General features: G+C 47.4%; 1 protein-coding gene across 5 annotated transcripts; it reads left to right on the top strand.

Annotated features, from left to right (window-relative positions):
* The first annotated feature begins 29,670 nt into the window (after positions 1-29,670).
* On the top strand, positions 29,671-69,267 carry TMLHE (trimethyllysine hydroxylase, epsilon). Of its 5 annotated transcripts, XM_050965596.1 has the most exons (9): positions 29,671-29,791; positions 44,854-44,913; positions 50,368-50,549; positions 53,705-53,881; positions 55,980-56,259; positions 57,703-57,822; positions 62,776-63,012; positions 64,926-65,064; positions 66,452-69,267. In XM_050965596.1, exons 3-9 carry the CDS (start codon positions 50,369-50,371, stop codon positions 66,581-66,583), a joined length of 1,266 nt encoding a protein of 421 aa, XP_050821553.1. In that variant the 5' UTR covers positions 29,671-29,791; positions 44,854-44,913; position 50,368; the 3' UTR covers positions 66,584-69,267. The 5 variants fall into 5 exon arrangements, with proteins under 5 accessions (XP_050821553.1, XP_050821550.1, XP_050821554.1 ...); XM_050965593.1 differs by lacking the exon at positions 44,854-44,913; XM_050965594.1 differs by lacking the exons at positions 29,671-29,791; positions 44,854-44,913 and adding an exon at positions 46,551-46,750.
* The last annotated feature ends 2,164 nt before the right edge of the window (positions 69,268-71,431 follow it).

Raw genomic sequence — 71,431 nt, 5'->3', positions numbered from 1 at the left:
ATTACCGGAAAAAAAGCCTCATCCACTTCATCCCCCTGGTTTGGTGGTCTATAGCAGCCTCCCACCAAGACAGCACCCTTGTTGCTCACACTTCTAAACTTAATCCACAGACTCTCAGGTTTTTCTGCAATTTCATACTGGAGCTCTGAGCAGTCATACTGCTCTCTTACATACAATGCAACTCCCCCACCTTTTCTGCCCTGCCTGTCCTTCCTGAACAGTTTATATCCATCCATGACAGTACTCCAGTCATGTGAGTTATCCCACCAGGTCTCTGTTATTCCAATCACATCATAATTTCTTGACTGTGCCAGGACTTCCAGTTCTCCCTGATTGTTTCCCAGGTTTCTTCATTTGTGTATAGGCACTTAAGATAACTCACTGATGGTCCTGCTTTCTCAGTCTGAGGCAGGAGTCCTCCCCTCTTGTGCTCTCCTGCTCGTGCTTCCTCCCGGTATCCCACTTCCCCACTTACCTCAGGGCTTTGGTGGTCTTCCCCTGGTGAACCTAGTTTAAAGCCCTCCTCACTAGGTTAGCCAGCCTGCTTGTGAAGATGCTCTTCCCTCTTTTCATTAAGTGGAATCCATCTCTGCCTAGCAATCCTCCTTCTTGGAACACCATCCCATGGTCAAAGAATCCGAAGCCTTCTCTCCGACACCACCTGTGTAGCCATTTATTGACTTCCATGATCTGACGGTCTCTACCTGGGCCTTTTCCTTCCACAGGGCACATGGAGAAGAACACCACTTGCCCCTCAAACTCCTTTATACTTCTTCCCAGAGCCACGTAGTCTGCAGTGATCTGCTCAAGGTCATTCTTGGTAGTATCATTGGTGCCCATGTGGAGAAGCAGGAAGGGGTAGCGATCCAAGGGCTTGATGAGTCTCAGCAGTGTCTCCGTCACATCATGAATCCTAGCTCCTGGCAAGCAGCACAGTTCTTGGTTTTCCTGGTCAGGATGGCAGATAGATAACTCAGTCCGCCTGAGGAGAGAGTCCCAACCACCACCACCCGCCTCCTTCTCTTGGGAGCGGTGTCATGGAACCCCCATCCCTAGGACAGTGTATCTCATGCCTTCCAGTCGGTGGAGTCTCCTTCTGCTCCCTTCCCTCAGATGTACCACAGTTAGAGAGTGGTCTGGTGCTCAGAGGCACTGCACACCTGGTGGTCCCATTGCAATCAAACCAACCTTGGCTATAAATAACCTTCAGTTGCCTCAAGCCCTGTCTAGACCCAAAGGCTGCCTCAGTTTCCTCCCTTTGCTCCCAGCCACAGTCCTTTATCTCAGTGAGTAACCCAGAGCATGTCCTGCCTCTTTCCTTTCTCAAGTGTCCCATTTATCAACTTTTTGCTCAGCCAGAGTGATGAAAATGCAGCCAGGTGCAATTCAAACAGATGGCAGATACTTGGCAGTGGGCAAAAACTCAGCTATCCACTGCAGCACCCATTCAGGACTGTGGCACTAGAACCTGCAATGCACAGTATAAAGAACATTGGCATTGCCAGGCTGGGTCAGAGCGTCTAGCCCAGTATCCTGACCCTGAAAGTGGCCAGTACCAGATGCTGTAGAGGAAGATGTAAAAATTCTGCAACAGGAAGATGTGGGATAAGCTGCTCCCCACCCCCAACATAGGTCTGATCCTGATCTCTGATAACAGCCATGCAGCATACTCCTATATTATCCAACATACAAGCCAGCATGCCTGCTAGCTTTTAGGCCTTGGGATCACATTAGCTTTGCAGCAGCAGCCTGGGAGGAGGCAGTGAGCTCTTCTTGGTTATTGAACTTGTCAGAATAATTCACCAATGTATTTTCACTTACTGCTTCCTGGACACCTTCACAGAAAGCAACAAAAGATGTGTGCCACAAACAAAGGGGATTGTTCTGACAGCTGCTGAGTACCCAGCATTGATAGGCCAGCAGCAGCAATTGAACCCAGTCGGTGATCGCAGAATGGAGTTCAGTAGCTGCAAGCACAGGCGGATTCAGTAACCACTTATGGGGACCCCTCAGAAGAGAGAGACATAGACCCACCCTGTGTTAATAGGGCGGGCCACAGCTTGATTTGTGTTGCGTGGGGGTAACTGAGCCCAGAATCTGAGCCAGTATGTTCGCTAGCAATAGGACCCTCTAGAGCAGGAGAGGCCAGAGCCCGTCAGGAATTATAAATCTCAAAGATATTCCTATGAGGTGCTGGGCAGTGTTTTATAACACAATTTTCACAATAATTGTCTAATAAATAATTTCATTTCCCCTCTCCCCTGAGCCCCCCTCAGGATGTATCATGTCACTACTGCATATTTGAGGGGGTGCATCAGGTGACATGCACCACTGTGCTCCTCAGGCCACTGATGCACCCAGCACTGGATTACCACATTTTGGGGCCCTGTGCACAATGCAAATGCTTCCCCCCCTTCCCTCCCCCAAAGAAGTGGGAGGCCCTGGGGGAGGGGGAGGAGAGGATCCTGGGAAGGGGAGTCAGGTCCTGCCCCTGAAGGGTGGGAGCCCTTGGGGGGTGATGACCTGTCCCTGGTAGGGAGGTGTTGTAGAGTGAGCCCATCCCACTCATCCCGCAGTGGCTCCTGCCCCAAGAGGCTGGGCCGGCTCCCCACTCCAGCTCATTGGCTCTCCCCATAGTGTGCAGGCAGGGCCCTTCCCCTGCCTGGTCCCCCTCCTGGACCTAAGTTGGCAGTTTTTTGTGTGTCCGCTGCCTCCCCACCCCCAGTGGCCAGGGCTTCCCTCTGAGATGGGGTTCTGTGCAAGTGCACTGAGTGGACACTGGTTAACCTGGGCCTGGGGGCACACCTCCTGATGGGCTGACATTCTGGTGCATGCTGAGAGGTGAAATCCTGCTCTGTTGAAATCAATGGCAAAACTCCCCATAACTGCAGAGGGCCCAAGATGTCACTCAGGAGCATCCCTAGCAGATTGCTGTGATCTTATCTCAAAAGCAAGGACAAGTGGCCTCTTGATGATGAGGAGGAGGGGGCTCCCAGCCTGCAGTGAGGACTCCACGGTTAGGAGGGGAGACTCTCCCATATCTTATGACAACTGAGAAGAATGGGCCTCTGATGGGATGTCTACCCCCTGCAGAAGGTGAAAGGATTAATGTGGACCTGAGAGGCCAATTAACTCATCTGGTTGCACCTGGAGGCTGAGCCAGGCCTAATTAAAGATGAAGTCCAGCTGTGGGGGTTCTATAAAGAGAGGAAGCTCATGGTAGAGAGGAAAGAACCCTGCAGACCCTCTGTGAGTAGCAGGGAAGGGAACCTGGAGAGGATGGGGATGCCACTGAGGTGGAGCACGCTCTGAAAGTGACCCCTGACAAGGGTAAATCCTGGACCTCCAGGGAAGAGAGCCAATGAGGCGTTCCACTGAAAAGAAGCCTCAGGATGGAGCTTGTAGCCTGGGACAGGCCCTGATCAGAGTGGGCACGAGGGGTGAAGGAGACTCTTGCAGTAGGCCTGAGAGAAGCCACCCCACAGACAGATGGCCTTGGGAGTGGATGGGAGCGGAGCACCCAGAGTAGAGGAAAAACTCCAGGGAGGTAATCCGTGAAAGGCAGCTTTCTGCAGAGGAAGAGAGAACTAGGGAGGACCCAGGATGGACTAAAACATAAACCCACAGAATGGGGCTGAAGTTTTTGTTGTGGTTTTGTTAAAAAGGATGCGCCCTGAGGCCACAGCGCTGACAGAGGCATTTGACAGCAGAGGCCCCTGGAGGGGCGAAAGACTCACAACGAGTCCTGTGTGGGATGCTGGCCTTTTGAGACACGATACCACGGAAGCAGAGAGACTTTAACGTGGCCTGGCTGGAAGGCTGAGCCCAGCGCAGGCTAGAGTGGTGGTTGGTAGGAAGTACTACATGAGAAAAGATCTGCTCTTCCATGCCCAGCCATGAGGGGACACCCACAGTGAGCCCACTCTTCCATGGGGCTGTACCAGATACTCCAGTCCCTTACGCTGCCAAATCATGAGGCTGTGGGAGAAACATCCAGCATGTGGCATGTACTAGTAAGCCAGCTGCCTGAGACACATGGCTGGAGTATGAAGGTGGCCTGGATTCTTGCTGGGGGGGATTAAATGACTCGCGGGAGAGGAGGCAATGAGCAAGCGGAAATGTCTGCAAGGTCCTTCTGACAAGCATCAGGAAAGGAAAGAATTGGGTTAGAACAAGCAGTGGGCTGCTTGCGAGAGAGCTCCTCGTCTGTTAGCCAGATGTTCTCTACACCCATCAGCACGGTGACCCACCCAGGGGAAGGAGCTGGGCTGAGTTGGCTGCAGGGAGAACTAAGGTGAGTAACTGACAAGCCAGGTGCTGCTGCCAAGCCCAGATCCCTGTGACAGCAGCTGGCAGAGTCCTTGGTGGCTGCTCTGTAGAGGGTCCTCTCAACTGTAGTGATAGTGAAAAGGTTGTTATGGGGGAAGAGAAAATGGCTTAGCAACTAGAACAGTAAACGCAGGGTTAAGGCTCCACTGGGGATGAATGGATGTGAGGCGAGGACCCAGAGGGCAGAATCCTGGCATCCCCTGGGCAATTGGTAAATGCCTACTGCAGGCCAGTCCCGACCCAGCTGGCACCCAGGGTGCATCCTTTCCTTGGCCACAAGGGAAAAGGTCGACTCTGTGTCGGATTGCAAAGGCAGGGGGCGATGGAGGTGGGGTCCGAGGAGGATTGGCACAACTGGTGGGAAATCCAGGAGTGAGACAATAGGATAGTTGCCTAGCAGGCTGTAGGGGAATCAGCAGAGACATGGGGAGGACCCAGGCAGGGTCAGGTGACTTGCCCCAGGTCACCCAGCAGAGCTAGGAAGAGAACTCAGCTATTGTCCTAATATAATTCTACCTCCTCTTACCCTAGCCAAACCTGGGTGTCCAGCCTACTGCACACTAGTGCACATTGCATTAGTGAAAACTTTCCTCTTTTAACAGCAATGGGATCCTAGTGGTTAGAGCTACCAGAGATGCCCTAGGCCCTTGAGCTTTCCTTTCCCCATAAGTACAGGAGCTGGGCCTAGGATGTATCAGTTATTATTAAACAGGGCTTAGGTTTGTTTCTTCCCTCCTCTATAAAAGAATGTTTGATCGTTTCCTAGAGCAGAGGAAACCTCCCAGCTAATGGAGACCTCCAGAGCAAATGGCCCTAGGAACTGGGAAGTGGTGCAACAGAAAGGGGTGTACAGGTGGTGGTAGGGGAAGTGTCCTCTAGCCTTCCCCATTCTCCCCAAAGCCTGATTCTTAAGTCTCATTTTTGGCATAGATTCTGAGAGCCAGTGGGTTTGAAAAATCAAACTTATTCTGTGGCCCAAGCTAGCAGACATGGGCTTTGTTCCCTCTCTGGGGTACCTAGCAGAGATAACAGCCAAGCAACACTTCAGCTGTAGACACCCCCTGAACTTCGGGGTATTCCAAACCTGAACAATTGTGGCTTGTGCCCAGTTCCAGTAACTAGTCACAGCAGGGACCAGTTTTGAAACAGTCTGCAGTAGCTGGACATCCTGGGAAGCCAAGATAACAGGGGTGGGCTAGGGGCTCGGGCAGGACACTGGGCCCAGAGCCCCCCTCGGAAAGACAACAGGAGCCCTACAGTTTGACAGCACGATGGCATGAAGTGGCCATACACAGCGATCATGGGAGACCTGATGGGCCAGCCATCACATGGCAGGCTCCACTGCCTAGGCACAGGAGTCCTGCCATGTGCCAAATCTTGGTTGGGCCAGAGATCCACTGAAAGGAACAAAAGTAACAACTCTGGTGCACACCCAAAGCCCACAGAGCCACTTGGGGGGTAGGGGAAACTTTGGTATATCTTGGATGGACTCCAAAGAGCTTTCCACCTGACTCATCCACTCCCTGTGGGAAAATAACCCAACACCCTTCTCCCTGCAAACATCTGCTGTGGAGGTACAGGAAGACCGTCTGCCTGCAGCTATGACACATGGCAGAGCAGCTTGCTGGGGCCATTGCAGCTGAGTAAACAGTTGCCTTCCCTGTCCCTCCCTTAAAGAGGAGCATGGGGAGTGAGGAGCAGGGGAGCTGTCACATCTCTGGAACTGCAACCAGGGCAAGAACCGGTGAACACAATCCATGTATCGGAGGTGGCATGGTGCTGCCTCCACTGAGGGAGATACCCACCTGGGAGGCAGGACATTGCTAAGAGCATTTCCAGTCTTCTTCTTCCTAACTCTCCCTGCTCGATAGCCCTGATCAGTAGCCTCTGGCTCTGCCTGACCAGTTGCCATCCCCAGAGCTCCTTGAAAGCACTCTAAAGCTATTGCATGCCATATTGCTCTATGCAGTCCCTTATGACCAGTTCCTCTGTGCTGTATGATCAAGAACACGGTTATGAACCAGCAAGGTCTGTTGTTGTTGTTATCTGCATGCATTGCAGTAGCAGCTAGAGGCTCCGGTCAGGACTGGGGCCCTGTGGTGCTAAGCTCTATACAAACATACAATGAGAAGATGGTCCCTGCCCCGAAGAGCTACTATCCCAGCCATGTCGGTGTTCTGCTTCTTTAAACTGGGGGCACTTTGCACATCAGCACAGGGCTGCCCAGAGTGCAAGTGGGGCAATTTGCCCCAGGCCCCGCGAGCCCTAGCCCAGCAGTGGTCCAGGTCTTCGGCCGGCATTTTGGCAGCAGGGAGGCCCTTCAGTGCTGCCAAAGATGCGGAGCAACTGAAGGACCCCCTGCCACCAAAATGCCCCGCGAGCCCTGGCCTGGCAGCAGTCCGGGTCTTCGGCAGCATTTTGGTGGCAGGGGGCCCTTCAGTTGCTCTGGGTCTTCGGCGGCATTTCAGCGGTGGGGGGCCTTCAGTCGCTCCGGGTCCTCAGCAGCACTGAAGGGCCCCCTGCCACCGAAATGCTGCTGAAGACCCGGACCACTGCCGGGTGAGTACAAGCGCCGCAGCTCCCCTGCTTTACCCCAGGCCCCCTGAATCCTCTGGGCGGCCCTGCATCAGCAGGGATAGGGGCAGGTGTCTCTCAAGCAGGGGGACAGTTAAAATGTAAAGGCTGAACTGCAGCATCCTTTGTCTGGCTTGGTCTGAGGGCTTCTTGGGGCAACATCCGCATTTTGCTCTCTGGTTGTACAGTCGTCCTGTGCACACGGTCAACATTCCATGAATAAATTTCAGGCAGTTGTTGACTGTAGTTTGGATCCAGGTGTGCTCCTGCATCCCAGCCTCTGCAGGGTCTTTTGGCTTTCTCTTGGCAGTAAGGGGAATCTGAGAATAATCCTTCTGACTGCCCAGTCTAATGTAAATCTCAGCCTAACCTACTGTCTGTGTGGGCACTATTCCTCTCCCTCCCATCCTGTTATACTAGAGGCTCTTGGTGGCCCTCAGATAACATAGGTCTGGAGGTTCTGAAGAGTTTGTGGAATGTTGGAGGAGACCACACCTAAGTATTCCATGTAGAAGGGGATTATATGAGAGGGTTGTCTGGGGGACTAGACTTGATGATCCAGCTCTATGTTCTCATGCATCCCCTACCAGTCTCCCCCAAAAGCCAGCACAGGATTCTGGAGAAGAGTTCATGGAACAGGAATTTATAGGTTTCCTGGATGAAGAGTTTATGGATTCACCAGAGTCCAACTCAAGAGTTGAAGGAAGCCCCAACACTATGGAAAGTTTACAAGCTTTCTGAGTCCCCGCTACCAAGCATACAGAATTCTGTGGGTCCTACCATTACAGAACTCCTGAGATCCCCCACGAAGAGTCCATGGAATTCCTGGGATCCCCAGTGGAGAGTTTATAGGAGCCCTGAAGTCTGACATGAGGTACTGACAGAACACTGGACTCCCTTCTGGCTTCAGGATCCCAGGTTCCATATTGGGATATCCAGAAGTTACCATCTATTTGCCCTCAGGCGAGTTTTATGGGGAACCCCTTTGCCTCACAGTCACCCACAGGATGAGTGACAGCCTTGCCTCAGTCCTTGGACTTCCTCTCTCTTTCTTCCACCCTGCTGCCCTATGGTCTAAACCTCCAAATGAATCATTCCAGTCTTCACTCCCTGCTGAGGAAATCAGCTAGAGGGGAAGCTGTTACCCTGTTCATTCAGCATGATTGAACTCAGCTGCATTTCCTCCTGGGGTGGCTTTGAAAGACACCAGGGTGATTCAGAGATATCTATTTAGTGAGGGGTTTGATTGACTAGGCATGAGAGGGCAGGAGGACAGGGGAGGTAATTTTCCCAGAGCTGCTGAAGGCATAAATGGGACCAAACCTCAAGGAGGCCAGGCTTTAGAGCTCAGCAGGAGGAGACTGCTGAGCCCATGCTAATGGCAGAGGCAGAAGGCAAGAGTCGAGAGGCCCCTCAGCAGGCATGATTGGGCCCCACACAGCAGAATAAAGTACAGGAGGGTGGAAACGTTCACTCAATACAGCCTCAGGTTCACACCCTCGTGGGTTCTTCTTTACAGGTGGCACAGCTGCATTTTCACATGCCCCCACTGCCATAATGGCCTTGGTGCCATGGCATGGCAGGAAGAGCTGAGGGAGTGAAGGGTGGGGGAGCATGTGTTGCTCTCTCAGAGCTCACAGGGCTCCACACAACAGGGAGTAAGTGGCCTCGGCTAACAGCTGGGTTTTGCTGAAGCAGGCAAATCAATAGCGGTTGTCTGCTGGTGGACAGAGTGAGTGAGTGAGACAGAGAAAGGGGGGAGGGCAAGGGCAAAGAGAGAGAGAGAGAGCCTGAAGGAAAGAGCAGCCGGCTTGGAGAAAGAGGGGAGTCTCTGAGGGGGCAGGAAGGGATGATGGCCTGTGACATCGTGGAAAGGCACTGTATGGAGGAAGCTGCTGGGGTTCATCTCCTTTCCCCAAACTGTTTAGAGGATTCACCCTCCCTGTGAAGAGCCCACAATTTCTGACCCAGCCTAATCAGAGACTCTGCAAGAGGCCTGGCTGCATTAGACACACAGGAGCGATGGAGACTCTGCCTTAATGCAAGTCACTTATTGACCCTGCAGAGCCAGGGGCACAGGAAGATTGAAAGGAGGAAGTGTAGGGAAAGAGCTCTTATTAGCAGTATCACAGCCATATATTATCCTGTGGAATTACTGCACAGGCCAGCAGGCAGCCAGCCAAAGTGGCAGCTGCTGCACAGGGTGCTGGGCATGACCTGGGTTTGCAGAGAAACAGGGACTTGCATGGTGCCCATGGACAGTCCCCTACAACCACAGAGCTGTCCCCACTCCCTAAGGTTAAGGAAGGGCCAACCTCTTGGAGTGAAATGGGGACTGGTAGACTGATGAATGGATACTGGGAAAGCCACCAGCAAAATGGCTAACAGGATCCCAATCAGCAACATGGCCCTTATGAGCTCACTGTACAATGTTAACCTGGTTTAGTACTGAGAGCAGGTGACTGGCAGTCCGGACACCGCATTCTGTGCTGCGCTCTATACTGGATAACATTGGGCAAGTCACTTAGTGCCAAAGACTGCTCTCTGGTGTAAATCTGGGTAATACATCGGCTTTGCTAAAGTTGCTCTGGAGTTACACCAGTGTACCAGAGAACAGACGTTGGCCCTTAATCTCTCTGTGCCTCAGTTTCCACTACAGCTGTAGAATGGGAATAGTAATACAGACTTACCTCCCAGAGAGTGGGAGGCATCAGCCACCTAGGTGTATAAACTGCTCAGAGAGTGCTCTTGCATGAAAGCTGATTCTGAGATATGAAATAAAATAAAATGGTACCTGAGTGTCCCAGCTGCAGGGGACCACAGACTGATACATCATAGGGCCTTCTCTAACCCCCAGTACCGTGTGATCTGTGCTCCTCACAGTCTGTCACTGTGATGGTAGGACATGCTGCTACAGATGGAGACTGAGACACACAAAGACTAAGGCCAAGATCCTGAAAGGTATTTAGGTGCCTAACTCCTGTGGATTTCAATGAGAGTCAGGTGCCTAAACTCCTCTGAGGATCTGGGCCTAGGTCTGTTCTAGTCTATGTAGGTTCTATACCATGCTCATCACTGTACTATCTGAGTGCCTGCCAGTTGTACAGGTCTGTCACCGCTCAGCCTCTGCCAGAGGAGGAATCGTGAGGCAGTGGCTTGTTTTGGTAGGGTTTTTAATTGTGATTACTTTTTGTTTCTAAATAAAGATACCTGTTACTTGTTTATCCTAGAGAAGTCAGGTCAAAGAAATGGACCTTGCCTTTGGCGCAGAAGCTGGGGAGGTTAACCACACTCCTGAGTTCCTGGGGGAGTTTGTTCCACAGATCACCCCAGAGACAGTTCGCTCTCCCACCCAGAGGAGTTTTACGTTTATGGTTGAGAGTTCTCTGGAGCCCAGGGACAATGCTGTTGACCACAGTCTTTGTCTCAGAACTCAAGCTGGTCTGTTAGATACCTTTGGCCCAGGCCATGGAGCACTTTGAAGATAAGGATCATGGGGATGTGAGAGCTCAGTGACAGTGAGGAATCTAAGTGTGCTCTGAGACCTGGCCAAGGTCACAGGACAGCCATGGCAGAGCAGGGCCTTGAACCCAGTCTCCCAAGTAGCAGGCTAGTGCCCTAACCATTGGGCCTTCCTGTTTCTCTAGCCAGAGCTCTGCTAATAGCTAAGTGCAGACACTCAAGCCTTGACGACTTTGTCCCAGTCCAACACAAGACCCCTGTGAGGTGACTGGTGTGCTCCAGGCCTCCTTGGTTAGGCACGCCCTCTCTCTAGGGATCTTTGCTGCACTCCTGACAGGAGCCATAGCAGGAAAAGAGGAGCTCTCTGACTGGGCAGTCCCCTTTGACAGTAAATAGGATGACAGGGGCTCTCAGATGGTGACAGTGATTGCAGGTGAGGTTTGCCAAGTCCCACTGAAGTACAGGGTGAAATTCCTCAAAGGAGAGTAAGAGGCTTTAAAACTGCCCGAAGAAGGCGCTCTAGGTCCCTTGTGGCCCAGGAGGAGGGAGGTCAGGAGTATCTGCCCTGTGGGTTGCCCATCCCCCAAGAAGAAGGATGGAGAAACCCGTTTTCACACCCCCAGAGAGCCAGCTCTCTGTTCAGAGGGAAGCTGGTAGCCGTTGCGGTAGGAGAGGGTTCCACTACAACTCCCATGATTCCTGCTGTCAGCCCTGGGGAACCTGGCATCAGCTGAAGGGGGTGGTAGGCTGAACTGCCAGAGAAAGGCAACATCAAAAAACAAGCTTCCTGCCTAGGATGCTCTGATCTGGCATTAACTCTTCAGTCACAGTGTGAAATTAATTAACTGTTATTAACAAATAATTCTGTCTTTGCCCTTCTATTTAAGCGTGTCTGTTTCTATTTCAGCAAGACCTGGCTCTCTGTCCTGGCCCTTCGGGATAAGAGCTTTATAGCAGGATGTTAATTAACTGAATGAGCTAGAGCTGCAGCTTCCATTTTTCTTGGAATTGAGTCTCTCAGCAACTGGACCCTACCCAGGATTGAAAGGCCCTTCCAGCTCAGCTGAGTGAGTTACGCTCCACTCATCCATTCATATATGGCATATATTCAATACCCCATAAATATTTTCCCATTATGGGCCATGTCAAACATATATCATACCTCGTACGAAATGGAGAGTTTACAACCTAATGGCTCAAGTCAAGAGCTGCAAAATGAGTTACTGACAGGTTTTCAGACCTGCACGGAGCTCCTCCTCCAATGGCTTTTAATAGCCCATGCATGTTTAAATCCACTTGGTCGCCTGGATGCTATTCAGCTAAACAGCCATGCAGGCTGGCATGCCGTATCCATGCTCAAGACTGATTCTTTGAAAAGGAAACATCAGTTCCTGCAGCTCATGTGCTGCAACGTATTTTCAGACATTCATGGTGTTTGTGTTTCACAGCCATACCAGGCTGCAGAGACACTACTTCTTTCCCGGTGAACATGAGATTAATCTCCGCACAGCTCCCTCTCCTTTGCATGGGTGCTGGGGCAAGGGCTATGTGAGGGGCTGCTTAGTGAGAAGAGCAGGGGGAATGACTTTGGGAAGGTCAAGCTCTGGGGATAGCCTCTCCAAGCCAGGGAATTGACTGCTTCCTTTTCTGCTTGCATTATCGCGCTTCCTTGTTGGGAACCTTATCCCTTGAGGACAAGACCTGGCTGAATAATGAGTTGTAACAATATTTTGCTCAATATTCACCTCAGTCTCAAAGCACTTTACAAAGCAGGTAGGTATCAGCACCCCCATTTTACATATGGGGAAATTGAGGCACCAAAGGTGACATTCACCTTTTGCCCAGGGGGCCAACATAAGGCAGAATTGCCCAGTGGGTCCTAAGTGGCGTCTAGGCCCATGTGCTGGTCCATTAAACTGGGCAAGCTTGATCCAGCAAGAATAAGTAGTGTGAAATCGCACACAACTGGTCAATTCTTAGATTCACAGATTCTAAGGCCAGAAGGGCCCACTGTGTTCATTTAGTCTTACTTCCTGCACAACACAGGCCAGAGAACTTCCCCACAATGACTCCTAGAGCAGATCCTTTAGAAAAATATCCTATCTTGATTTAAAATTGTCAGTGATGGAGACTCCACTATGACCCTTGGTAAATTGTTCCAATGGTTAATTACCCTGACTGTTAAAAATGTATGTCTTATTTCCAGTTTGAAATGGTCTACCTTCAATTTCCAGCCATTGGATTGCATTATACCTTTCTGTGCTAAATTGAATACCCCATTATGAAATATCTGTTCCCCATAGAAACAGTGGCAGATTAGTGATTTTGCCACTCCTGGTCCCATATGAACTTGTTTTAGTTTTTTTACAAATTCATTTGAACTAAAATGAATCTAAATATCATTAAAATAATTGAACATTTACAAGTTTTATTATAAATTACAAGTACAGCGGACCCTCGCTTGAACACGCGTCTGTATAGCACAGTTTCGCTTATAGCGCGGGACCATGCATGGATCCAAAACCGAGAACCGCTTAATTTCTTCTTTCTGGTCATATTAACAATTGTGATGGGGCAACGCCAGATGGCTACAATAAAGTACTGAGGAACAGGTATGTTAGCCCCAGGCTAAAGAAATCCCTGGTACCATGGTAACCAAATGGCAGTTGCTCCAGGTTAATCAAGGCACCTGGGGCCAATTAAGATCTTTCTAGAAGGCAGTGGAGATAGCTACATTGATTAGAACACCTGCAGCCAATCAAGGCAGGCTAATCAGGGCACCTGGGTTTAAAAAGGAGCTCACTCCAGTCAGGCAGGGATGAGCCAGAGGAGAGGAAGCGTGTGTGAGGAGATGGGAGCAAGAGGCGCAAGGAGCTGAGACTGAGAGGCTGTGCTACTGGAGGATTGAGGAATTATCAGACAATCAAGCATTTTCAGACGCCAGGAGGAAGGTCCTGTGGTGAGGATAAAGAAGGTGTTTGGAGGAGGCCGTGGGGAAGTAGCCCAGGGAGTTACAGGAGGCACTATAGACAGCTGCAATCCACAGGGCCCTGGGCTGGAACCCAGAGTAGAGGGCAGGCCCGGGTTTCCCCCAAACCTCGCAACTCCTGATCAGACACAGGAGGAGTTGACCCAGACTGTGGGCTCCACCAGAGGGGAAGATCACTGAAGTGAGCAAATCCACCAATATGTGCAGGACCCACCAAGGTAAAGGAGGAACTTTGTCACAACTGCTGTCAGCAGTGAGATTTTTGGTGTGCACAGCACGGCGGAAGAAGGAGAGTGATTTAAAAAAAAAAAGAGAGTTAATTTTTTTTTGTCACCACAATGGATGACGTAGTGCGGGCACTGATACAAACCCCGGCGGCCCAGCAGGAGGCTACCCGTGTCCAGGCAACCGCCCAGCAAGAAGCAGTGCGGCTGCAGCAAGAGACTAATCGCCTGCTGATGGACCAAGCTGCTCAAGACCAAGCTATGTTGTGCTAACCGTTAGACCATGCTGCCATTCAGGCAGCAGCTCCCTAATCTGGCACCTCTCCATGTAGGCTGGCTGATGTCCTCCAGGCTTCTGCAGTGCAATGGCCTTTGCCGAAAGATGTTTCCGTGAACCCTTGTACTCTGTGCTCCCTGCTCTTCTCCCAGACGCCAAGGTTCCATTCGTTATCAACCCCCAGGAACACTGCGACAGGCAAAAGAATGTCCAGCGCATGTGGGACTGGGAGAGCACATCCCACAGGCTGAGCTAATCATAGAGGAGCCATGACGCAAGGATGGGGGAGAGCGGGGTGCTGACCTTTCCCAGGCTCTGCTGTGCTCCACGCTCCAGTTCCCTGCCAGTTTATCGGCCACTGGAGCGAGACCAAGGGAACATCAGCCAGGACAGAACGAATAAACATCCGAGCCTGGGCTTCCTTCCTTCCTTCGAGTAACCAAAAAAAGGGGGGCAAAATGAAATTAAATGTAAAAAATGAACACAAATAAATAAACAGTTGTGTCTCCATGGGGACACAGTGCATTCTGCGGGGAGGAGTCAGGCTAAATTCTGAAAGGCGCATCTCAGAGGACTCCTCGTGAACGGTGAAGCCCCAGTGTCTTTGAGAAACAAGGCAGGGTAGCGCTCAGGGTGAGTCCACACTGCGGCTGGCCCATGTCAGCTGACTTGGGCTCATGGGGCTCAGGCTGAGGGGTAATTGCAGTGTAGATATTCAGGGACCTTCATCCACCGTTAGAGCTAGCCTGCATCAGCTGACATGAGCCAGCTGCGGGTGTTTAGTCGCCATGTAGACATATCCTTAGAGCTCCTGGTAATAGTTTACCTTGTACTACTATAAGCCTGAATAACTCTGATCCACAAAGTCCATGAAGTTTTTCCATTCTCCAGTGGGCTTTGGATCAAATGGTATGGATGCTACTGCACATCTGCTTTAGCTAGGAATGATCTTTGTGTTGATTTTCCTTTTATTATGTTCCTTGCAAAATTGACTGGAAAATGTATCAGCCAGGTATAAAATTTTCTTGCCTGCCCTGTGCCAAGGCAGCAAGAAGACAGACTAGCTAGCGGATCCATCAGAACAATTGCTTTTCCTGAGTCAGCTGAATTTGGCAAGGCTGTGTTAGTTAGTAGCTGCACAATGGCCTCCCCCCACCTGGGAGTGTGGAAGAGTTACACCATACTGTGGCAAAGTACCTTCTCCTCAGCAGGCTCAGTCCTTTTTAGCCTTGGAGACACAGGCTTGGGCAAGGCAAATCCTTAACAGTAGCACAGAGTCTAGCTATTCCTTTCCTCAGTCAGTCCCTTGTGCTTGTTTTTCTTCCCTTCTGGGGAGGGAGTGCAGCCTTCCTTCCCGGGGAGGGTTCAGTGTCTTGCTGCACCTAACCTACTGACAGCTTCCCTACTTCTCTCACACAGGGGAGGGTTGAAAAATGTCTCAAGCACTTGGAGCCAGCTGAACCTAATTAGTTCCCTGGTAACCCCTTTACCAGCTGAACCTTATTTCCCCATTTTTATCTCTCCTCAGTGGGTGGGGAGAGGCCTTTTAACCCCCTGGGACTAATTACTGCTCCCCTCCCACCACCCTGTAGCTGTTTGTCCTGGGTTTACCACATAACACACCTGGATTTCCTTAACAAGCACTTAATCTCTTAATTGTTTGAAAACAACAATATATTTTCAAAGAGTCACAGAGATCAAAATATTGGCTCAGTGAGCAAGTGCGGGTGAGAACATTAGTTGCAATGCTGTGTCAGATCATACCTCTGTAATTAGCTATTTCTAGACAATGGCTGATCGTCTTTAATGTGTGCTGGCGGGGCAGCTTTCCAACAGGAAGCTCTTTTGCATAGGGATTGTGATGTGGCAAATGGAGTCCACATGTTGCAGCTGGACAGCTCAGCTTTATGTGCAGTTACTGCCTCCTGCCACTATGCCAGGAGGGGGGAATGCGGAGGCCTGCCTCCAACTGTTAGAGGAAGCCAGACTCTGTGGTATATGATACACTCTGAGTTTAAGGAATGCCTCTCACCTAAGACATGTAGCGAGGATGACAAGATGTGTTACCCAAAATTGGTGGAAACAGGTTTGAAGGAGCAATTTTCTGTTGGAAGATGTAGTTTCATCAAAATCTAAACATTTTGTGGGAATGTGTCAATTTTGAAAAAGTCAAAAACTGTCCTTTTGATTTTCTTGCTTTGCTTTGATGTCAAAATATCTCTTTTCAATAGCAAACGTTTCATTTTATCTTTTATCGTTTTGATTAATCCAGTTAGATTTGTATATTATATTGATATGAAAAGAACATATTATATTTATACAATATATATGACATTTACTGTTTTATTTTATATTAGGTTTTGAGGTTATCAAAGTGAAATGGGTTTACCTTACTGAAACAAAATTATTTGACATTATTAAAAAGAAACATTTTGATCATCCTGAACTGAAACTTTCCAGCATTTTTGTTCTGCGGAAAATTTTGAAATTTCAGGTTTTTGTTCCATTTCATCTTGAATGCCAATCCCATTTTCTGACTAGCTCTACTATTATCCCCATTTTAACAGTGGAGGAGACAGGTGCCCAGAGAGAGGAAGTCCAGTCAAGGGTACAGCCAGGAATAGAACCTAGGAGTTTTGCTGTAACCACTACCCAGTGCTTCCACCCTGGAAGTATACTTTGACCGAGCATGGACAGATGGCACAGTCAGAAGAGCTCCTTTTGTCCCTTTCCTAACCAGACTGCCTGGAGTGGAGCATCATGACATTCCTTACACTGGAGAGTACAATTGAAGCCTCCATTTGCCAGCAGAATTGATGACATGACCATCAGGGGTGCAAATGAATAGGAAAGGTAAAATAAAAAGGCAATTGTCTTTCACGTGGCAAGTTGTTGGAGAGGGTGCAAGCTGAGGAGAGGATGCATCTGTAGGATATGGAACGGCTTTCCTAGCAACACAGTGATGTGCCGCTGACCTCAGAACTCAGGAGTGATGGATCTGCAGGCAGAGCTGTCAATGTCTTTCCCAGGCAGGAGGCTAATTCTGTGTCCTACAGGCCGGATGTAACATCCCATCATTGCTCCTCAGCCCAGGGAAAGGAAGGGAAGCATTATGAGGGCTGTTGCTTTTTTTAAACAACTTGTGACCCATGTAGCTGCATCTAAATTAGAATAATTTATGGGGGGAAGGGGGAGAAAGTAAGTTCCCAGGTCCTGAGCTTTGTCGGAGAATCCACAGCAGGATCTTGTGCCCTAATCAGCCCTAGGTACATCTACACTGCGATAAAACTGGCCCAGCTCAGCTGATTTGGGCTCGCGAGGCTTGGGCTGCAGAGCTAAAAATAGCTCTGTAGATATTGGGGCTCAGGCTGCAGCCTCCCCCATTGCAGGGTCTAGGAGCCCAGGTTCCAGCCTGAGCCCAAACATCTGCAATGCGATTTTATAGCCCCATGAACCCAAGTCAGCTGAGCTGGGTCAGCTGCAGGCCTTTGATTGCCATGTAGATGCACCCTTAGCGGCACCATACGTCTCTCTCTGATAACATGAGGCTCTTGAGACACATGCCCCATATGTGGCTCCTTCTCAGCTTTGAGCCAGGCATCCCAGGATGTTCTGAGGCTGATGAATCATCTGCCCCAGGAACAAAAGAGTTATTTAAAACCAAGCAGAGAGAGACATACACGCCTGTAGAGATGCATACATAGACATGTGGTGATGGGCGCCAGGCCTTTAAGAGCTTAGACTCTGGTCAGGGCGCTGTGATGTTCTTGTTGTTGTGCACAGCCAGTTGGAACAATGCACAGCATAAAGCAGAGCTCTCGCAAGCACTGAGTGCTCACTGAACACCACAGATATGAATTCAGTGCCGTGAAGAGGACTAGAATTCTCAAATTCTCTACCTAGAATGCGAGATCCTTGCAGAAGTCCTAGCTTGTCACTGTTCCCTGGTATTAACTATTCAATAGTACTTATATTATCGTTTTTAATATTTATGGTATTTGGTAACACCCCATCAGGAACTGTGCCAGGAGCTGTACAAAGATGTGTGAAGACATGATCCCTGCCCTGAAAATGTTACAGTCTAAGAAGACAAGTGGCAAACAAGGGGTGGGAAGGGAAGGATACGTGGAATGGAAAATGATAGGCCTGGATTTTCATTATTATTATTGTAAATGGATAAAATAAGTGCTAGATAGCCCATCTTCTGATCAACCATAACATCTACACACTGGTACTATGTAATAAGCTTGTCATACCCACAGCTGCATTTTCAATGGGCATTCATTACTTATGTAATATTATTGTTTATGTGCATCACCCTAGCACCTTGGAGCCCCAATTGTAGACTGAGACTCTGTTGTGTTAGTGCTGTACAAACACAACAAAAAGACGGTCCCTGGTCCAAGGAGCTTCCAGTAGCAGCATCTCCTACTAAGCAGGTATCTGTGATTCTGCGTCAGTCTCTCTATGCAGTTCTCTTTGATGACAAAGTTGGTCTTTGGAAGGAGCAGGTCAAATGCAGTTGGGCTATGGAAGGATGGCTGCTAGGGCTCATGTAACACATGTGAGCACTGCAGGGAGCTGTGCCAGATGTGGATGAGAAAACCAACAGGGAAAGAAAGAGAGAGGTTAAGAAGATTCATGTACTGAGCCTCACACATTGAGCAATCAGTTGCTTCACACCAGTGGTGCAAATCTCACGTTTTCTCCTTCAGGCCCCACCTCAACTTGACTGCATGCTGAAATACTTATGAGGCCAATGGGATGTCACCACTCCATGATATCATGGGACAACATGACATTGCGGCATCCCTCCATGATGATACATCTCAGTGCAGTCCCCTTACATTGCAATGTCTTAGCATTGTGCCACAGTACAATATTGGGAAGGCTACCACCATCTTTGGGGAGGTGAAGGAGGGTAGGTCTTTTTTCCTCAAGACACCTGCTGAGATCCCCTTTCAGCCTGAGCATTCTCCAGTATAATTGCAAAGAATGCTGGAGCAAGAGGGAGAGGCCTGGGATGTTGGCCAAGTGTATGATGAGTGAGAAAAGGAGCAGGTAGTTGCACTAGACAATGGACAGCAGTTGTGGGGAAAAAGGATTGATCCTAGGAACATGGGATTTGTCACTGTCCACAGGCTGGTTGGTAGATATCTCCTTCACAGACATTAGCATGGACACATCCTTTCTCTCTGGAATCAAGGGGCTGCAACAAATTCTCATGGATGCTGAAATACCTAGGCTCTGAGCTCACTCTGAGTGACTAACTTGTTTATCTCCTGTGGGAGCTGCTCTACTGTACTCAAGCATTTGGGAAGCATTAGATCTCAGCCAGCTCCTCTCCAAGTTCCAGTCACATCCCCCTTCCCCAAAGCACATACTCTAAAAATACAAAGCACAATGACACATCGCTGTGTTTTTTCTCCTAAAAGTAACTCATCACTAATCACTCTGTTACTTTACTACATCCTGTTGGATTAGCAGTAGAAATAGTTCAAAGACTCAGAACAAATGGCAGATGTCAGGGAAATCAGAGGCTTTTTGTAGAATTGAAAGGCCTGAATTTCAGACATTAATGCATGCAAGTTACTGCTATTGCATGCACAAAACAGGTATTGGTGAATGCAAAAGATTAGTTATATGCATAAATGGCCATCTGTGCAAAAAATGCCCAATTTGCAGGTGTAATCATAATAACTGGGTGTTTCTGTTTAGGTGCACAATTCCATTTACTTTTTTGTTTGTGTAACTGCACACATTTTTGAAAATCAGTCCCTATGTGTTTTTAATTTTTTTATTTCATGGCAAAGTAATTGCATAGTTGGCAGTAAGTTACTTATGAGGGATAAAGTTAATGGTAATGCTCTGCCTGAGCATAAGGGAGACCACATACATAAAAGCTTTTGTGACTCTTCAGTTTTGTACTGTAAAGAGTCAGATTCTCAGCAGCTTTCAGAGCTACGTCTCATGTCTATACCTTCTGTATCTACATGCAAGGCACTGAAAATGTACCTTATGAGTTACACTTCCAAATCAGACTAACAATTCTGATTTTTCAAGTCACCTGATTTATTTAATATCAATGCAACAAAGGCTGATGATTTAAAAAACAAAGGTGTTAGGAACCAATTATGCAGCCCTGCCAAAAGTCCCAGATGTACAAATGTAGCCTAGTTTATTAGCCTAGTTGCCTCAGCTGACTCGACTATCAATCCAGGCTCTAAAGAGAGAGACAGGTGTCTCAGGTACTCTGGACCTAAACCATCAAGACCTTTAGAGATCAAAGCCAACAGCTTAAATTCCAGCTGGAAATAAACTAGAAGCCAGCTCAATCTAGACACCACTAGTGTCATGCATGCAAGAGGAAAGTTTAACTACTGGTCAGAACCCAGATACAGAAGATTATGTTTGTCTACTCCTGATACATGAAGATAGAAAGAACATCCAGCGTCACTGCTGCTATCTCAACTTCCAGAAACAGATGGAGATTTAACAGGATCTTTAGGCTGTGATTCTTAGGCCCTGTCTACATACACAAGTTGAGCCAGTTTAACTATATCTATTTAAAACCACACCTTTGTTGAACTGGTGCAAATTTGTGTGTGGACCAGGTCTTAGTAACAACAGGTAGGCATATCCCCTCAGCTGAAAGGACTGAGATTGCTTCACCATCTCCTTGCTTTGGTTGCCTTTCCCAGCCTTTCATTATTATCTCTGTCAAAGCTGGGGTAAGCTTTCTCCAGCCAGTTCTCATCCAAACCTGCCTCTAGGCTAGACACAGGGAAAGAGAAGTAACTAAACTGTGCAGACCCATGAAATAAAGATGCACAGCTGAGTACTAGCAGAATACTGATTATACTGCACTCCAACCCACCTATCACCTTTTGCATCCTCATATACACATTGAGCAGGAGGGAAGCCCACAGGAAAAGAAGAGCAATACGTCTGTCCGCATTCTTTCCAAGATAAATGAATGGACCTACTCAAGGGTGACTCTTTCTATCCCTTTTGTGGTGTGTGGTGGATGGTATCACAGTCTAAAGAAATCAACATGAACACTTGACCTTTACCCATCACCAGAAGGAGGGCATCACTGCCAATGAGACCAGCATCACTTCTTTGTCATACACATAGATATCATACTGGAAGGGTTACGAATCTCTGAGACCTTCAGGTGCAGCCAGGGACATCTTGTCCAATCCTTCTGCATGTTCTGTCCTATAAAAGGAAGACTAGAAATAGGGCGTTATAGGGGGAGACTGTTGGTTTTTTGAGCATGAGCTTAACAGTCAATCATTAAGAGCTGCCCTCCCATAGGGAGGTAAAGGCAATATGCACCAGTTATGGACACAATGTGTCTCCACCGGCTCTTGCCAGTCAAGAAGGATATTGCTTCAGATCACAACTGGCAGTGTGAAGCTCTCCAGAACCTCAGTGACCACAATTGGCCAGGAACCTTGGTAGCGAAGACATCACTTTTGCCTCCACATTTCCACCACAATGGAGAGGACCAACCCAATTGGAATCTAAGTGATCATATCTATAATGTAGATATAAAACTCCTTATCAAGGTTTCAAGAAAAGCACTCAGGATTGTGTCTGGGCAAAGACAATTGGGGTTTACTAGGTTGTCCACCATGCAGAACAGTGCCACTGATCAGGACTTAGGTAGAGGTGAAGGTGAAAAGGGAAAAGGGAAAACCCCTTATTCACTTTCAGTTAGTGTGATATGTTAAAATGTGTTTATATCATGATCAGTGAGGCTAACCTTCCCCTTTCCAGCTTTATCTATCACATTGCAGTTGTATTCCAAGGAGACCTGTCAGAATGGGACAAATGGAGGGGCATTTAGGAACCATCTCACTGAAAGGGGTGAACAAAAGAGAATCACAGTGTCCACCTAACCATCTATAAAATTGTCCATCAAGACAAGATGCCTATTGTGCCATATGTGAAAGGAGGTTGGAGGTTTCAAGTCTGGTTCCTCATGGACATTTAGCCACATCAGAGAACTAATGCAGTTTGGCACAATTTTCTGTCCCTGCTCAGAACACACCTGATACTGAAAATAGGAAGCATTATAGATTAGTACTGGTAAAACTGTAAACATCTCCAGGACTGAAATATCATAGCTCAAGGAGAAGAGGACTGGAATATGAAGGAGGTCAGCAGAAGGTCAGCAGTGAGGTGGATTGGCAGAGCTGGGAATGGGGGCCAGGACTGGAATGGAGGTGAATTAGCAGAGCTGTATGGGAATCCATTATAGAATCATAGGACTGGAAGGGACCTCAAGAGGTCATCTAGTCCAGTCCCCTGCACTCATGGCAGAACTAATTATTATTTAGACCATCCCTCATTATGCAAGTGAACACTTCGATTTCAACAAAATATATCTGGTCTCAGGAACATAGAATGAAGGAACTGGAAGAGACATCTCATTCTCTGGCTGTAGTATGCACTCCACATATACAGTCAGGGTATGTCTACACTACGGGATTATTCCGATTTTACAGAAACCGTTTTTTGGAAGCAGATTGTATAAAGTCAAGTGCACGCGGCCACACTAAGCACATTGATTCGGCGGTGTGCGTCCATGTACCGAGGCTAGCATCGATTTCTGGAGCGTTGCACTGTGGGTAGCTATCCCACAGCTATCCCATAGTTCCCACAGTCTCCTCTGCCCATTGGAATTCTGGGTTGAGATCCCAATGCATGATGGGGCAAAAACAGTGTCACGGGTGATTCTAGGTAAATGTTGTCAGTCAATCCTCCCTCCGTGAAAGCAACAGAAGACAATCATTTCGAGTCCTTTTCCCTGGATTGCCCGGGCAGACGCCATAGTTCGGCAACCATGGAGCCCATTCAGCCTTTTTTCACTGTCACTATATGTCTACTGGATGTTGCTAACAGACATGGTAGCGCAGCGCTACACAGCAGCATCCCCTTGTATTTTGCAAGTTAGCAAAGATGGTTACCAGCCATATTGTACCATCTGCTACTGTCATGGATGCTCCTGGCTGGCCTTGGTGAGGTTGGCCGGGGGCGCATGGACAAAAATGGGAATGACTCCCCAGGTCATTCTCTTCTTTAAGTTTTGTCTAAAGGGAGAGTCAGTCCTGCCTAGAATATCAGGCAAGTCTATTAAAGAACCAGAGAGGCAAACGGCTGCTCCGGGTCAGAGCCCCAGACATCCTGCAGAAATGATGAGCTGCATGCCATTCTAGGGGGTGCCCTTGCAACAACCCCACCCGTTGCTTCCCTCCTCTCCCACCCCTCCTGGCCTACTATGGCAGTTATCCCCCCATTTGTGTGATGAAGTAATAAAGAATGCATGAATTAAGAAACAACACCGACTCTATTGCCTCTGCAAGCAGAGATCAAAGGGGGGAGGGGAGGGAAGCCTCCAGCTGCTATGATATTCCAGGCAGGCGTGAATCTCCATTAGACAAAGCTTAAAGAAGAGAATGACCTGGGAGTCATTCCTATTTTTTCCCAGGCGACCCCGGCCAACCTCACTGAGGCCAGCCAGGAGCACTCACGGGATGACGATGACAGATATCAGTCATACCGTACTGTCTGCCATCTGCAAGGCAAGGGAAGGGGATGCTGCTGTGTAGCGCTGCAGCACCACGTCTGCCAGCAGCATCCAGTAGACATACGGTGACATTGAAAAAAGGCGAGAGAGAATTTTTTCCCCTTTGCTTTCACAGAGAGAAGGGAGGGGGCGATGACATATACCCTGAACCACCTGTGACAATGTTTTTGACCCTTCAGGCTTTGAGATCTCAGCCAAGAATTCAAATGGTTTTCGGAGAGTGCGGGAACTATGGGATAGCTACAGTAGTCAGTCGCCCCTCCCTCCGTTAGCGTCCATTTCATTCTTTGGCTTTCTGGTACGCTTGTCTCAGCTCCTTAAGTTTCAGCACTATCTTGAGTCCCTGTTGTGGCCTCTGCCCATCATGGCCTTGGAGATTTTTTTCAAATGTTTTGGCATTTCGTCTATTGGAACGGAATTCTGATAGAACAGATTCATCTCCCTATACAGAGATCAGATTTAGTATCTCCCGTACGGTCCATGCTGGAGCTCTTTTTTGATTCTGGGACTGCATGGTCACCTGTGCTGATCAGCGCTCCACGCTGGGCAAACAGGAAATGAAACTCAAAAATTCGCGGGGCTTTTCCTGTCTACCTGGCCAGTGCATCCAAGTTCAGATTGCTGTCCAGAGCGGTCACAGTGGTGCACTGTGGGATAGGTCCCGGAGACCAATACCATCGAATTGTGGCCACACTAACCCTAATTCGAAATGGCAATACCAATTTCAGCGCTACTCCCCTCCTCGGGGAGGAGTACAGATATCGATTTTACGAGCCCTTTATATCAAAATAAAGGGCTTCATTGTGTGGATGGGTGCAGGGTTAATTCGGTTTAATGCTGCTAAATTCGAAATAAACTCGTAGGTTCACTCTTATGGTATGAACTTCTTTTGAATAGACAGAAAGGATTCAAGTCCAAAAAATCCTTTGACAATGAGGCCCTCTACTGGGCAGACAGAAAATTCCCACAAATTGTTTGCATAGAGCACATATATTAGGAAAAACTCATCTTGATTTATTTTAACTTTCTGGATCCAAAATATTCCTTTTATTTCTAGTCTTATTTCACCAGTGTGCTACAACATCCATCTTTTGTTCCAGTTCCAAAGGTTCTTTGTCTTACATTTCTTGAACTCTGATCTTAGCCCATAAATTCAACCATCTCAGAGAGCAAATCACCCTGTAGATTCCTCCGAGTAATATAATTCCCTTTTCTCTTTTTCTAAGCAAATTTGGTGCCAGATTCCCAGCCCTGGAGACTAAAGCTGTTGCTATATTCAAATAACAGGCACACCAGGGACTGGGCCAGTACAAGCATTCTTATTCATGATGCAATATGTTGAGAAATGGGAGGAATTGCTGAGCTTGGACCATTTAAAAAATGTGAGATCTGTGTCCTCAACCAGTCATAAGGCAACTAAGTGCTATATGAAGGAACCTCTCCCTGATACATCTTGCAATCTCTTACCTAATGATTTGAAACAATGGGAACCCAGAATAGAGTGTGCTGGCCAAAGAAATGCTGAGGTCCTTTGATACTATAATGGTCTTCTCCATGCCACCTCTCCCTTTGATATGTGATACACGGATTATTAAATTCAGTTAAGCTGTGCCCAGTCATAACAGGTCTGAATTTGGCCAAAGATGGCTAGAGATGGAAAAAACCTGTTAGATCATCTAGTCACAAATCAGCCTTCTTTCTCTTACTGAAGGTAAGATTGGTTCTACATCTGCTTTTTTCTCTTACCTGAATACTTTAAAATAATTGTTCTTTTCACAGTCATATGCTCTTCAGTTTGCAGACTAAGAAGTGTAACAATTTACTGCAAAATCCACCTGCAAGACCTAACTGTCTAAATGTCTCCATGGTTATGTAAACATGCAGAGATGATTGGCAAATGGAGAAGGGTGTAGGACTGTCTTAAACTCAGCCTGCAAGAGGTTTAGGAGAGTTTGATGTACTTTGGACCCTTACTGTACATTCTGCCATGTGAGATAATGCAAATACCATGATGTGGGGATGTGGCACTGTCACATGCGACACAGGGAGCCAGTGCTGTCATGAAGGACAAACATCATGACAAGGAAGCTGCGCTGGGGGGGCACGAAAGCAGCCCCCTGGCCATGTCCCCACCACCTGGGCTTCCCATCTGGCCCAGGGCAGGTGGAGGGTGTGATCCCTTCCCCACTCTGCCTCTTCCCCCACTGCTCACTTCTCTCCATCCCCTCCCTCCAGGCCCCCACTCCCGCCACTCACTTCTCTCCACCCCCTCCTCTGAGGCTCCTGCCGCTCACTCTCTTCTACCCTCTCCTGCCTTAAGGGTGAGTGATAGAGGGAAAGAGGGCGGAGAGGAGTGAGTGGCAGGCAGGGTCCTCGGGGGGAAGAGATGGAATCAGGGTGGAAAGAGGCAGAATTAGGGTGAGAAGAGGCAGAGTGAGGACAGGCCTTGGGAAGAAGAGACACAGCATGGGCAGGGCATCAGGGCAGAGCACAGGAAGGACCCTGGTCCAGATGCCACTGGCCTCCTTGATTCTCTGGAACTTCCAGTGGTGGCACTCCAAAGACAGCAGACTGGCACACCTGCATCTGGCATTTCTTGCCCTGTGTGAGGAGGCTAAGCCTCACCAAGCCTCTTCCTGCCACCAATGTCTTCTCTTCTCCAGACTAAACAAACCCAATTATTCCAATCTTCCCTTAGAGGTCATGATTTCTAGACCTTTAATCATTTTTGTTGCTCTTCTCTGGACTTTCTCCAATTTGTCCACATCCTTCCTGAAATGCGGTGCCCAGAACTGGACACAATACTGCAGCTGAGGCCTTATCAGCACAGAGCAGAGAAGAAGAATTACTTCTTGTGTCTTGCTTACAACACTCCTGCTAATACATCCTGGAATGACTTCATGCTTTTTGCAACAGTGTAACACTGTTGACTCAAATTTAGCTTGTGATCCACTATGACCCCCAGATCCCTTTCTGCAGTACTCCTTCCTAGGCAGTCATTTCCCATTCTGTATGTGTGCAACTGATTGTTCCTTCCTTAGTGGAGTACTTTGCATTTGTCCTTATTGAATTTCATCCTATTTACTTCTGAACATTTCTCCCATTTGTCCAAATCATTTTGAATTTTAATCTTATCCTCCAAAGCACTTGCAACCCTTCCCAGCTTGGTATCATCCACAAACTTTATAAGTGTACTCCCTATGCCAGTATCTAAATCATTCCTGCAGATATTGAACAGAACCAGACACAGGACTGATCCCTGTGGGATCCCATTTGATATGCCCTTCCTGCTTGACTGTGAACCAGATAACTACTCTCTGGGAATGGTTTTCCAACCAGTTATGCATCCACCTTATAGTAGCTCCATCTAGGTTGCATTTCCCTTGTTTGTGTATGAGAAGGTCATGCGAGACAGTATCAAAAGCCTTACTAAAGTCAAGATATACCACATCTACCACTTCCCCCATATCCACAAAGCTTGTCACTCTGTCAAAGAAAGCTGTCAGGTTGGTTTGACATGATTTCTTCTTAGCAAATCCATGCTGAGTGTTACTTATCATCCATTATCTTCTAGGTGTCTGCAAATTGATTATTTGCTGTTATCTTAGCAACACTGCACTGTCACATGACACAAACACTGTGATGTTGAGGTGTGGTGTCTGTGATAGGGTTGCCAGGTGTCCAGTTTTCGACTGGAATGCCCAGTCGAAAAGAGACAATGGCAGCTCCAATCAGCACCGCTAACTGGGCCATTAAAAGTCCAGTCGGCAGCACAGCAGGGCTAAAGCAGGCAGGGAGCCTGCCATGGCTTTGTGTGGCTTCCGGATGCAGTGGCATGTCCCCTCTTCGGCTCCTACGTGTAGGGGAAGCCACGGGGTACTGCACGATGCCCCCGCCCCATGTGCCAGCAGCCAATGGGAACTGTGGGGGGCGGGACACTGCAGATGCATGCAGAGCTACCTGGCTGTGCCTCTGTATCGGAGACAGAGGTAGGATATGCTGCTGCTTCCGGGAGCTGTTTGAGGTAAGCGCTGTCTGGAGCCTGCACCCCGAACCCCTCTTGCGCCCCAGTCCCCTGCCCTAATTCCCCTCCCACTCTCTGAACCCCTTGGTCCCAGCCCAGAGCACCTCCTGCACCCCAACCCTCTCATCCCCAGCCCCACTCCAGAGCCCCCCAGCCAGAACCCTCACTTCCCCCGCACTCCAACCCCAGCCCTGATTTCTCTTCCACCCTCTGAACCCCTCAGCCCCAGCTTGGAGCACCCTCCTGCACCCCAAATCTCTCATCACTGAACCCATACCAGAGCCCACATGCTCAGTCAGAGCCATCACCCCCCGCCCCCTGTGCCCCAACCCCCAGCCCGGAGCCCTCTCCCGCACCCTGAAACACTCATTTTTAGCCCCAGCCCAGAGCCCAAACCCACTCCCCAGAGCCCCCTCCCATACTCCAAACCACTCTGCTTCACCTCCAGCCTGGAGCCCCCTCCTGCACCCCAAATCCCCCAGCCCCACCCCAGAGCCCGTGCTCCCAGCTGGAGCCCTCACCCCCTCCCACATCCCAACCCACTTCCTTGGCCCAGAGCCCCCTCCGACACCCTGAACTCCTCATTTCTGGCCTCATCCCAGAGCCCAGGGTGGAATGAGTGCTGGGCAGGGGTGGGGCCAGAGGGAGGGGGGATGCCCCGCTCACTCCATTCTCCTTCCTTCTGTTGCTCAGTCTCCCTGCCCTCACTCATTCACTCATTTTCACTAGGCAGGCTCAGGGGGTTGGGGTGCGGGAGGGGGCGAGGACTCTGGCTGGGGGCGCAAGCTCTGGGGTGGGGCCAGAAAGGTGGACTTCAGGGTGCAGAAGGGGTCTCTGGGCTGATACAGTGGGTTGGGAGGCGGAATGGGGTCAGGGTTCCGGCTGGGGATGCGGGCTGTGGGGTGGGGCTGGGGTTGAGGGATTTGGGGTGCAGAAGGGTGCTCTGAACTGGGACTGAGGAGTTCGAAGGGCAGGAGAGCAGTCAGGGCTGGGGCAGGGAGTTCAGGCACGAGGGGATGAGGGCTCCAGCTGGGGGTGTGGGTTCTGGAGTGGGGCTGGGGATAAGGGCTTTGGGGTGCAGGAAGGGGCTCCAGGTTGGGATATTCGGAGTACAGGAGGCGGGCTCCAGGCTCGTGCAGAGGGAGTGTGGGAGCTATGAGGGCTCCAGCTGGGGGTGCAGGCTCTGGAGTGGGGCCAGGGGGCAGGGATAACTCAGTGGTTTGAGCATTGGCCTGCTAAATCCAGGGCTGTGAGTTCAATCCTTGAGGGGGCCATTTGGTGATTGGTCCTACTTTGAGCAGGGGATTGGACTAGATGACCTCCTGAGGTCCCTTTCAACCCTGATAATCTATCATTCTATGAGGGGTTTGGGGTGTAGGTGGGTGCTCCAGGCTGGGACCAGGGGGTTGGAGCACAGGAACAGGTCAGGAGTGCAAGTTCTGGCTGGCACTTACCTCAGGCAGCTCCTAGAAGCAGCAGCAGCAGCATGTCCTCCCTCCACCTCCTACATGGAGGCACAACCAGGCAGCTCTTCACACTGCACCATCCACAGACATTGCCCCCAGAGCTTCCACTGGCCATGGTTCCCAGCCAATGCAAGCTGTGGGGCTGGCATTTAAGATGGGGGCAGCACAGAGAGCCACCTGGCTGCCCTTACACCAAGGAGGGACATGCCACTGCTTCCAGAGCCATATGGAGCCTGCCTTAGTCCCTCTGCACCACAAACCAGACTTTTAACAGCCCAGTCAGAGGTGGTGACCAGAGCCACCAGGGTCCCTTTTTGAGCAGCCATTGTGGTAGGAAACCAGACACCTGGCAACCCTACATGTATCACCGTGATGTGAGGTCATGCCAACTTCACGCGTGATACAAGTGCCATGACACAGGAACATGGCATGGCCACGGGTGACACAGGAACCACAGCACTGGAATGTGGCCCCGCCACGCGAGGCTGACTCCACGGAGCCCACACGTAACCCCCCCGCCCCGGGCGGGGAGACCCGCGCTCCTTTGTACAGGAAGCAGGCGGCAGCGATCTCCGTGGCTAAGAGACCTCCCCACTGGTCGGGGTCTTTCTGCGGTCTCCCCCCCACCCGCTTCCAGCTGCTCTGTCCGGAGCCCGCGCTCTCTATGGTTAGGAGGTGCCAGGCCGCTCTGTCCGGAAGCCGCATATTCTATGGTTAGGAGGCCTCCAGTACCGCTCTGGCAGCAGCTCTCGATGGTTCGCAGGCTTCTCTCCTGGGCGGGCCCCCGCGGGAGGCGGGGTGGAGCCCTCCTCGGGAGGGAGCGTCTGTGCTTCGGGGCTGCCCGGCAGGTGACTTGACAGTGCAGGGTGGCGGGAGGGGGGGCTGTGTTTGGCGGGGGGAGCTGGGGGTGGCCGGAGGGGGGGCTGTGTTTGGGGGGGGGAGCTGGGGGTGGCGGGAGGGGGGGCTGTGTTTGGGGGGGAGCTGGGGTGGCCGGAGGGGGGGCTGTGTTTGGGGGGGAGCTGGGGGTGGCCGGAGGGGGGGCTGTGTTTGGGGGGGAGCTGGGGGTGGCCGGAGGGGGGGCTGTGTTTGGGGGGGAGCTGGGGGTGGCCGGAGGGGGGGCTGTGTTGGGGAGGGAGCTGGAGGTGGCCGGAGGGGGGGCTGTGTTTGGGAGGGAGCTGGGGGTGGCCGGAGGGGGGGCTGTGTTTGGGGGGGGAGCTGAGGGTGGCGGGAGGGAGGGCTGTGTTTGGGAGGGAGCTGGGGGTGGCGGGAGGGGAGGCTGTGTTTGGGGAGAGATCCCAGAGGAAAGCAATGAAAATGTCAGGTTCTCTAAACCTATTGTCATGAGGAAAGGTTAAAAAAAAACTGGGCATATTTTGTCTTGAAAAAAGACTGGTAAGTATTCAGATATATTAATGCAGGGGTTCTCAAACTGAGGGTCATGGGTTATTACATGGGGCCTCGCAAGCTGTCACCCCAATCCCAAACCCCACTTTGCTTCCAGCATTTATAATGGTAAATATATTTAGAAGTGTTTTTAATTTATAAGGAGGGGGTTACACTTAGAGGCTTGCTATGTGAAAGGGCTCACCAGTACAAAAGTTTGAGAACCACTGTATTAATGGTTGTTATAAAAAGGGCGGTGATCAATTATTCTTCATGTCCACTGAAGGGCCACATCTCGGTGGGGAAATTGTATGCACGTCCATGACTGTAGGGTTGGTGCAGGAGGGAGTGCTGAGTGTGTGTGTGGGGGGGCGCCTCAGGGCAGAGGGTTGGGGTGCAGGGGGTGTGTGGAGTGCAGGAAGGGCTCAGGAGAGGGGTGCAGCAGGGGGTTAGGGGTATGGGGTGCAGAAGGGGTTTGGAATGCAGGCTCCGGCCAGCGCTGCTTACCTCAAGCAGCTCTGGGGTGGCAGTGGCACACAGTGGGTTTAAGGCAGACTCCCTGCCTGCCCTGGCCCTGCGCCACTCCCGGAAGTGGCCAGCATGTCCAGCAGTGGATCCTGGGGGTGGGGTGGGGCAGGCGGCTCCGCTGTGCGCTGTCCTCCCCTGTGGGTACCATTGGCCATGGGTCAATTTTCCTGTGTGGACAAGTCCTTAGTGAACTCTAAAGTAAATTGTATAAATGGGCCAGCAAAAATCTAAGGTCATCAGGATTTGTAAATATTTTATTCTTGTTTTTATCTTTTATTAGTAGGGAGATTTCCTTTCAGATTATCCAGAACTTGCTAATGCTTCTTTTGGGTTCTTTTCTTATTAGTTGGTTTCCTTCCCCTTGCTCATCAAGGCCTGTTTAGTTGCATGATTACCTTACTACTGGCTCATCAAGGATGCATAAGTTGCTTCTGCTGCCTCATTCGTGTGCTACTACTCTATTCTTCTCCTATGCATCGGTTTAACTTCCTAGTATGTAATAGTAGCTGAGCATTCATGGAGATCAGAATAGCTCCCCCCAAATGTCAATTTCATTCCTCACTGCTTACCACCTTGACAGTACTCTAGGATCAGGTAGACATCTTCATCTGAAAATTCAGTTGCTTGTGAATCTCATTTTCCATTCTTCCTGCTGCACTAATGTTACAGATAGGGTGATTTCAAGTATGTGTGTTTCAGAACTCTCAAGTCTTTTGCATATGTTAACTGAGCAGTCTATGTAAACTCAGGACCCTTCCTTCCTTTTTTTAAAGTTACAATTTTGATGTCTTTGGACAATCATAGGAGCAGTTCCAGACATCTCCAAAGACACATCTGGAGTTTTTGGTGTATAGCAAGAGCCACATAAATGTATTAAAAATTGGCTGAGCAATATGCTTACAGATAGTGATTTGAGCTGTTTAGCTTCTGAGCAGTTAAATGCAATTAATCTGTCTGTCTAAGCTGTTTTCAAATGTTAAATGTCCAGCTGCACAGCCATGATTGAATCCAGGCCACTTTGCCCTGCTAAGTGCATAAAACTGGGTGTGCGAGCTCTGGATGTGGCAGTCAAAGCCCCTCCTGTTTCCTGACAATATTTTCTCCCTCATAAGCAAACAGATCTATCTTTTTTTGAAAAAAAAAATCTTCATGCACAAACCTCAGGAGGCGTCTGTGCAATGGGGAAGCATATGGTTCAAAGGGGTTATTTTAATAGCGTTCATGATGAGATTCATGTGCAAATCTCTCAAATTCAGCTACCTTTTGGACATTGAATTGTGAATTGCACTAGTCTTGTCTTACCTTTGAGTTTTGTCTCAAGTTTTAGATATCCTCTACAAATCTTGCTGTTAAGCAGCCCCCATTGAAAAGTGGGTCTAGATGTCTAGCAGGTTTTGGTGCCACTAAAACCTGATCCACTTCAGATATAGGATATACGTCTTTGAGATGAAGCCCACTGTGTTCGTAAGAGTTGGGAAGCAATTTAACAATTCCTAATTTAAAAGCTGATGTCAGATAACATGCGTCTGACGAAGTGGGTGAATGCTTATGGTCCAATACATCTGTTAGTCTGTAAGGTGCCGCCGGACTCTTTGCTACTTAATGTTATCTGTGGTGTTTGCTAATTTAAAGGCTGATGTCAGATAACAATGCCCTTCTTTTTTAATCCTGTTTGGTTTTATCATCAATTCTTCCAGCTATCTTAACCATAAATCTCTTGTTTGTGCTTTACTCTTTTCAGTTTTCATGATTCTGAAGCCCAGCTCTTTGTCCCTGGGCTTCAGCTGAAAACAAAAACTCTACTGCTTTTCTCTTTGAAATCATATCTTCTCCCATTACTTTGTTTGCTGGTGAAGTAAACATACTTCACAGTAATCGAATTTGCACTGAGCACTCCCACAGCCTGGTAAATAGGAAGTAAGGAACCTGAGGCAGCAAGACCCATCCCATTTACACTTGATTTACCCTTGAACTACTTGGCATACAGTGTTAGGCCAGGTCTACGCTGGAAACTTTTTGCCAGTATAGTATTGTGAATATGAGGTGAGTTTTTTACAACATTTCTATACCGACAAAAGCCCTAGTGTAGATGCAGTTATGCTGGCAAAACACTACTCTTGTTGGTATAGCATATTTCATTGGCGGAACCAGTGTAATCTATACCAGCAAAAACTGCAACTATGCTAGGAGAGTTTGCCAGTATAACTATCCTGGCAAATGTTTTTTAGCGTAGACTAGGCCTATATTTCTTTGCTCTACGTTTCATTCACCTCTCCTGTATGGGAACTTGATAAATGAATTGAAAGTTAGCTTGGTTTCATTCTAGTGTCTGTAAACACCTCTATATGTAAGTTCGTACAACGGTGCTGGATGAATGATGTTAGATATCCTGATATACCACACATGGCACCGGTACACTTTTAAGTAATGGACAAGCACCAGTGTTATGAGACTTCTGTAAATACTCCTTGTATGTCCCTCTCTTATAAGGGATGAAGGGAGTTGAAAGATACAGAAAATGTGGGCGTGAAAAATCTGTCTTATTAGCTGGCAGCATTCTTCCTCAGGTTTAGGGTCCCTCGGGGTTTAGCCTGGAAGGTCTGAGGTAGGAGGACGGGAGAGGAAAATGTTGAAGGATGGATTAACACAAGTACCTGCACAAACAAGAGGAGAATTTTTAAGATGATTTGGATGTGAAAAGCAAGTTCTGAGTTTCTAGGCAAAAGTGCGTATTGCTAATATGGATCAGAAAGGTGTCTGATTTCAGAATTATTGCAGACCAACAGCTTTTAGTTGAGTCAATGAATGAGATCATGTCACTTACACATCTGATTTCAGATAGTGTCAATTGTGGCAGAGAAGAAAAGATTCCCCTTGAAAGAGTTCATTCTATATAGTTAGGAGGGGGAAAATATTTGCAGTAAACCAAATGTGTTCAGAATCCAAATGAGCCATCACCTCTTCATTAATGAGCAAGAGCTGGGATAGTAGGGGTTAGCTTTTTTCAACATTTCCATGGAATGATACAAAACCGCCTTCACGGTATAGATATTTGCTCATTATATTTGTCCTTGATCTCATTTTCAGTATATTCCCATATTTTGTATAGCCCTCTCTCTCAGGAAAAAGTACACACCTTAATTCCTCTTCTTATTCTATTGCTTACGCTTGTCCATTCCTATTTAGGTGTGTGCGTGCCCCGAGCACAGCTGTCAGAATTTTTTCTTCTAGTTGTATCTGTCAACTCAGCTTTAGAACCCCCTTGTGCCGCACACTCATAGTGTCAGTAAAAGGAGTCCCTGCCGATCCCTCACTCCTTGGTTCCTTCTTACACCCACAAAAAGTTTTTGGTGATTGTCCTTAATCTGCTATTTGTGTATAGTTATCTATAGTTAGTTGTAGAGTTTTAAAATTAGTAGTTTTAGTAGATTCTTAGCAAGCTAAGGCTAGCAAAGCACCTCTCTGTGTCTGGAGAGGAGGTCCCGACTCCTGGCACCAGGGCATGCCTCAGTCCCTGGGGTTTAAGGCGTGCTTCTGTGGGAAGCCTGTGCCCAACAGTAACGCACGCTTGAGTTGTCTCAAGTGCTTGGGAAAAGGCCATAGAAAAGACCTCACCAGATTTGTCAGGAATTCAAACTCAGAACATAGAAGGACCGGGCAGCGAGACTTAAAGTCCTTCTTATGAAGGCCATGCTGAGACCCACCTTGGAACCGAGATCAGACTCGGTGCTGAGCACATCAGCATCTGTGCAGAGTGCACTGCCAACTGCTAGAGGCCCGCAGCACCACTCCCCAAAGAAGAGGCACTGCGACAACCAGCCCCAATGACCATACCAGTGTCACAGACTCTGCAAAAGGAGCTACACTCCAGCCAGCACTGCACCAACCAATTCATGGTCCCTTCAATGCCAAAGGTGTATGCGGCAGCCAGGGATCTTTTGACTCTGCCAGTACTGGGATCCCCTGGCAGCACCAGGAAACGCTGAGATTTCCACCATTGAGAGACTGATGCCAAGACCCTTCTCTAGAAGGAAACCACTTCTGATTACCTCCCCTCTGGCTTCACCACAGCACTATTCACCAGCACCAGGAGGGTCGGCAATGCTGTGGGGACCACACTTTGTATGCCTCTTCCTTCCCAGGGTCAGATTCAGGCACCTATTCCAAGTACCAACAGAACTGTCGGCGCTACAGCCACTGCTCCGCATGATCAACGGTGGTTTCCGGAGCTACAGTGACGATGACAGTGCAGAACACCTGGCCTATGGGCCCATGGGGGCTGAATCCCATGCAGTGACCATTCTGGAATGCATGGGCTTCCCTCAGGCCAAGGCACCAATTTGCAGAGCTCTTTCTTGGTCCAGTTGGAGACTGTGGCACCACAGCGATGAGAGATACTGTAACCAACCTGTACCAAGGGAGGAGATGCACAGGCCCTGACATGCAGCCCAGTTCCGTAACTGGTACCGAATAGTAGGCTCAGGCATCCTGAGTAGAGGAGGCGATGGAAGAAAGAACAGCTTTTCATGCCTCTTCCTCTGTGACATTCCTCTCTGGTGTTATCTGGACCGGTAATCTGCTAGGTCACTCCAATCCTTGGCTCTGGGAGCCAGCCTTACCCTGCACTTCTGTGAGAACCCCCACTCCTGGGCTGTTCACGGACAGCCTCTGGCATGTAAGCTGCTACAAGCTACTTGTAACTGAATGACACTAGCCAATATCTCTGGTCCCAGACACAACCCTAGGAACCTCCGTCTTGCAGTGTCCAGTTATACCCGCTGGATGCTGCAAGCTTATGAGACTTGTTCAATTTAACAAAGAAATTGATATATACCAGGCTTGTTCTCCCAAGGGGAGCCTCTGACACACTTCAAACCAAACGCACTGCTTCAGGTAGAATAAACAAACAGATTTATTAACTATAAAGATAAATTTTAAGTGATTATAAGTCAAAGCAGAATAAGTCAGATTTGGTCCAATGAAATAAAAGCAAAACACATTTTAAGCTAATCTTAACACTTTCAGTGCCCTTACAAACTTAAATGTGTCTCACCACAGGCGTGCTGGTTGCTCTTCAGTCACACTTCCCCTTTTGATCAGCGCTTCAGTCACTTGGTGTGGCGTCTGTAGCTGTAAGTGGAAGAGAAAGGAAGAGCATGGCAAACATCTCTTCCTTTTCTCATGTCCTTTCCTCCCCCTTGGCTTTGCGCCCCCCCCCCCCCCTTCAGAGTCAAGTGAGCATTACTGAGTCTCTCCAAGCAAGGTTGAGCAATTCGCTGGGTGTGGCCTCATGCAGGTGAGTAATTGCATTGTATCTCCCTTGCTTGACAACAGATGTTGATGGGTTGTTTGATACCCCGCCTGGGCATTGCTTACTTTCCTTGCTGTTGCCTCTGGGGAGCTAATATATGGCCAATTCTGCCAACTTACAGCATGTTTTAGTGACAACCGTACTACACAATTCTCATAACTTCATATGCATTAATGATGTACATATATGGATAGAGAATGACTTTTAGCAGATCATAACCTTTCCCCTGATACCTTACAAGGCATGCTTTATATGTAAGATCATGATTATATAAAAATGAGGAATATGGGGGTTACAGCACGCTCCCCCAAGGTATAGAATGTCACATCCTCCTCTTCACTGGATGACGATGTGACAGGGCTTCCCCCCCTCAAGATGATTTAAGGGCCTCCCCAAGATTTACTAAAGCGGGTGGCTATTTTATCAGTGTCAATGCCTGCAAACGTCACTCTGCCACTGCGATGAGGCAATAATGAAGCCGATTACGGTTGTGTGTCAGACACTTGCCTCCCTTTTACCCACAGTCAAGAGAATGGAGCACAAATACTTAATTCCAGCTCAGGGCTGTGAATTCTTACTTTCTCATCCCCCGCTAAGATCTTTCATGGTGGTGGCGGGCAACGAGAGGGACTGGCAAGGACAGATGGGTCATGTGCGGAGACCAGAGGAGCCAAAGAAGTTAGACTTACTCGGCACAAAATAATACTCGATGGTGGGGAGCCTCCAACTTTGCATAGCGACCCAGCAAGCATTGCTGGATCACTATGACTTTAACATGTGGGAGTCAATGGACAGATTTAGAACGAAACTCCCTCAAGACAACCAGCAGGCGTTTTCAGCTCTGGCGGACAAGGGCAAGACGATTGCCAGGGCTTCCCTGCAAGTGGTCTTGGGTGCTGCCGATTCTGCAGCTAGATTCATGGCTACCATGGTTACCATCAGAAGGAGCTCTTGGTTCCAAGAAGCTGGCTTTCCTCAGGAGGTCCAGCAGACACTGCAGGACTTGCCCTTTGAAGGTTCTTTGCTCTTTTCAGAGCAAACAGATGCTAGGCTTCACAGCCCTAAAGATTCTAGGGCTGCATAACCTGTCTCAGCCTAGAAGGCAATACAGACCCCAGCAGATAAGCACTATTACGCCCAGCAGCCTAGCCATAACCAGAGGAGGGGAAGGAGTAGGGGATTCAGTCGCAGACCACCTCCACCCTCCTCCACCACAGGACCTCAGTTTGGCCCACGCCACTCAGGCAACTTGAGACACTCGTTTTGACAAGTTTCTCGAGGATGACATACCAACCACTCAATCTCAGGATCTATTCCCCATCTTTTCCGACTGCCTTACCCACTTCCTCAAGGCCTGGAAATGGGTTACTTCAAACCACTGGGTTTTAAACACAGTAGAGTTAGGGTGTGGTTAGATGTTCGGCTGCGTTTGTTCTCCTTGTGTGCTGTCCCAGCTCTGTGCAGACAGTTAACACAGCAGACCTTGAGCAAACTGCTCAAAGACCACAAAATCCATTAAGATATGAAGATACAAGGGTACCCGGCCAGGTTCATTGTCAACAAAGCATGGTGCTAGTATCATGCAGACTCTACCGGACCACTAATACATATATGTCCTTGAGAATGGATGCAGCTCAGTCAGTGGTTGGACATTCAACTGCCCCCTAGGCTGGCCAAAGATACTCCCTCTGAGATACATCTTTATACATCAATACAAACAAGTTACATATTGCCCCTGATATATCAGGATGCCACCCATTGCCTTGTACATGTTGGTTTGATCAAAACATTTCTATCCATCGTGCTGTCATCCTGACCTTATCTTTAGGATGGGTCAGTGTATTCCTGTTATCTTTGGCTAATGTGCTGGTATCGAGGTGTTCTGGTACCACCCTTCTGGAATGTGCTTGCTTGAGTACTCTGTGCCCAGCATCTCTTAGGAATATGCATTTTTGCAATATTAGCCCTGTGCTTGTCAAATTCTGAGAGCAGGGCCTGCCTCTTGCTCACAACTTGACTATGCTTCAGGAAAGTTTTGACCATTACTCTAGTTCAGGGTTCATGTTTCAGACCCTCTTCTTACTACATGGAGTATATCCTCCAGTTTCTTTCTACATTTTCCCGTGTGTAATCCAACCCCCCCCCCCCCCCCCCGGTTCCCAGCTCTCTTCAGGGAACCTTCTCACAAGCCTCTGCTAGAGCAGAAGGTGCAATCCCTCCTTTGGATGGGAGCCACAGAAGAGGTTCCAGGACAGCTAAGGGGAAAGGAGTTCTATTCAAGTTACTTCCTGATTCCCAAAGCCAAGGGAGGCCTGAGGCCAAGCCTAAATCTGACCAAACTCAATCGTTACCTCAAAAAGTTAATGTTCTGCATGGTCTCCTTGGCATTCATCATTCTGTTGCTGGATCCAGGGGACTGGTATGCTGCCCTCGATTTGAAAGACTAATATTTTCATATTTCAATATTCCAAGGTCATAAATGATTTTTGAGATTTTTGTGATGAATCAGGGGCATTATCACTTCACTGGCCTCCTGTTTGGCCTTTCAGTTGCCTGGCAGGTCTTTACCAAATCTGTTGCAGTGGTAGCAGTGTTCCTAAGGAAAAGAAGAGTTCCTGTCTTCCCGTACCTGGATGACCAGCTTATCAAAGACCGGTCCCAGCAGAAGTACACTCTGACATTGCCATTATACAGTCAACCTTCTGGAACCTGGGCCTCGTTATAAACATACAGAAATCAACTCTAACACCTGTTCAAAGAATAGAGTTCATCGGGGCTCTTATCGACTGAACGTTGGCAAAGGTCTGTCTCCCAGAGGAATGTTTCCAGGCAATTTACTTGTTCCCTTCAGTCACACCCCATCACAACAGTCAGACTATGCTTGAGCCTTCTCGGTCACTTGGCTTCCTGCACATATGTAGTACGACACGTGAGGCTGAGACTCGGACCTCTCCAGGGTTGGCTGAGCTCATTGTACTCCCTGTCCAGGCACCAGCTGGACAGGGTCCTCACAGTACTGCCTCAGGCCTTGACTCTCTCAAGTTTTTTGCTGGACCGCAGAGTATTATGCAAGGGAGTACCCTTTGCAAGGCCCCAACCATCTGTACATCTGGTCTCCGACACCTCAGCACTAGGTTAGGGAGCCCATCTAAGTCATCTCAGAACACAAGGAGGAGCTATGGCTCCATATCAATATCAGGGAACTCAGGGTGGTCTGCCTAGCTTACCAGACGTTCCTGCCTCATATTACAAACAAGACAGTTTTGGTTCTCTCAGACAATACGTCAGCCATGTATTACATCAATAGGCAAGGCGGAGACCGTTCATCCCCTCTGTGTCAGGAGGCAATCAGTCTGTGGGATTTTTGCATCACTCATGCAATCAAGCTGTAGGTTTCTTGTCTACCAGGGGTACAGAACCACCTCGCAGATCACCTCAGCAGGTTCTTTTCTGCTCACCACAAGTGGTCCTTTCACCCAAATGTCACATGGGACCTCTTCCACCGGTGAGGTTATCTCCAGATAGATCTGTTTGCTAACAGTGCCCACAGGAGGTGTCAACAGTTCTGCTTCCTGAAGAGTCACAGCCCAGGATCCATCACAGATGCCTTCCTGCTGACATGGTCTGTGTTACGCCTTTCCACCCGCTCCATTGATTCACAAGATGCTGACAAAGATCAAACAGGATCAGGTATGAGTCATCCTAATAGCTCCAGCTTGGCCCAGGCAGCACTGGTATACAATACTAGTTCAACTGTCCGTGGAGACATCGGTTACACTTCCGCTCCACCCAGACCTGATTTCCCAGGACCACAGGCATCTGCTCCACCGAAACCTTGGTTCCATGCTTCTGAAAGCATGGAGTTTTCATGGCTAAATCCTGATGAGCGAGCCTTTTTGGAGCAGGTCTATAAAGTCCTCCTAGGCAGCAGGAAACCCTCCACAAGGGTGGCTTATTGTACCAAGTGGAAGTGTTTCTCTGTTCAGTTTTCACAATGTGGAATGTCGCCTCTAGAAACTCTCTTACAACTCATCTTGGACTATCTTCTATCCCTGAAGGAGCAGGGCTTGGCCCTCTCCTTGATCAGGGTCCACTTGGCAGCTATCTCCACATTCCACCTGAAGATAGGCAATAGATCGGTCTTTTCTCATAAGATGGTAATCTGCTTCCTTAAAGGCGTGGAGAGGGTATTCCCTCAAGTGAGGAAGCCAATCCCCCCATGGGATTTGAATCTTGTCCTTTCAAAATTGATGGAACCACCCTTCGAGCCACTAGCAACATGTTCACTACTTCACCTTTCATGGAAGGTAGCTTTCTTAGTGGCAGTCATATTGGCCAGGAGGGTATCAGAGCCAAGCCCTCACTGAAGAACCTCCTTATAGAGTCTTCTTTAAGGACAAGGTGCAGTTATGTGCACACCTGAGCTTCCTTCCTAAGGTGGTGTCCCAGTTTCACTACAACCAACCCATATTTTTGCCAATTTTTTATCCTAAACTGCATGTTAATGGGGAGGAACAATGCTTGCACTCTCTGGATGTTAGGTGGGCTTTGGTGTTGTGACGATGCGGTTCTGGCAGGACCCAACTGAGAGAGCCAATTCAGGACCAATTGCCTAAACAGGGCAGTCACAGCCCTAGGCTGGGGTCTTTCCACCTCTAAGGCAAACCAAAGCAGCCAGACAAAAATGACTTCGGTTTCACCCAATTGGCTAACCACAAGTCACACAAGCAATTTCCTTAGACACTCCAGTCTCCCAGTATCACCACCAGTGCCACCCATCCTGGGGATGAATGGTTATGAAACCTAACACCCCAGTAAAAGAGAAAGATTCTCTTGATCCCAAAGGACCAAGTCCCAGACCCAGGTCAATATACACATCAGATCTTACCCACAAATCACACTATTGCCAATCCTTTAGAATCTAAAATCTAAAGGTTTATTCATAAAGGGAAAAAGGTAGAAATGAGAGCTAGTATTGGTTAAATGGAATCAATTACATACAGTAATGGCAAAGTTCTTAGTTCAGGCTTGTAGCAGTGATGGAGTAAACTGCAGGTTCAAATCAAGTCTCTGGAGCATCCCCTGCTGGGATGGGTCATTCAGTCCTTTGTGCAGAGCTTCTGTTTGTAGCAAAGTCCCTCCAGAGGTAAGAAGCAGGATTGAAGACCAGATGGAGATGAGGCATCAGCCTTATATAGGCACTTCCAGGTATAAGAACACTTCTTTGTTCTTACTGTGGAAAATTACAGCAAAATGGAGTCTGCAGTCACATGGGCCAGTTTCTGCACACCCTGCTGAGTCACAGGGCGTAACTGCCTTCTCTCGATGGGACAATTGTGTAGGTCATGGTCCTTAATGGGCCATCAAGCAGGCTAAACAGCTGACACCAACTTGTCTGGGATCTCTCCCAGTAATACAGCACAAGCTTGAAATATAGACAGTGTAGAGCCACTATTTATAACTTCAACTACAAAATGATACAGACATATAGATGGCATAATCATAACCAGTAACTCATAACTTGATCTTAGACCCCTTATATGACCCCCTTTACATAGGATTTGGTGCCACTACAGGACCTTGGTTGCAACCCATGTTCTATATGGTCCCAGTTTATATCAATAACGTCACAGGTGTTCTGTATTGAAAAGACCAAGCCATTCCACAAAACCCCACAATTCTTCATGGTGATAGCTAAAAGGATGAAAGGTCTTCCCATTTCTGTTCAGAGGATCTTGTCATGGGTAACATCTTGTATCTGAGCTTGCTATGACCACACAGACATTCCCCCTCCACCAAACTTCACAACTCATTCAACAAGGTCTCAGGCCTCATCAGTGGCCTTTCTGACTCAGGTCCCCATTCAGGATGTCTGCAGAGCAGTAACCTGGTCCTCAGTACGTACATTTTCAGCTCATTATGCCATTACTCAGCAGGCAATAGACCATGTGCAATTCAGCTGAACAGTACTACAGTTGGCTTGCCCCTCAACTCAGAGCCCACCTCCGATGCTACAGCTTGTGAGTCACCTAAATCAGAATGGACATGTGCAAACACTCAAAGAAGAAAAAATGGTTACTAACTTTTCCGTAACTGTTTTTCTTCGACATGTGTTGCACATGTCCATTCCAAGACCCATCCACCAGCCCCATTCTCAGAGTGGTCGGTAAGAAGTAACTGAGGAGCGCAGGCTCGGCGGGGGCCCCCCTGTACCAGCGCTATGAGCACACTGCACCAGCGGGCTCTAGAGCCAAGCCGATAGATACCAATAGGGGAAAAATTTCCGACAGCTGTGCTCAGGACGTGCACATACCTAAATCGGAATGGACATGTGCAACACATCTTGAAGGAGAAAAGTTAGTAACCGTTTGATTTTTCCCCTGTCCAGCTCCAGTTTTCATGTATGTAGACTTCAATTTCTCTAGTAAAACTGCTTTCCCAAAGTGTAAGAGCAGCTATCTTAGTGTTTTATTGCTGCTCTAAAGTTATTGGAGAAACACTCTGTGTACTGTCTTGAGCCCAGTGTGGTGTGTTGTAATTTTTGTATAACTGGTTCTGTGAACTAGTGAAAGGGTTGGAGGGATGAGAGAGAACAGTTGATCTTTCTACCTCCAGCCATCCCAGGTGATTTTACACAGTGTTGCTGCTTTAGATGGACTAACCTGTCAAAACTAGATTTATACATTTTGCCCTGATGTCCTGTACCTCATTTACTGGACTAAACTTTAGGGTGGGAAAGGGAGCTGACCTTTGAACTATCTGATTGATAGGCCGCCTGAGTCCAGACAAAGCTACTTTCTAACTCTGAATGATAGCACACTTGGTACACAAATTTGGTTTAGGTGTAGAAACAGATTGTTTCAGCAATCTGCTTCTGGTTTAAATGGGGATTGATTCACTGGAGGATTTTTAATCCTTAGAACACTAGCAATTTCCAGACTATCGGCCAAATGATTCTTAGGGGATGTGGATAAGTATCTGATGTCTCTGTAGACTATGACTTACTTCAGGATCATCCCATGTTGCTTAGATCAAAAGTACATTATCCTGGTCTTCTTAATAGCTGTTTAAAAGATTCCTTAATTTGAAAGAATAACATTCAGTGGACGTGAAAGGGAGACTCAGCCTTTTCTCTGTGGGTGATGATGTTCTGTGGGGAAGAGATGTGTGGGAAAAGGGTGGCTTGACCTTTTTTTCCAGTGGAAGCCATGACTTTTTGGCAACAATTGCTCAGATGATGCTGTTTGGTTAGTTAGCCATAACTGGCTATGGGGGCAGGAGTGCCAGCAGTTAGGGAGGGAGCTGAACTCTCAAAAGACTTTTGGCAGCTTCCTGATAAAATCTGTTTTATCAAAACAACCGACTTGCATAGGGTGCATGTGTGTTGCCCTACTGTTAGTCAGATCTAATGGAGGGGCATCTACATCAGTTCAGTGGGTGGGGAGGCCTTTTCCCATTCAATATTATCATCTCTTCACCCACTGGGAACAGTGTTATCTAATACTTAGCACTTACATAGCATTTAACATCCTCAACATGTTATACAAACTTTAATCCTGCCAGCACCTTTAAGAATTAGGTAATTATTATCCCCGTTTACAGAAGGGAAAGCTGAAACAGAGATGTTAAGTGTTGTGTTCACAGTTCCGGTCCAAAACTTAGTCCACTAGAATATGCTGCCACTAGATTACATATGAACTCTCTACTCAGTTATACATTGATTCTAGTCCAGTAGGGTGTCTGATTATTAGCTCTTCTGGCTATAACAAAATAACTTCTATGACAGCATGCAGAATTTTAAAATATTTGGGGTATTTTATTTGCTTCTTTTAATCAAACCCTGAGTATATGTTGATGTGTGATATAAAACTTTAGTGCTGAAGACACTTTAGCTTTATAAGAAAGTTAAATATTTGCCTTTGTAGAAGAAATAATGGAAAAAACACACACGTGCAAACTAGGCAAGAATTTTCAGTTTGTTGAGTCTGCTCTGATTTGCATTTATCAAAATACCCTAGACCCAGATAAATTTTGGCCCTGTCTTCACTACAGTTCAAACCCATGTTAGTGCAATTTTGTCTAATATGGTTTGACCTAAAGTTCACACAGGGATTATTACTTCAAATGTTATTGATCCGTGAATTACAATAGGTTTCTCTATGCTTCTGTCATTGATAGTTTATTAAGGGGGAGGGCACTATTTTTACCTCTTCTCCAGCAGGTGGCAGTACACCTTTGATATGTTGAGAGCTAGCCTTCCTGCATTTAGCCCAGGCTTAATTAGTGTCAGAGTACAGACCCAGCAAAAATAGAACCATGTTAAATTGGACCATTTGAACGAAGTATTGTAAATGTGATCATGTGTGGGGCTGATAAAAAGAGGGTTGGTTAGTCTGCTGGAAAAGAGAATTACAGAAAGAATCATGTGCTATGGTCTTTAAAAAGAAGCAAATGAAAGTATTGATACAAATGAATTAAGAGTTGGGAGATTTCATAGAATCATAGAAAATTAGGGTTGGAAGAGACCTCAAGAGGTCATCTAGTCCAATCCCCTGCTCAAAGCAGGACCAACCCCCAGCTAAATCATCCCAGCCAAGGCTTTCCCTTCTGTAAACACCTCCCTAGGTAACCTATTCTAGTGCTTCACCACCCTCCTAGTGAAATAGTGTTTCCTTATATCCAACCTAGACCTCCTGCACTGCAACTTGAGACCATTGCTTCTTGTTCTGTCGATACAATTACTGCAAGGTGGGTCTTGTCTCAAGCAGTCAGCGTTAAACACCAGGTATTTGGTTTACGGCTTTCATTTCTAGCTAAATTAATTCAAAGCTGACATTGCCTCCTGATGTCTTTATTAGCTACTTAACTGTTGACATTACATTAATTGTGGGGGGAAGGGGAGTGGGGATTTGTCATAGCAGAGATCCAGTGTGGAAAACTGCCTGCTGCTGCAGTGTAGTGGAATAAATCTGGAAGATTGCTTCTTAGCAGAGGAAATAATATAGGTTGATACAAGAGTGTTATCCACCGCTTGTGGTGGGGTTTTTTATTTATTTATTTATTTGTTTTTATAAGTGGTACTTGTGCGGTGTAACATGTTCTCCGTAAATCCTTAAAACTGCTGATATGTTACTATAGGAAATGCATTATGAGCATCCATGTAATTTCAGACACCCATCATCACTGGGTTTTATGTACCTATCTGTTATTTCACTTGGTTTATGATTAGACTTTCAGTGCTTGGTATAGTTTTAATAACTCTCTCATTTACCCCTGGCATTGAATGGTAACTTCCCTAAAGGAGGCGTCTCCTTATCAGCCTTCGGCATTATCCCTGTCTAATCAGTATTCTCTTCACAAAAGTTATTTTAACTCTAATAGTGCGGCCTCAGGATGGTTGGTTGCATTTTCTAAAGCAGCACAGAAATTCTAGATTAAAGATGCAACTGTGTCTCCGGGCAACCGGCACCAAATATTTGTCCTGACTGAGACTTGCAGACAATATACATTTTTCTCAGGCTGCTTAGGGGAACAGTTTGCTTTTTAAAAGATGATGAAGATGATGACTGTTGGTTGCAATACTGAAATTCTGTCCTATTTCCTACATGAACAAGTCATTTGGTTTTAGTTGGAAGCTTGTAAGAAAATAAAGGCTTAATCAAAGGAGGAATAGATATGCGCCATTCAGCAAATTAGAACAAGAGTTTGCAGGCCCACTGATTATGAGTAAATGTTGTGTTGTTAAATGGTGCTGGATTAACAGCACTGGAATAGGAAATCCTCTTTCCCAGGTAGTGCCAGGTATAATGTGGGGGGAATGATGATGATGATGATCTGCTCGCTAAAAACTGGATAGAGACCACAGATTCATTTAATACTCTACCAAAAAAAAAAAATCTCCTTGTATTGATTAAAATACTTGGATCCTAACTAACTTCCTTTGCTCAATATTTTTCTTTCCTTGAAATGGGAACTGAAAGCACTTTAATAAATGAACTGAAAGACCATCTGATCTCACTCACTGTAAGTTCTTTTTGTATCCTTTGCAGAGAAGCTATTCTGTTACTTGCAGCTGTAGTCCCTATGCCTCCCAAAGCAACAAACATGTTTTTTTACTCCTTTCTCCAGAAGGCTGTGCTATGGTGTTTTTTTTCTTAAAAACCTAAATAAGCAGTGGTGCTGGTATGTTTAATTTTTTCATCCTTTTGCATTCGCTTCCCTAGTAGTCTCTCCCTCCCATCCCGAGTCTTGGGTTAAGATTCTATTGACATGTTTCTGTCTTTCTCACTCCTGTTATTCTTGGCCTTTTGGATAAATAAAGTAAAACAATATCTTAAGTTCTCTGTGTACAACTCTGTCCTGCGCTGGTAAAGGGATGGGCTTGATGATCCAATACATCTCTCCCATCTCAAACTCCTCTGATCATTTGGATTCAGGCTGAGATGGTTTAGCTGCTGCTTCCACCTACCCACTTGTTATTGAATCTTAAGGGACTTTGTCTTGACGCCTCAAGCCATTGTACTTCTCTGCATTGATAACTAGATCTAGCTGTAATGTGGACAACTTAAAGGTCAACAGTATAAAGGTAAGCTGAATACAAGAAAATTTAGTTGTCTAAATGGCTAATTTTAATGAGGACAGGTCTAACCTGCTGCTTTCAGTCAGGTTTCATTAAACTGGCACCCAAGGTAAATGTAAATGCTCTCTAGTATATGGATTTTTGGTTTCAGCTTCTCAAATTCTCTTTTTAGTTTTAATATCCATAACTGAGACTTGAATGAAATACACAGAATTCACTTATTGCAGTGACTGACTCCTGCCAACAGAGCAGAAACACAGTATGATTCTGATTGGATTAGATAAGCAGATCATTTACCCACTAAATGTTTTTATTCTCTGGCAACCTTTGATACTGAAAGAAGAAGGAAATAAAAGGATTGTTGTAGAATCAGATAACTACAGTTCAAGCTCCCAACGGTAGAGGTTGTTTTCTTGACAGATTTGTAGCAGGTATCTTTCTATTTTGAGTTCTGTATATAGAAATGTATATAGACCCTGTGGTTTTCTTTCAGCTAAACTTGTGGATGCACCAAATGCTGAAATGAACCTCTTTGCTCTTTAACATATAGTATGAAAAGAGAGGTTGTCGTGAAATACCAAATGCATGGTAAGGTGTTGAGCTAGACTGGGCTTTTTCTTAACACGCTAGTTGAACTTCATCAAAGTTATTAGCTAAAATTAGCCATTTGACCGGCAGTCTAGTTTACAGCTCACCAAGATGAAAGTTTGTGTCGTTTTTGCAGAGTGTTTCAGACCTGAATACATTTGGTCTTATTTATTTGATACTTTGATATCAAAGCATGAGATACTTTATCCTTACATTAGCTAGGCAATTTTTGTCCCTCTTCTGCACTAGTTTATAACTGACAAGTAATATAGAAGTGTGTATCTCATCTACAGCACTAACCATTTGTAATCTGAAGCAATCCAATTCTTGGTTAAGCTGTTTCTGTTAGCCCTGTTTTATGCAAAACAGATCTAAGGAGCAAAAACTCTCTCTCCATATTTTTTTTTTTTTTTTTTTTAGAGAGTCTCAGGGATATCATCTCGGGTTCAGTGTGTACAATAGTAGGTAATACAGTTTGGATTTGTACATTTTATAAATATCTTGTAGTTAACTGCTGAGTTCAAGGTAGCATCTTTTGAAGACTTGTTTGCTGTTTTATTATTGTAAAGGTTTTTCACTCGATTTGGCTAATTCTCTTTTTAGGGCTGCTGATGTTAGAAGTATGAAGTTTGTCCACAAAAACGATTGACTGTTGCTGGCTAGAGCCTAACGGTGGAAAAGCAGGCACTGTCATCTTTCCTCAGCCAGCTCTGCCAGGGCACCTTATTCCTGAGCTGCAGCACTATGTCTTGCCATTCTGGCCCCAGTTTCTCTTGAGCAGCTACTGGACACTGTGAAGTGAATATTTAGGGACTAGAATGAGACCTGGCTAACTTACTTTCATGTGTAGCCATTGCACTGTCTCAGAGCTTGTTTAAACAAACGCTTAGTTTTCAGACCAAGCTGGGGTGTTGGTCTACCCTGTACTAGCCTGCTGGGCACTGAGTGTCCATATGAATCCTGCTGCCACTCACTAAAAGTCCCCTAGTGCATATTGATCTACTCCCATATCAAGCAGCATAAATTAAAGCACACTACAAAACTGTGTGTGGCAACAGGGTCTGCATGGATGCCTAGTGCCTGACAGCAGACAGCCTACTTCAGGCTAGATTTACACTCCAGCTTGCCACAAACTAGTGTTCATTTAGACAAGGCCTTCCTGTGGCACCTGGCTCTTGGGAATGTTGGGTACTTAGGATTGAAACAAATATCTGATTCACTAATTAATTTTATGTAGGAGGGAGCATTATCGGATGGTCAGAGCAAGGGAGTTGGATTCAGAGGGCTCCTAGGTTGTAGTCTCTGCTTCACAGTGACCTGCTTGTGCCCCAGTTTCCCCAACTGTAAAATGGGAATACTTCCCAACTTCTCAGAGGCAGGGGAAGCGTAGTTAGTCGTTGTTTGTAAAGTGCTCCTTGGATGAAAAGTATCCGAAGTGCAATTAATCTGACTCCCCCCCTTTTTTTTTCTTCAACTGGTGTACATTGGACACCATTTAAAAACTTAACATTGGCCAGTCTGCTGTGATTTCTGAACCATGGTATCACCTAATACAGGAATGATGTAGATGGTGACTTTGGTACTAGGAGTGATGGTGCATGCAAATTTTCAATATCTTTCATGCTTGGGCACTTAAGGTGATAATTCAGTGGTTCAAATGTGCTTGTCCCAAGCCACAGGCCTGTAAGGCAGCAGTATACTTTTCTCTTTTTCCTGCCTTCCTTCTGCCCCACCCTCTCCAATGTTGAGCCAAAAAGCTTTGATTCTAAGATGAAAGCAGATGATTAGCAAAACAGTCTGCTTGCTTGCATCCTGCTTAAGAGGTATTGTTAGGTTTTAGTAACCACCAGAATTAGCAACTTCCTGATTGTTTTCCTATTGTCTATGAATAATTTATGGACTGAGTTCAATTAATCATCTTACTGATATTCTAACCTTAGAATTCTGTAATCTCAGACAACTTCCATTTTACAAAGGCCATTCATTCTGTTTGCTGTTAAGACTGGCAAGTGTTATTCAGAGAGATTAATCTAGTTACTTCCTCTGCTTAGCAGATAAAGTCTTAGACCCAGATCCTCAAAGGTACTTAGGTGCCTAACTCCAATGAGAGTTAGGTACTTACATACCTTTGAGGATCTGGTCTTTGTAAACTTGCAGCCTCTGTATTGCTGCTGTTCTTACCAGCATCTGGATGTCCATGAGCAAGTAAAGCCTTAAGTGGAGATGCTGGAAATGAGATCAGGCTTCGTGCTCAGAAGAATAGAAAGGTGTGGCGAATCAGAGCAGAATTAGGGTAAACCTTCTTTTCTGATTGATAAAATGATGAGGGAAACACCCAAAATGAGAATTAAAATGAAACAGATAAAAATCATTTTCTGTAGTCTCCATCTCCTGCTTGATGCAGTTATATTTTCCAAACATTCCTATATTTAATATTATTGATCTAAAGCTGTTGATTGAAAGCAGGGTAAAGGGCACCCAGATATCACTGTGATGGGTGCCCTGTCAGTGTTGTTATAAAAACAGGTGTGGATTCCTGCTGCCACAAAAGAGCTGGGTGGGTTCTGATTTAAGCTTAGAAACCTGCCTGGCTGTGTAGTAATTGAGAGAATGTAGTAGTAGTATTCAAAGTTCAGCAATAAAGCCCCCTATTAAAAAAAAGTGTTAATTAAAAACCTAAAGCATGTTAAATTATTTTCACTGTACAACTGATGTCTATGTAGATAGTGTAGGGCAGGGGTCACTTGCTGGTTTGAACTAAAGAACTTGGTGGATTCTATGTAACTTGAAACAACTCAGTGCTACTTTGGGCGCACTGCCAGGCTTCACCTAAACTTGCTCCTGTTACTGTTACTTTCACCTCCCCATGCTTGTCTTTCATCTAGCAGTTGTGCTTTGTCAGTAACATTATCTGTAAACTATTTTGGGTTGGCCCTATCTTTGCCCTGATTGCCACCTCTGTAATAAAAATAAATAGTAACATAGAACCAGCCATAGTAACACTGGTGTCTCTCCTTCCTCTTGAATTTCCCCAGTATGTGGTGCCATAGGTTGACACATCTATTCTCCAGCACCCGGTGCCTGCTGAATAGAGGCAGTGGACACCAAATATCATGGCAGCCCCGTTACGGAAAGAGCCTCCTTGCTGTATCCCGTTGGCACCATATGGACCCAGCGTCTCTGAACTGTGCCTGGCAATTACATGGTGATCATTTAGGTAAGGGGAGAGAGTGTATGCGCATGCACGTGTGTTGGTGTGTGTCCACATCTCAGTGTGGGTCAGGTGGGAGGCAGCCTTTTCTGATTGTGCTTTACAGTTCTGGTGCTCCTTCAGTCAAGTCACTCTTAATTTCCTCTAGTGTAAGTGAGAGTAGAGTCAGATCACAGCCCTCTTACTATATGGTTTGGAGGTGGGCAGACTTTTTGGCCTGAGAGCTGCATCAGGTTTCGGGAATGGTATGGAGGGCTGGTTAGGGGAAGGGGTCATGGCCTGGCCCTCCCCCCTATCCGCCCCCCCCAGGACTCCTGCCCCATCCAGCCCCCCCTGTTCCCTGATGGGCCCCCTGGGACTCCTGTTCCATCCACCCCCACCCCACTCCCTGACCCCTGACTGCCTCCTGCTGCCCCATCCAACCTCTCCTCTCATTCCTGATGGCCCCTCTGGGATCCCTGCCCCATCCAACCAGCTCTTTTCTCTGTTCCCTGATTGTTCTGAGAAACCCTGCCCCTCGCCACCCCATCCAACCCCTCCTCTCATTCCTGACTGCCCCCCCCAAGATCCCTGCCCCCATTCAGCCTCTCTGTTCCCGACCCCTGCCCCCCCCCAAACTCCCCTGCCCTCTATCCAACCCCTCCGCTCCCTGCCCCATTACCGCACTGCCTGGAGCACTGGTGGCTGGCGGCACTACAGCTACACCACCCGGCTGGAGCCAGGCCATGCCGTCGCCACCATGCAGCACAGAGCACCGGGTCAGGCTGAGCTCTGCAGCTGCACTGCCCCAGAAGCTTGCAGTCCTACTGCCCAGAGGCTATGGGGGAGGGGGAACAGCAGGGGAGGGGCCAGGGGCTAGCTTCCCGGGCCAGGAGCTTGGGAGCCAGGCAGGAAGGTCCTGCAGGCCGTAGTTTGCCCACCTCTGGTTTAGAGGTTTGGTTTGGTATTTTCAGGGACATATGGGACCAGGTCATCTTCATGCCCTAATGGTTTTGAGGCAGCCCAGTCTAGCAGGCTAAGGTATAGTTCTAATCCCATCTCAACCTTGACTTGCTGCGTGGCTTTGAGCAAGCCACTTCAGCTCCTTGTCAGACAAACAGTCTGGTAAGGCAGCTGACAGACCAGTTAATAACCCCCAATAGCTCCAGTGTTTAATGATATCTGATACTTCTTAGCTAATTTCTGCTCTGTTTGTTACCTGAAGGCAATTCACTATCCATGTGTAGCCTTTCAACGCAGCCCACGGGGATACATACAGTCACCATGTCAAGATATACCTTGTGCATGTCAAATGAGTAGGGCTCTACCAACTTCATGGTCCATTTTGGTCAATTTCACAATCATAGGATTTAAAAATAGTAAATGTCATGATTTCAGCTATTTAAATCTGAAATTTCACAGTGTTGTAATTGTAGGGATCCTGACCCAAAAAGGAGTTGTGGGGTGATTGCAAGGGGTTATTGTAGGGGAGGTTGCAGTACTGCTAACCTTACTTCTGCGTTGCTGCAGGCAGTAGCGCTGCCTTCAGAGCTGGACAGTTGGAGTCCAGCTCTGAAAGCAGAGCTGCCATCAGCAGCAGCGCAGAAGTAAGGATGGCATGGTATGGTATTTCCACTCTTACTTCTGCACTGCTGGTCCCTCAGTCAGCAGCCGCCACTTTCTGGCCGCCCACCTCTGAAGTCAGTAGCGCAAAAGTAAAGGTGGCATGGTATGGCATGGTATTGCCACGCTTACTTCTGTACTGGTGCTGGCGGGGTGCTGTCTTCAGAGCTGAGAACCTGCCAACAGCTGCCGCTGTCCAGCCTCCCAGCTCTAAAGGCAATACAGAAGTAAGAGTGGCAATACAACGACCCCCTCCCCCTCTAAAATAACCTTGCAACCCCCCCTGCAACTCCTTTTTGGGTCAAGACTCCCAATTTGAGACATGCTGGTCTCCCCTGTGAAATCTGTACAATACAAGGTAAAAGCACACACAGGACCAGACTTCAAGGAGGGAGACCAGATTTCACGGTCCATGATGCGTTTTTCATGGCTGTGAATTTGGTAGGGCCCTACAAATGAGGCTAGTTTAGGGGACCTTTCTATTTGAAAGCGTCTCTTTTAAGTATATAATTAAAGGAAATTGCCCAGTATTTAAGATACCTTTGGTCCAAAGCATGATGCAATGCCCAATTGCATATGGATCTGAATACTTGGATTTCAAAAGCCAAGCTGGACTAGAGGGGGAGGGACTCTCCTCTTACACAAAGACATTCTTAAAGATATCAGAGCTGGCTGAGACAGGTTAAGCTGTTTGGGGATGGGAGAAAGGCAAAAGCGCCCTGCCATGCTGTGGGTCAAGGAATATTTCAGTGTCAAGCTTAGTGCCAGTGCACCGGTGGTTTTCATTGTATTCAGATGGGCCTGTTGATTTATACCTATCCTATTTGGCTGGACTTTTTCCTCTTTCTGTATTTCTATACAGTTGCCAGTTAGCAATATGGTTTCAGCCATCCTGAAGGGAGCATCTTACCTCAGATGGTTTCCGGACAGCACTTCTGCAAAGGGAATGAAATAGTCTGGTCTGTCAAGGAATAGGGAAGACAGGAATAAGTAACTGCCTAGGTACATGGCCAGCATGGCTAAGGCTGCAGTCTTCCTTCCCAGCAGTGTCGCAGCAGGGGACCTCTGGGCTCAGTGAGAATTGAACAACCTATAGAATATTAGGCCCTGGTTAAAGTAACACTTGCCTAATATTCACAACACCCCGTGGCAGTAGATAGTGTGTGTGCAGTGGTTTGAGGGTAAATACTAACCGACTTTATAGTTGCTGCAAGTGGGCCTTTACAGGTGGGGTTCTTAGCCTTTTGGGATACATCTACATGGCAGCTGGGAGGTGTAATTCCCAGCTCAGGTGGACATAAATCTGCTAGCTCTGATAAAGCTAGCATACTAAAAATAGCAGTGTGGCCACGACAGCTCAGGCTAGCTGCCCAAGTCTGAAATCCTTGATATGTACTTGGGCCGCTGTGGCCACACTGCTGTTTTTGGTGTGCTAGTTCGCGCAATGCTTACATGTATGTCTAGCTAAGTGGGGATTACACCTCCCAGCTGCAATGTAGACAAATCCGTAGTTTTAACTTGTTTGACCAAGGACTCTTTTTAACTATCTATTTCCCCAGAGCTCAGGTATGCAGAGACCCTGATGCGCTTTGATTACGTGTGGCTGCGTGATCACTGTCGCTCAGCATCCTGCTACAACACCAAGACCAACCAGCGCAGCCTAGACACAGCTAGTGTGGATCTGTGCATCAAACCAAAGACTGTCCGAGTGGATGAGACCACGCTCTTTCTAACATGTAAGTCAAGGGAGTCTGCACTAAATGTTATGAAAGGGCCTAGCTGCAGCCATGGTAAACATTGTCATTCTGCGAGATGTCCCTAGGTTCTTTCTACAGTCAGCACATGCCTTAAATCATTTCCAGGGTTGTGTTGCTTTTAACTGAAAAGGAAACTCAGTTTGTTTTCAATGTGTCTAAAAAGCTGTTTCTCACTAGTGGAGATCTGAAACTTGGGGCTTGTCTGTATGAGGACATTTACTGGCATAGCTATACTGCTATAGTCATAGTGATATAGTGGCATAATTATAAATCCCTACTCCTACAAGAGTGCCTCTTTCCAGTTTAGTTTATACCACTGCCAAAGCGACATAAGCTAAATCAGAAAAAGGCACTCTTTTAGACTATGTCTACATTGTGTACCTTACAGTGGCACAGCCGACAAAGCGCAGTCCACACTGGTGCTTTTCATGGGTAAAACTTTTGGGTGACTTTTTTTTTTTTTCTCCACACCCTGGTCTGAGAAGTTTTACTGACAAAAGTGCAGCATAGACCTACCCATAGTAAGTGTGTCCACAAAGGGAGTTATAGCACTATAACTCTAGTAGTAAGCTTCTCTGTTTAGACACAGGCTCATTGTTTTGCATTTTTTTGCATGCACGCTGACAACTTGTTACACAGTGGTTTGCGAGAGCTGAATTGCTGATTTAGTCTTTAAGAAACAGTATCAGTTAGAAACCTAGTCTATTTCAGAAACGTTTCAAAGTCGGTTCAGGTCCCACACACTACCTCAGTTCCCTGCCTATTCCTGTGATTGAGAAGCATGTTTTCCCCTGTATATTGTTGCTGTCCTCTGTTGGTTGTGTTAAAAAGCTCACACAAATAGGAAAACATTTCAGCTTGACAGCACTTTGTGTGTAGTCATTGTACAAAGTAAACAAAGTTCAAAATAATTTTTTTCTCTTATCTTGGGTGTTCTTTTTTAACAAATAAAATAAAATTCAGAGAGGTGACTTTTTAAAGCATATTTTTTTAAATAGCACAAAATCAAACCTTCGTAATCACAAAACAAATAGTGCCCTTTTTTCCCCCACTAAAAAAAAAAAAAAAAAATCTAAATGAATGTAAGAACTGAATATAGGCATATGGTAAAGATTTCTCAGTGCCCTATGGGTGCTCTTTAGCTTACATTCTTGGGCTGATGGTAAGGCGATCCTGCTGTGGCAAAGAGTGCTGATGAGCACAGTAAAGGGCTTACATTTTTATTACATTTCCTGGAGAAGTCCAGGCTTATCTCTGGATTAAGTGCTGTTTTGGGAAGAGACCTAGCTGTGAACAGATGATTTGAGAACAGTGTGGTTCTAGCCTGTGCTGTAGTTGTAAACATTCCCTCAGAATCTAAAGCTCTGTTTCCCTTTTTCCCAAAATATGTTTTGTTTGAACAAGAGAAAATGCAGACACTCGAACAATACATTAGAAGATGAACAACTTCCTCTCTTTTACATTTTCCCCCTTAATGTGAGGGTCTGATCAGAACTCCTGTCTCCTACTTTATCTTCTACTAGTTGTTCTCTGCTCCACAGCTTGTCACTTTTTCTCTTGCTCTGAGGAGTGATTGTAGATTTGTCCCATTAGAGCTCAGTAGTTTATTCAGACCATTCCTGTGCTACCAGTGCCTGATTCCTGGTGCATTACCACTCTGTACTGTCTAGGGGGTTTTAATTGATCTGATTTCAGGTTATAGGACTGCAAAGCTGATGCATTCTGTTCTGAACTTTGATTAAGGCACCACGTCACACCTGGGGAGATGGCCAGAATATGGAGCCCTAAGACTAAAATAAAAGTAATGTAGTTGGGAACTGGAATTTGTAATGCAACTAAAGGAGCCGCCAGGTGCACTGAAATATGAAACAGCAATTTGGTGTATCAAATGCTCACTTTCTCACTGTAACCTCAAAGATAACTTCTTCATGTAACTTGTCCAAGAAAAATCCCATTCCACAGTAAGAAGCTGTTGCTAGACAAAATTATAGAATGACAACTACATGCCAGTCCCATGTTTTAACTCGCTGATCACCCCAAAGCTCCAGTGGCAACAACGCTTTCTGTTTTATCACAGGGCCAGATGGTCATGTGACCAGGTATGCGTTAGAGTGGCTGGTGAAGAACAGCTATGAGGGTCAGAAGCAGCAGGTCATGCATCCTCGAATTCTCTGGAATGCTGAGATCTATCAGCAAGCCCAGGTGCCCTCCGTGGACTGCCAGAACTTCCTGGAGACAAAAGAGGGGCTGAAAGAATTCCTACAAAACTTCCTGCTGTATGGCATTGCTTTTGTAGAAAACGTCCCCCCGACCAAAGAGGACACGGAAATCTTAGCAGGGAGGATCAGCTTGATCAGGTAACTAGAGGTGCCCTAAGGAAGGCCACATGCAACTTTCTAGGAGCTCCAAGGGCCACACACATAATGAGCAGATTGTAGTCTCTCTCTTTAGTATGAAGGTGCAGCCTTCCCTTACCCCCCGATCCCAGAATATAACTCCAGTCAAGGTGAAGTATTACATACTGGGATCTGCAGTCTGTTTGGCCAGGCCATTTGATTCAAGATGGAACGTTGCACTGTAGAACCTTCCATGTCCACGGGCCCCACCTCCTTATTAAAGCTAGGATTATGGCATCATGGAGCTGCATAGGCAGCATCTGACCACTGTTGTGCTAATGTGCAGAGCAATGAGTAAGTGCTGGACTGGGAAGATTTGAGCTTCACTAGGAGAGAGATTTCCTGTTTTGATATGAAGGGTTGGGAGGGCAGCCTTGGGCCTGGGAGCTGGAAAGATGAAAAAAAAAATCTGTAGTTGGCTCGAAAGGAGAAGTGTGGGAAAGATATTTCAAGTGTATAACAAAACAAAAAAAACCCACTGTTCTAGCCTGGGTTTGAATTTCAGGCTGTCTCCAAACTGAGTGCTGTAGAAACAGCTTACATGCCCCAGGCCATCAGCAATGCAGAGATTTACATCATAGAATTGCCACTCTTGTCATGCTGGTTAAGGAGTGGCATTGATGGGTTCCCAAGGAAGTCCTATATGTGTTATCTAGCTCGGTACTTATAGGCCTCATTACTGTTTCACCCGAGACTCAGATCCTCAAAGGTATGTAGGTGCCTAACTCCCTTTGATTTCACTGGGAGTTAGGTACCTAAATACCTTTGAGGATCTAGGGCTGAGTGCTTTTCAGCTTTCTGCCACTATAATTTGCTTGTCTTCAGCCGATTTCCTCCACTGCTGGTCATCTTCCTTCCCCACAGTTCAAGGCTTGGAGAGTGGGTGTCGGATGGGAAAGTTGGGGGGCCTTGAAACTCAAGCAGGGATTCTGTGCAATCCCAGAGGAGGTGGGTGGAAGGGAGGATGTGCTGTGCGAGGGTCAGCATCTTCAGACTGTGGGAATGCCTCTCATGACTCAGGAGTCAGGCTTTTGTTGATTTTATAGGAATGCTGAAAGAGGAGATCCATTCATCTGCTTGAGGCTGTTGGTTATGAGACTTCAAAGGCTGTGGGGGTTACGCAGGAGAGGTTAGAGCTCTTTTATGAGAGAGGGGGATTGAACACTTATAGTAGTGGAAGCCCCTTCACTTGAGACATTAGTAATGAAAGTCACTTAATGTATATTATAAAATATGCAGCACACGATATTCTGACTTTCTAAACTTATACACTTTGGGGGATGATGACAGATACACTTATGAAAACATCTGGGATGTTCCCTAAAGCAATCTGTGCCACACCAGTTGTGTTTACTGGCCTCTCTGTGATGTACACCTGATCAGATCCTGTCTTTTCTCTTCCAGGGAGACCATCTATGGTAGAATGTGGTATTTCACCTCTGACTTCTCCCGGGGAGACACAGCATACACAAAACTGGCTCTGGATCGTCACACTGACACCACCTACTTCCAGGAGCCCTGTGGGTAAGTGCTTGTGCTTGTTCCCAAAGATGCAGCTCAAAGGGCAAGAGTAATTTACTAGACTGAAGTTTCTAATGGCAGAATTTTTGATAAGTGGGTTGGCTGGTTCTAGACCTTCGCCACGCACTAAGCAGACTCTCCCATTCCAACAGTATGGTACTGCTGCACTGAAATCCTATTGGAATCTGGCAGCATGCTTTATTTTTTAAATTCCCTTTTTCCCCCACCTAAAACTTCCTGATCCTTCAGGGACACATTCTTGTTGTGGGTTGCTCTTGGGTGACTACATCTTGCTGTCCAGGTGACTCAGGTACTTCTTTGGTGCTCTTTTGGGATGAAGTTGGCCATACAACCATATATAGTTGGCCCAGCCACCCAACTACCTTGCACTTTATGTGCTTTACAGCGTTAATAAAATTACTATGAAAATCTGTGTATGGATTCCAGAATCCCAAAATTCACAAGTTGCATATTAGTGACTGATTGTTTGTAGGCTGTGATGTGTGTGGGTTCTGCTGGCTTATATGCCATCATTACACATGATCTGAGCAAGAACTTCAAATGAGTTTGGATTTACTTTCTTCCAGTGGTGTATTACTGTCATCAGTTAAACCGCCTGTTGCTCAGATGCCTCAGTTCCAAAGCTCATGCCTGTCTCCGTTTTCAATATGTTCAGAACTGCAGCATGCTCATTAAATGCTCATTCCTAGACTCTGTGTTCACAAGTAGTTGTAGTCGCTGTGATGTAGACTTTGTACCCTGTTTGTGATGCCCTGAGAGAGAAAGGCAGCTGGCCTAATGTTGATCATACTGTTGTGCAGGGGACTCAAGGCTTCATTTTCAGTCTCTTTTCATGGCAGGGGGCTGAGAATGCTGCAGCGACAGCTCCCTCAGTCACCAGGCAAAGGCCCAATTAGGGACCAGTGTTATTGAGCTCTTCTAAGTACGGATGTAAAGTACTATAATGGTTAAACAGTAAGCATTAGTCTCACTGGTTAACTGACCCTAACTGTTAACCCCCAGCTGCGCGGGCCGGCCAGAGCAAGCAGCCCCCAGCCACAGCGGCCTCAAGCCCCCTCTCCCTTTAATCAGTTAACCAATTAAATGTCGTCATTTTAAACATTTAAACGGTTAACTTCTTAAATGGATATTTACATCCCTATTTCTAATCATCTGAAGGGTAGCAACTGCGGCATGGAGCTTTGAAAGTAGAGGAAGGAGTAATGGGGAGAGATCCTCTGGCTGTATATGAACTGCAGAGCAGCCCTTAGGAAGGGTAGAGGGAACCTACAAAACTGCCTGGCAGAATTAAACTCCAGCTGCTCAGTTCATATCCCATGTACTGTCATGGCAATGAAGCTAGCACAGAACGTCTAGGTGGCAGGGAGTAACTTGCATAGCAGCGAGGGATGTTAAGTGAATAATTTATTAGGAAGCCCTGTATGTGGGAGAGAAGTACTTGAACAAAGCACAGATTGTGCTGGCACACCCTCACCCAGGAGCAAGGCTGCTCTAGTATGTTCTATGAACAGCTGGGCATTATTCTGAGACCTTTTTTGCGTAGTATGCTCTGCACAGCTGATTTGATTAAGGAACTGTCCAATGAAAACTACACTGAAACAGATAGAAAAAAGTCCTTAAGAGTGAATGCCTTTATTTCTTGCAGAGTAGTAAAGGTTTCTGATTAAACCAGTAGCTGGAGAAATTGCTAATCATTAGCTATTGTTGTTCCTTTCTGCTTTGAAAGAAACTTGTCTCCCTAGTGTGTCACTGTCTGCAATGGCCTCCACCGTTATCTCTGGTTTTGATATCCTAAAATGAACAGGCAGTATTTGTGACGAACTGGGAAAGTTCTTAATGTTTTCTCTGAATACTGTGTTGGTGCCTCAGTGTCCCCATGGCAGTTCTTAAGTATCTGGCAGAGCAAAGGGCCAGTGCACCTAAATGCCTGACACTCTGTCTCCTAGCAACTGATGGCCTGGGCCCCTCCTCTGCAAAGGTGCCAGCTGAAGGTGTTGGAGACAAAGGGATCAGGTGACCTCCTGGCCCGGGAAAGGGGCTGAGGAGAGAGAAGGGGCTGGGAGGGGTTGTTAGTCTGGAGCTGGCTGGGGTCAAGGGTGGAGGGCAGACCTGGGGGTCTGGCTCACTGCCCCCCAGAATGGACCCAGCCGAGGGGTCCGGTTCGCTGTATCTACAAGCTCTGTTTTAGACCCTGTTCCTGTCATCGAATAAACCTCTGTTTTACTGGCTGGCTGAGAGTCACGTCTGACTGCAAAGTGGGGGTGCAGGACCCGGTGGCTTCCCCAGGACCCCGCTGGGGCGGGCTCGCTGTGGGAAGCACACGGAGGGGCAGAGGATGCTGAATGCTCCAAGGAGAGACCCAGGAGGTGAAGCCGTGTGAGCTTCTTGCCCTGAACAAGTCTGCTCCAAGGGAGAGGAGGCTCCCCAGAGTCCTGACTGGCTTGGTGGGGAGCAGTTCCAGAGCATCACCTGGGGACTCTGTGACAGTATTACCTCTAGGTGCTACAGGATGCTGACCTTTTGAAAGCCACAGTGTTGTCAGCTGTCTTGGTCTGTCAACAGCTTTCCCCATTGTCAGGAGATCTGCCTTTGAATGGGTAGTGCCAGTTTTGAAGTCTCTTACAGCTTGTGGGTCTAAGGGGATAATTAGAGCCCAACAGAGAGAAGCTGCAGATGCTGGATGAATCACTGCACACCGTTTCTCACTGGGCCTCCTAAAACTTAGGACCAGTAGTTAGAATTGGACCGGAGACTTCCAGGGAAGGCACAGAGTGCTGCAGAAAGTGTTGGTGGTAATTTAATGGGTGAAACTGTCAACCCATAAAACTGGTGCTGGGGAGCCCTGTGTGGCTGGAGGGTGCTATCTGTCAGACTACACCTTACCAAGTAGGTCTGAAGAGAAAGAAATGGGGAAGATACATTGGAGGTGGTAGAGGGGTGAAGTTCAGGTTGTTTGGCTTCCCTTATCTGGGCAATTCCACCCCTTGCAATATTCTGTGGTGGACTGGCCCAATGGCTAGGAAATAGCTTGGGACTCAAGAGACCTGAGTTGAATTCTCTGCTCTGCCACAGACTCCTTCTGTGATTTGGGCAAGTCACTCAGTCTCTGTCTCAGTTTCCCACCTGTAAAATGTGAACAGTAGCACTTCCATACCTCACAGGGTGTTGAGGATAAATATATTAAAGATTGTGAGGTGCTCAGATGCTAAAATGATGAGCACCTGAAGGAGGGAGAGAAGTGTTCTTCGTTTAAGTAGAACTTTAGAAAAATAGGGAAACCAAAGTTAAAGCCTGTGCTTTTTTTTACTAACTTTTGTTCTAAGGCATTTTCTAGAGGAATTAATTTTATGCCTGTTGAACCTCTAAAATCCAGAGTGAATCTTCTTTTGGGTTGGGAATAGTTTATAGTACTTCAAAGCAATTTGTTCGTTGTAAAAACTGCTGTAGAAACTGTAACACAGTATTTTAATTAAGCCATGTCCTAACGCAGGGGTAGGCAAACTACGGCCCATGGGCCAGATCCGGCCTGCGAGCTGCACCATGTGGCTCGGACCTGCTCTGGTGCTCCGGCCAGGGCGCTGGGTTGGGAGCCGGACCATGGAGCTTGGTCCTACTCCAGCCAGGGCGCTGGGTTGGGGGCCACACTACACAGCCCGGCCCTGCTCCGGCTGGGATGCTATGTTGGGGGCCACACCACACGGACCGGCTCCGCTCCAGTCAGGGTGTTGGGTTGGAGGCCATACCACGCACCTTGGCCCCGCTCCAGGTCGGGGGCAGCACCAGTGGCCTGGCTGTACTCCGGTCGGGGCGCTGGGTCAGCGGCTGGACCATGCGGCTCAGTCCCTCTCCAGCCAGGCTGCTGGGTCAGGGGCCGGACCACGTGGCTTGGCCCTGCTTCGGCCAGGGCGCTGGGTCAGGGGCAGCACCAGCAATCTGGCCCCACTCCATCTGGGGCGCTGGGTTGGGGCCGTACCACACGGCTCAGCCCCACTCCGGCACTCCAGCCAGGGTGCTGAGTCAGGGGCTGCACCACGCGGCCCTTGGAAGCTGCAGCATGGCCCCACTCCAGCTCCTACACACTCCAATGGGAGCTGCAGGGGCAGTGTCTGCGAATGGGGCAGAGCTCAGAGCTGTCTGGCTGCGCCCCCGCGTGGTAGCCAGAGAAGGGACATGCCACTGCTTCCAGGAGCTGCTTGAGGAAGGGATGCACTGCTCAGAGCCTGCACCCCCTGAGCCTCTTTCCACGCCCCCAACCCTCTGCCTCAGCCCTGAGCCCCCTCCTGCTCTCCAAACCCCTCAATCCCAGCCCAGAGCACCTGCCTGCACCCCAAACCTCTCATCCCGAGCCCCATCCCAGAGCCCGCAGCCCCTCCCGCACCCTAACCCCAATTTTGTGAGCATTCATGGCCTGCCACACAATTTCTATTCCCCGGTGTGGCCCTTGGGCCAAAAAGTTTGCCCACCCCTGTCCTAGCATGTCCTCTAATCCCTAGTAAGAGAAGGAGCCATTTCAGACTTCAGTTGGGGTGGAGAAAACAATGTACTAAATAAACCTGCAGTCTTTAATTAATAACTTCAGTTATAGGATTGGGTTTTAGAATTTCACAACTACTTATATATTAGGGTTAAATACTTCTTAGCATTTTGCATTGGCTGGCTCTGTCCTCATTCAGTGAAATGTATGATACCTGACACAGTAAAACAGCAGCATCTACCACTTGCTATTGGGCCATGTCAGTTCCCTGGCAGGTGTCCCAATTAAATGAAGTATACTATAAAAGAGACTCTAAAGCTGTCATGAGCTGCTTCTTTTCCGGGTTCATTCCCCTATCTTGGTAGTTATCTTCCTATAACAACCCACATGACTCTGTTATCTACCATTTGACTGACTGACTGGATTTTCCTTTGTGTTGTGCGTTCTCTCCCCTCTTGCAGTATCCAGGTGTTCCACTGCCTCAAGCACGAAGGGACAGGTGGCAGGACGCTGCTGGTGGATGGCTTCTACGCAGCAGAGCAGGTTCTCCAGCGAGCTCCTGAAGAATTTGAGCTCCTCACCAAGGTGCCGCTGAAACATGAGTACATTGAGAATGTTGTGGGCTGTCACAACCACATGATTGGGGTTGGGCCAGTTTTGAATATCTACCCCTGGAACAATGAGCTCTATTTGATCAGGTGAGAAGTAATGGATCAGACTATTTTGAGTGGGTTGGGGGAGAGCAGCTATTAAAGGCATGTGTGGGTTTTCCAGCACGCTGGTCCTGTTGCACAGTGTAGACTGATAGAACCACTCTCTCTTACATCCTGCATTTTCTCCTGCCATCCCAGCCACTGAACCATGTACCAGTGCTGCCAGCTCTTCTAACTGGTACTTTAGGCTCTCTACCCATCTTTTAAAGATAAGCCTCTGTTTTGAGCTCTGGCAATGCCACTTCTTGACCATCTCCCATTCAGCTGCGAACTGTCTGCTGTGCAACGGAACAGTTGCAGGGCTGGGTTTGAAACAGCCTTGGCTCTAATATGGGTGACAGCACAAACGGCTGAAAGGGAGGGGACAGGCCCTGTCTACAGGCAAGGTTTTCGTCTGAAAAATGAGGACAGTTGCCCAGAAAGAGTGGGAGCTACTATTCTAATCTGAATATTTTACGTAATTCTCACCAACTTCCCCACACACATTTTTCAGTGGTTACCCATGCCATTCATTATAAATGTCTAAAACAATTACATGTGGCAATTCCATGCCTGCCAAATTTGCAGACTAACAATGGGGAGGTGTTCAGGGAATTTTCAGGGCATTGTCTCCTGGGCAAGCAGCCACAAGTCCAAACACTCTATACATTTCAACAGAGAATTTTGGCTCTTAAATCTCGGACTGCGAGTAGCTGCCAACCCCAGTGCACCCACCCATTGCCGTGCACAGTCATCTTTCTGCAGCGGGACTGCGGGTGGCACAAGTCTTCCTCTTCAGCTGGATCCTGCACTATTTAGGTCAATGAGAGTCATATCATTGACTTCAGTGCCAGCAGGATCAGACCCCTTATACATAGGTCTTTATGAATTTCCACCTTGTCTGCAGGGAGGTGGGGTAAAACTTAGCCCACATTTTATTGAGCCTTTGATTCTGGTTAGAATGAAAGCTGTCCAGCTTGTGCTCTTTACTTTGGATGATGATCAGTTGTGTTTGCCACCTCTGTACCTCATAACAGCACCTAAGATGAACTATAAACATTCAGCCTTGCTCCCTGTACCTGTATTTCATTAAACTTACATAGCATTGAAGCAGGCTTCCACTGATTGTTTCCTACTGAGGATGCTGATTGGTCAGTTTGTTCAAGCACTGGTATTCCCAAAACAATATTGAGCTAGTCACTGACTGGAGAATAAGATAGTAGATTGCACATGCACTTCTGGCACAATCTCCTTTTATTACGACAGGAGGAGTTTAAGGTTCTCCATGATACATCAGGGTTGATCTTCCACTTAGAGTTTATACCCATGTATCCCTTGACATACAGGTCACTAACCATGCATCATTTTTTATTTTGTTCCTACTTGCTAGCCATAAAGAAATAATCACTCTGGTGTGTGGGCCTTTTGCTGGCTCCCTGCATTGGGTGAATTTCACCCTCTCAGCATTCCAAGCTGGCAAATGAGTGATGTTGCCTCTGTCTTGCACTGCAGTGCTCTAACTTCACCCTGCACCGGGTAAATTGTCAATTGTAGTTTAAAAAAAAGTTTTTGTAAGAATCTGGTCATTTGAGGCCAGCAGGTTTCAAAAAAATCCAAAACAAAATATTAACAAAAATGTGGTGTGGTGTGTTTTGGTTTTGGTTTTGGTTTTTTGTGTTTTTTTAAATAATTCAGTGAGGATAGTTTTGTTTGGATTTAAACTTCTTCCTACTTAAATCCCCACTCTTCGCCCACCTCAACCCACCACATTTACTACATAAATACAGAGCAACTCCAGTGCGTTTTTGTAGCCTTCCTAAAGACGTCCTTTGTGCATTTAGACTCTAGAGGCGGAATATCTGGCTCTGCTCTTCTCATAGATCCATGGTGACTGTTTCTTCTGTTTTGTTCTTACCCAGGTACAATAACTACGACCGAGCTGTCATCAACACAGTGCCTTATGATGTTGTGCATCGCTGGTATGCTGCGCATCGCACACTGACCACAGAGCTACGGAGACCGGAAAACGAACTCTGGGTCAAACTGAAGCCAGGCAAGGTAGTCACAGGTTGGGGGAGCATGTGAGCTCACTGCATTGAGGGAGGCAGAGCACTTATTTAGCTATAACAGGGAACTGGCAATTAAGACAGCTGATCTTTCCCCCGACTTGATGTAATACTTTGGATAAGTTCCTCATGCCTCAGTTTCCCCCTCTCAACCCTGTGGTAGGATGCATTGTGTCAACAGAACACAAGTCTCCATTGCATACATTCTTACCACCAGAAAAAGTGGGGCAGAGGGAGGATGTGGCCACATGTCATAGCAAAAATAATGGGAATTCACCCAAAAACAGTGTGCAAGGAGGGCTGCCACAGATAGGGAAATAGATCTCCTGATCTGTGAAGTAGGGCCAATAAAAATACCAGTGTGAGGTAGGTTGTGAGGGTTAATGTGTGAAGTGCTTTGAGGTCTTGTAGAAGTGGGAGGTCTTATTAATGGAAATATATGAAACATGTAGAGGGCGTCTGAGGAAACAGATGAGACCAAAATTCCTATCAAGCTCCATCCTCTTGGGCTGCTCTCAGAGTCTTGCACTGCAAACAGTATATAAAATCAATATTCTCCCACCCCAGACATGACTGAAGTGTGTGGTGCACAAACCATGAAAACAGAAAAAAGAAGGCTGCACCCCAGGGTTTACAATGCCAAGGACGTGCTGTGCTTTAACTCCTTGTCTAGCATTACAATTACAATGCACAGAACCAGACCATGTTACAAGTGTGCAGATCCTAGGCATGTTTTGGCCCAGCGGACACATCCATCCAAGCCTACTGAAAAGGTTTACATATACACAAAACAGATTCAGCCAGGGGAGATTAGTGTCAGAAAGATGCTACAATCTGCGTCTGCTCCTGCATGGCTGAGGGGAGGATGTGCAGCCTGAAAAGTGGAGTATGGCAACCCCTGAGGTTAGTGTTTGTGCCCCTTCCACCCTCTCCCTGTTACTGCAGAAGGACAAAGGATGCGAGGTTTATATTGCTGGTGAACTCTGCCAACAGACCACTACCATAGAAGCACAAGCAAATGGTATAGACTGTGCCAGTACTGTCTCATTGTTTCTTTGTACTCCACTGTGTGTCTGTGTTATCTGTCATCTCTCATCTTCGATTGGAAGCTCTTTGGGGCAGGGCGTGCCTTTTTGTTCTGCGTTTATACAGCACCTACTGCAGTGGTGCCTTGGTCCATGACTGGGGCTCCTAGGAGCTACTGCACTGTAAATAGTAATTCATTCTTCATTTCAATGCCTATATATATATCGAGCAGCTCAAGGGCCCCAACTACTGTTTCAATGTGCCATTTAGGTCATAATCTGCTCTAATATGACCTCTGTTCATGTAGACACTTCTTCACTCCATATTCTCAGTGCTTTTCTCCTCTTATGTAGGCGCTGTTTGTGGATAACTGGCGCATCCTGCATGGGCGGGAATCGTTCACGGGATACCGCCAGCTCTGTGGGTGCTACTTGACGAGAGATGACATGCTAAATACTGCACGCTTCCTGGGGCTGCAAGCTTAACATAGCCTGTCAGCAGCAGAGACACAGCAAAACCTGTCAGCTACAGTGCTCCTGGAACTTTGTGTCACCAGAATGAACATATTTTAAATACCTCAAACACCCTCATCCCTGCCAAATAGTTCTTGGTGCCTGGGGGAATGGGCGGGAGGTAAGGGTCACCAGAGCTTTACCTGATTGTCAGCTATGGTGCAGAGGGGGAGACCTCTCTTGCTCCCCAACCCATGGCCTTCAGCACAGGCTGACTCAGCTTGAGAAGGAAGAAGCCAAGGAGCTGAGTTGCAGCTGGAAATGTTCACGCACGCCAGCTGATGCAAAATTCCAATCAAGTGCCTTCTGGATTTTAAATGAGGTGGCAAAGCCCTCACCTTCCCCTGGGTGTTTTGTCAGCAGCCCTCCAGGATTCGTTGCACATGGTAGGCCAGAGTAGCTATTTGCCTTGTTTTGACCCTGAGCTAGACCTTTTTCCAGCTCGAGAGAGAACAAGAGGATCTCTTTGGTCCTGCTTGAAGTAATGCAAACACCAAGTTACTCCAGTGTGAGTTTCTCTTCCCTTTCCTGCTCCTTAAACACCTCCCCTGGCCCCACCTGTGTGCATGCATTTCGGGGCAGATACAATGTCATCCTTCTCCAGTCATTGAAGGCAAACTGTGCTGACTGACCCAAATGGATCAGCCAGTGTAGTATGGAACCTCTCCATGGAGATCTGTGGGGAAGGAGGAGAAGTGAGAAAGATCTGGGAGGGAACAAGGTGCTGTTCATCAGGCAGCAGTGCAAGGCAAGGGCAGTATTTCCCACACCCCTCCTTGGCTTGAGCAGCAGCAGGCTTGTCTCCACAGTTCCCGCAGCCTGCTGCGTTACCTGGTCAGAGCTTCCCTGCACTTGTTTCTTGCAGACTTGCTGCTTGGGCCTTTCTGTTCTCTCTGCCTAAGGGCTACAGGCTTTATCTGAGAGGGAGTGGAATTCATTAATTCCTTCACAGCCGGGGGGATGTTATGTCAGGATTTTGTTGGAGTGGCAGTGATGTTTGCACATGGCAAAGTGCTACCAGATTTCCCGATTCTGAATCTCTGTATTTCAAAGAGCAGCACTGTGGATAACACAGCCAGTGACACTCCGTCTTCTCTCCAGTGGGGCCAGCTGCTCCCAGCAGCACTTGTTACTAGGTAAGGCTCTGCTACTTCAGGAAGCTCAAATACCCAGGACTCAGACTAGAGCAAGGGAGAAATTGCTTCAAGGTTATTGATGAGAGACTGGAGTGAAACCTGTGCCTTTCTGATAAGGAACAGGGGTATGGTAGGTGCAAGCTCCTCTGGACCCAGCAGACTGAATAGATGAGGGACACCAATCTACCCAGGAGCAACTCTGCTGGAAACTGAACCCTCCTCCCTAACTTGCCGGAAGTGACTATACACTTTCCAGTATAATGATGTGGTCCTGGTTTGTTTTCCGCTTGAAGCATGTGGTGGGGAAAGCTACCAGGAATGTGTAAGCTTCTGAAACATATTTTCCTGCATGTCCTTTTCAACTTCTCTTAACCTCCCTCCCCAGCAACAAAAGTGGAAGGGAGAGACTTTGGTTTAACCTTCCTCACCACCCTTCCCCAGATCTTAAGGAGTTGGAATTTCTTCTGAGCAACTTGCTGGAGTCAAGTATTATTTGGGGAAACAGTATTTCTTAGTCACACACTAGCAATTTGTCAAATCTATGCATTTGAATGCCATGTCTGGAACAGTCTGTTCACAATTATGTTCTTTGATCAGTCTTTGTACTCAAGCTTTTCAAACTCATTTTTGGCTAATAAAATAGGACTTGCTTCTTTTTTTCACCACAGTGAGTTGGAGGCTCAGGTCCGTGAATGCGTGAGTATGGGACTTATCCCTCACCTGTGTTACACTGATCCTGCCATTACATGTGCTCTGTTACATCGAGCCGGTCCTCATTCCAAACTTCTCTAGGGTTTTTCTCCTCCCAAGGATGTTAAATTTCCAAGAGTGACTTGGTCTTGGTAAACTTTTTGGTGGGGGGAGGGGGTAATTTTCCTCTTTGCCTGAAACACAACATAAAGATGCCAGATTGTGATATCTTTTCATGGAGTAGTACCTACTCTAGAAGGAGTCCCATTGAAACTAATGTAAGGTGTGACACATGCAATGCTTTGGAAGCAATATAATAATTTTTGATTAGTCCTTGAGATGTGATGTACTATGGATGCCTGAAATATTCAGATTGTTGTATCAAATTCATAAAGATTAATAGGTATGGTTATGGGCTGGCTAGGAATTGTATTCCTGGCTCAATGGGGGATGCTTCCTGCAGAAACTGAAGTCACTTGGGAGTTATAATGCAAATCCCAGTACTGAAACAATGCAGATGCATCTTTTTAAATGCATACCCAAAGGAAACAGCACCCAGATTGATGCAATTTGGTTCAAAGGCCTTTCCAGACAGAGGACTTGAAATGGTTCAAAAATATCAGCCCTGAGGAGAGTCACACACTTCAATCCAAGACCTGACATGAGACTGACCAAGAGAGATGGGGCCTGAAGTACCATAGTCCTTTCAGTGTCTCCATGGGGAGGATGGGTGACTGCCTAGTAAGTTGGTCCTGCATAGAAGCAATTGATTGTATTACTGATGTGATTTCTCTGTAATGCTTTTGTTCTGAATACATAGTACTTTGCTTAGCTGACCGGTCACTGGTCTCCCCTCCCACCCCCGTCGTTCATACACACATGTACACACACACACACTGACAGGTGCTGAACTGAAGTCTGTCCTTTTGAGAGCATCACAGTGGATTGCAAGAATCTGCAGCCTAAATCCCCAGTCGGGAGGGAGAGAATTGTGAGACTCCATCCCAAGAAAGGTGATGGCTAGAGGTCTGAGACTTACATAGGGTGCCCTTCAACAGGCCATGATGGGGTCGGAGGTGCAGTTACGTTGGGGACTGTGACGTAGGTACTACCCAGTGAGAGTGTGGGTATCCCACTCCACCCCTGCAAGAGAATTGGATGTGGAGCTGGCCAAAGGCCCATATTCTGGTGATAACAGGGCCTAGTCTGCCAAGGAGCTTGTGATCCAGGGACTTTTGTGCCAGCTGGCCAGCCTGACGGCATGGGGGAACATAAGGGTTATAGGGATCCCTGGGGTCTATTACCTACATACTAGTCTGCCACAGAATGCAGTGTGAGATCTGTGTGTCACATTGGCCATCGTAAGCATTTCAAGATGTATGTATGGGAAATCTGTGGGGAATTGCGTATATATGCTGACGATGGTCTCTTGGTCTGAGAGCTAAGGCAGGTTACCAAAAGGTGACCCACATATTCCTGCCCAGCATGGGGCAAGAGACGCTTCTCACTTGGGCTGGGCACCTGCATGAGTATCGGAATGTTCACAATGGATGCTCACTTCTAGTCTGAACAAAATGCTAATCAGTGGATTGGTTGGGGAGGGGTCAGAAAGAAAGAAAACCAGCAGGGGCATCCTGCTTGCAAGTAAAGACAAAAGACCCTTTGGAACTCTCTGGGTGCAGCAGACAGATGGCAAGGGGAGAAGGGAAATTGCCAGTGGGTTTGCTTCAGGAAAAGAAATCTCAGCCAGGCTTGGCTGAAACCACGGGGAGGAACTTTGGGTGAAATGGGCTTCTTTAGACCAGAGAAGAACTTGCTAGTTACATTTAGGCCCTAGAAAGCATGTCATTATTTTATTTTATATGTAACCCTTTGTCTCTACTAATTCTGCTTGCTGCTTCTCCAACCTCTTTCCTTTGTTAAATAAACTACTTAGACTTGCTATAAACATATCTAAGTGCTGTGTGTTAAGCCAAAGCTGTGCTGCAGGGTTTAGTCAGTAAGCTGTAGTGCAGGGGTCAGCAACCTTTCAGAAGTGCTGTGCCAAGTCTTCGTTTATTCACTCTCATTTAAGGTTTCGCGTGCCAGTAATACATTTTAATGTTTTTAGAAGGTCTCTTTCTATAAGTCTATATTATATAATTTAACTATGGTACATAAAGTAAACAAGGTTTTCAAAATGTTTAAGAAGCATCATTTAAAATTAAATTAAAATGCTGATCTTACGCCGCCAGCCTGCTCAGCTCGCTGCCAGCCTGGGGTTCTGTTCATCTAGGCCGGCAGCGGGCTGAGCAGGGCCTGCGGCCGGGACCCCAGACCTGGGTGGGGAGGTTTCAGGGGTCTGAGCAGAGGGCTGGGGTGTGTGGGGGGTGTAGGGCAAAAGACAGTGGGGGGGGGCTTAGGGCAGAGGGCTGGGGTGCTCCCAACCCCCTCCCCTGAGCGGCCCAGGGCAGGGGGCTGGAAGAGATATGCCTTTTCCACACCCTTCCCCAAGGCTCCGTCCTTACCTCTCTGTCTCCTCTAGGGAACTGTCTGCATGCTGTTGCTCTTCCCCCCGCCCCCTCGCTAGGGCCATCAGCTGATTGGCACAGGGAAGGAGAGTGGGAGGGGCAGGAAAGCACCACAGTCGGGGAAGAAGCGGGGGAGAGGGAAGCTTGGTTGCCACAGGACCAAGCTACTGCCTCCTGCTCCCGCAGGGGAGAGCGGTGGGCGGAGGGGCTGAGTGAGGCTGGGGGCCTGGACTGCGGCAGGCGGCTTCGTGCCGCTCAAAATCGGCTTGCGTGCCATGTTTGGCAGGCGTGCTGCAGGTTGCCGACCCCTGCTGTAGTGTATGGTTCCTTGGGGAACAGCAGGTCTGGTAATTCTGAGAGTGTCCACAGGAGCAGGGGTAGGATGCTACAGGGATGCTTGGAGGAGTTGGGGTGTTCAGCCAGTGCATGGGGTTGCCCATTCTGCTTTTCCCCAGTTGTGTGCTCCTAGAGGTGAGTGCAGCCTT

This window comes from Gopherus flavomarginatus, chromosome 8 (assembly GCF_025201925.1).
Source record: "Gopherus flavomarginatus isolate rGopFla2 chromosome 8, rGopFla2.mat.asm, whole genome shotgun sequence".
NCBI classification, from domain to species: Eukaryota; Metazoa; Chordata; order Testudines; family Testudinidae; genus Gopherus; species Gopherus flavomarginatus.
The sequence above is the reverse complement of the archived record's forward strand: the minus strand, read 5'-3'. Positions and strand labels throughout refer to the sequence as shown.

What these genes read in the sequence shown, in the direction of transcription:
- TMLHE (XM_050965593.1), top strand. Translation starts at nt 50,369, where the DNA reads ATGTGGTGCCATAGGTTGACACATCTATTCTCCAGCACCCGGTGCCTG. An exon ending in GGGAGGATCAGCTTGATCAG is followed by an intron (nt 56,260 to 57,702) that starts GTAACTAGAGGT and finishes TTTCTCTTCCAG; the next exon opens with GGAGACCATCTATGGTAGAA. An exon ending in TACTTCCAGGAGCCCTGTGG is followed by an intron (nt 57,823 to 62,775) that starts GTAAGTGCTTGT and finishes CCCCTCTTGCAG; the next exon opens with TATCCAGGTGTTCCACTGCC.